This window comes from Drosophila pseudoobscura, chromosome X, assembly GCF_009870125.1.
Source record: "Drosophila pseudoobscura strain MV-25-SWS-2005 chromosome X, UCI_Dpse_MV25, whole genome shotgun sequence".
NCBI classification, from domain to species: Eukaryota; Metazoa; Arthropoda; class Insecta; order Diptera; family Drosophilidae; genus Drosophila; species Drosophila pseudoobscura.
The window spans coordinates 63871024-63940907 of record NC_046683.1 but is presented as its reverse complement, the minus strand read 5'-3'; the positions used below and the strand labels follow the sequence as shown (position 1 = coordinate 63940907).

General features: G+C 47.2%; 5 protein-coding genes across 7 annotated transcripts; 2 read left to right on the top strand and 3 right to left on the bottom strand.

Moving 5' to 3' along the window:
- Positions 1-27414: 27414 nt before the first annotated feature.
- GluRIA (Glutamate receptor IA) lies at positions 27415-38538 on the bottom strand. 2 transcript variants are annotated; one of them, XM_001352813.4, is made up of 13 exons: positions 37813-38538; positions 36491-36643; positions 35848-35975; positions 33241-33370; positions 30609-30862; positions 30260-30439; positions 29928-30164; positions 29495-29855; positions 29163-29425; positions 28642-29100; positions 28339-28583; positions 27877-28282; positions 27415-27798 (listed from the first exon to the last, which is right to left on the bottom strand). In XM_001352813.4, exons 1-13 carry the CDS (start codon positions 37949-37951, stop codon positions 27763-27765), a joined length of 2991 nt encoding a protein of 996 aa, XP_001352849.2. In that variant the 5' UTR covers positions 37952-38538; the 3' UTR covers positions 27415-27762. The 2 variants fall into 2 exon arrangements, with proteins under 2 accessions (XP_001352849.2, XP_015043908.2); XM_015188422.2 differs by having other exon boundaries at positions 28339-28556.
- Positions 38539-43995: 5457 nt separating this feature from the next.
- Positions 43996-53720, bottom strand: axed (BTB/POZ domain-containing protein axundead). Of its 2 annotated transcripts, none has more exons than XM_001352814.4 (4): positions 53575-53720; positions 46000-46761; positions 45285-45936; positions 43996-45220 (listed from the first exon to the last, which is right to left on the bottom strand). In XM_001352814.4, the coding sequence occupies exons 1-4, from the start codon at positions 53611-53613 to the stop codon at positions 44994-44996; spliced, it is 1680 nt and encodes a 559-aa protein (XP_001352850.4). In that variant the 5' UTR covers positions 53614-53720; the 3' UTR covers positions 43996-44993. The 2 variants fall into 2 exon arrangements, with proteins under 2 accessions (XP_001352850.4, XP_015043910.2); XM_015188424.2 differs by lacking the exon at positions 53575-53720 and adding an exon at positions 50245-50375.
- Positions 53721-54372: 652 nt separating this feature from the next.
- Rexo5 (RNA exonuclease 5) lies at positions 54373-59821 on the bottom strand. Its single transcript, XM_001352815.4, has 4 exons — positions 59633-59821; positions 59455-59555; positions 56059-56911; positions 54373-55987 (listed from the first exon to the last, which is right to left on the bottom strand). Exons 2-4 carry the CDS (start codon positions 59535-59537, stop codon positions 54689-54691), a joined length of 2235 nt encoding a protein of 744 aa, XP_001352851.3. The 5' UTR covers positions 59538-59555; positions 59633-59821; the 3' UTR covers positions 54373-54688.
- zpg (zero population growth) lies at positions 57903-59425 on the top strand. The gene is made up of 3 exons (XM_001352816.4): positions 57903-58182; positions 58255-58556; positions 58620-59425. Exons 1-3 carry the CDS (start codon positions 57903-57905, stop codon positions 59142-59144), a joined length of 1107 nt encoding a protein of 368 aa, XP_001352852.2. The 3' UTR covers positions 59145-59425.
- A 165-nt stretch (positions 59822-59986) lies between the features above and the next one.
- ndl (serine protease nudel) lies at positions 59987-69371 on the top strand. The gene is made up of 16 exons (XM_001352817.4): positions 59987-60576; positions 60965-61108; positions 61172-62764; positions 62828-63906; positions 63968-64450; positions 64506-64839; positions 64896-66018; positions 66078-66247; positions 66309-66422; positions 66479-67271; positions 67327-67518; positions 67574-68043; positions 68115-68406; positions 68470-68577; positions 68640-68783; positions 68840-69371. Exons 1-16 carry the CDS (start codon positions 60558-60560, stop codon positions 69255-69257), a joined length of 7476 nt encoding a protein of 2491 aa, XP_001352853.3. The 5' UTR covers positions 59987-60557; the 3' UTR covers positions 69258-69371.
- The last annotated feature ends 513 nt before the right edge of the window (positions 69372-69884 follow it).

Below are 69884 nucleotides of genomic sequence, written 5' to 3'. Positions count from 1 at the left end.
GCCGGATAAATGTACAGATATTCGCCTGCACAAATACATATACATTTATATGTATATCTGCTTGCCGGCCGGCCTGCCTGCCTGCCCGCTGGTCGCCGTCGCCGTCGCCCTTGCCATAGCCGGCAATGGCCGCTTACTTAAGCTAAAAGCTTTTGTGTATAAATTTTAATTAAAATGCAACAATTAAATGCACAGCATTCTGGCCAGACTCGACTCGACTCGACTCGACTCTACTCGACTCGACTCTCGTTCTCATTCTCGTTTTCTCGTCCTGGTTCCTGTTTCCTGTTTCAGTGGCGGCTCCTGCTCCTGGTGCTTGTCCTCCCTCCTCTGCGTCATCCGGCGGCCATGCGTGTAAGTTGTAGTTACAGCGGCAGACGATGCATAAACCAGTGTTAAGCTCAAATTAATGACATTAATTTATGGCCACGCCCAGCCACTTTCCAGCCCCCCCACTTTCCACCCACAACTGCCCCCTCCGCTCCGCGAAGAGAGGCTCATTGCGTTTTAATAAGTTAACAAAAATGTATTGCCTGCTTTTCAGCGCCCGCTAATTTGTATTTCGTAATTGAAAATGCTCACGCCAGCCATCGAGCCACCGCCAGCCATCGAAAACCATCGAAAACCAGAGAGCCTGCGTTTCAGCGAGGCAGCCACTTGAATATCGACGGCGGGCACACTGTAATCAGCACTACTTAAAGCCAATTAGCCGCAAATATGCCCGGTAAGCCACCCATTTCCGTTCCCCCACCTATACTCCTATACTCCTGTGCCGCTGTACGCCCCACATCCTCTGGATACCCCTGGAAGCCCCCGGGATCCCTCCGGGTTGACTCTGTCAATGGCGCATGAAACGCGTTTTGTTCGCATTTGGTTCGGACCACGCCTTTCTGTCCACGTTTGCGGTTTGCTTGGGTGCTGGCAATTTTGTGATACTCGTACGTATGTCCCTCGGACCGTACCGTTCCGTTCCGCTTCAACATTGTGCAAACGCCAAACTGCTTTCCCTGCTTTTGCCCCCCTTCCGTGTGTATCGCCCCCGTGTATCTGTGTCTCGTGAGTGTGTCATGGGAGTGTGTGTGTGTGTGTGTAAATAATTGGCAACATTTGTGCTGCCCACACACTCATACCATGACATTCACGGACAAAGCCACGCCCCGTTAGATACCGCTGAAAATTGCACAACGAAATGAAATTTGCAAACGCACAAAAGGTGTTGACAATTATTTGCATAACAAAGCGAATTCCTCCCAGTCCCTTTACCAACCCTTCCCCCCCTTCCCATCATGCACCCATGCATCCATGACAAAATCAACATTTGAAATTTAAACTTTAAGTTTTGTGGATTTTGCCGAGAGTTCCCGTTCCCGGAATAGAGATCAATGTTTCAGAGCTGTCCAAGAGGAGAGGAGTGGTCCCGGTCCCCCCCCCCCCCCCCCCCCCTCAACGTGCACCAAAAACCACTTTATTTGATGTGAGACTGCCATGCAGGTGGCCAGAGACCAGAGACCAGACCCAACCGCAGGGAGGCGACGCTGATTAAAGACGCCCCAAGGACCGCAAGAGTGTAAAAATAGCCTGAAAGCCTAACCAGAGTGGGGAAGCTCGAATGGCAGAACAGCATATCCCCAAAGAAGGCCAAGTGGAAGATGAAGCTGTTCCAGAAGCAACGAGAACATTGGCAGATTAATGGCGTGTAGCGTTAAGTGAATCAATTTGGTTTATGTACAAAATTCTGTGGCACAAACAAAGATACAATCTCTATATTCATGGCTGGGGGGGCGTTGGGGTTGGGAGAGATATCTTTGTATCCGAAGAATAAGTGGCATAACAATCTCTAAATCCAGAGAATGAGAGAAACCGCACAGAAAACAAAGCAGTAGGCCATGCGTGATGCCGAAGTTTCCTTCTGTCTGTTAATTACATAACATTCAAAGTTATAATCTAGGCCCATCATCAAAGTTGGCCCAAAAATAAACTGACAGCCAGATGGTCAAATGTAATTTTTTAGCCAACTTTCCTTGGGTTTTTTCCTTCCTTTTTCTGAGATTTCCTTTGGCTAATGGAAGCCGCAAATGGTGCGATGGGAGAGGGAAGTGGGATGTGGGAAGTGGCAAATAGACAGACTACAATTTGACTTACACAACTGCCAATTTGCAGCACAAAACTATATGGCAACACCTCCGCCATCCCTGCGAATGGTCCTGCGACTGTCACTGCCACTGGCACTGCCACTGCCACTGGCACTGCCACTGGCCCACTGCTACCGCCACTCCTCAACTTGTCGCACGTTTATGGCTCCTCGGAACATTTTTGAGTAACAACTTTGCTGCGTGACACGAATGTCGAGCAATGAGGCACTTATAAAATGTCTTGGCATGTGATCAGCGGGTGCCCTGGCGCTGCCGTAGATGATGATGAGGGCGATGATGATGGCAAGGTGACAGAAACGTGGCCACCAGCACACATAAAGGGGTTCCCGCTACCATGCCACACGTACACAAACACACACACACACACTTTTAGGTTAAGTTATTTCGTTTGATAAATTGTCCCAAAATGAAACTGTAAGAATTATTAAAGAAATCGATCAGCAGTAACTTCATTTAGTCAAATGCAAGTCGCGCGTCATACACACATTTGAATACTTCGAAGGGAATGCAGTCTGTCCGCCGGGAAGTCCCCCCTGGCTGGTCCCCAGACCATCAACGATTCATTCCATTTGTCAGGAGGGTGAAACCCATCAAGAAGGACTTAACTCCTCAACCAACAAGATGTTGACAAATTCTTTATCGTTTGGCATACGCTTTCCGCTGATATTTATTTAGAGGAGCGGGTATTTGCACTACCCTTTGCCAAGGGTATTGTTATCTTAGCACCACCCAAGCAGCCTCTTGAGCAGCCTTGACAGACGAGTACGAGAGACGATATAGCCGTGCCCGTCTTCAAGTATATAGCTCTCATTGGAACAATGCTATTCAAAGAGTATCAAAAGCTTCGTACTTCCTCTAATACTCTTGATTTTATTTTTATTGTTGCTTTTGTTGTTTGTTAACCCATCATCAACAATCGTGACAAAAGGCTCAAATCTGTCACATTCGAAACACGTGAGCGAGCATCATTTATTTTGTGGGCTCCCTTTGAATACGGTTGTAAATGTTTTTATTTCCCTTTGACTAGGTCTTCACCTGTTTGTATCTGTGTCTGTATCTGTATCTGTATCTTTAGCGGTAACTGTGAGTGTGCGGTGTGCGTTGTGCGGTGTGTATTAGTGTGCGTGTCAAACGCCAATGGAATTTACAAATTTCGAATTTCAAATACCATTTTTTATTTGCACACGTTGTTTTTTTCGTGCATCACCATCACCGCAAACAAATTGGCTTTGATGAAATAAATTATTTTTCACTGAAGCCTAATAATTGGTTATGCTATATATGTATATGTTTTTCTACAGCTATTCCAATGTTTTCGCATCACAATTTTAGTTGAGAAATATAAATAGTTTAGTGCATAATGAATTGCACAACATACTCGTACGAGTACGAGTACGAGTGCCAGTATCCATGTCCATGGCGTTTTCCTTTCATCAGCTTAATAATTAGAGAGGTTCTTACACAATCGGCCAATATCAAGGCTCTCAGGCCCACTCTAAGGTCCTCTAAGCCACTTTGGCTGCCCGCCCCGTTATCTCGGCCCGCTGACCCACTTACGGACCAAGAACATATGCTAATGCCTCGCCTGAAAGGCGTTTGGGAAGCCAGTTTGTAACCATCCACCCACCTGAGCGAATTCGAATTCGGAATCTCAGCCATCGATTGCCACACACACAAAGGACAAAGGACATTTCCATTAACCGAAACTGCATTGTTTCCCGTACAATGGAGCCACACTGGGCGACTGGGCGAAGTGCCGACTAGGCGACTTGGAGACCAGCAACTATCGTTGGAGATCATGAATTGGTGGGTATTACTTTTAATAAGTAAGAGCCATCCGGCGAGGCAGTGTCGCTTGATCTTTATGCCAAAAGTGCTTACTTACGATACACTCTAAGCCACTTAACGTGAGTCAGCAAAGCGAATCTCATTAACAGGCTTTAATTTTGAAAACACACTTAAGTACGGGGGGGCTTCCAGCCCAAGTCCAAGCCCAAGCCCAAGCCCAATCCCAACCTGCACCTTTCTTCCCCTTCAACCGAGTCGACAACTCGACAAGCCGGGCAACCCTCATCAGGCATATAGAGAGGGAGAGTGAGGGCAGGAGGCAAGGGGAAGGAGAGAGGAGAGAGGAGACAACGAGGCCAAGGCAAGCTCATCATCATCCGCCCACCGTCGCCGTCATTTAGTAGTCTACTTAACTCGTCTAAGGATGCTCCTGGCAGCAGCAGAAGAGCAGCAGAAGAGCAGCAACAGAGAAGCAACAGCTTGAGCAGCCGTTTGAGTTTCGTTGCCATTTGAAGGCAAAGGAACCAGCAGCAGCAGCAGCAGCAGCAGCATCAGAAGCAGAAGCGGCAGGCGGACAAGCGATGGCATCTGTTGCCCTGCTGTCCTGCTCTTAGTCCTGTTTCTCATTCTGATTCGTCCAGCGCCACTCTCAGTTAATGACGCAAGGTTCACACAGGTACAGGTACAGGTACAGGTGCAGGTACAGATACAGAAGGTACACATATACAAGAGAGCAGTACCCGAACTATAATCTCTGGGTATCTCTGGGTTTCATGTCCGCAATCTGCTGGTAGTGACAGCGCACAAAAGAGGGCCGACAACGACGGTGAAGACTTCCACCATAACAGCAATTAATTGGCCCGAGTGGCTGACAGTAAATAAAAAGAGTTTCTTTTTATATTTTCCGCCAGCACAAAGGTTTTTGTTGAAATGCTCCTCGATGCTGCCCTGCCGCCCTGCCGCCGTGCCTCAACTTCAACTTCAAGTTGAAGTGGAAGTGGAAGCTGATGCTGCTGCTCATGCTCATGCTGATGCTGATTTGTCTTTTGGCCCCTTTTCAAATGAGCAATTATCAGGCGAAATTGAGCTCGGAATTTTAAATTGAGTTTAGGGCGAGCCCGAGCACGGTATAATAAGTTGTTAAATGCCATAAAGGCGCTGGAAAAGTGCTTGAGAGGCATTTGCTCCTCTGATGATCTTTATATAGCCATTCCCAGTGCATATGCGAGTATGTATGGACCTTGAAACGTTTATCGTTTATCCGAATCGTGGAGAATCCTCAGCGCTTGAGGGCACTCCCTGTCCTAATCTAATCATTGTCACGTATGCGCTGGGGGCACAATATTTGTTTTATTTCAGGAAATTAATCATAAACACATGAAGAGAACTGCATTCGACAGTCTGTCCCAAGGCTTAGGGATACATTTCTTTTTTTTTTGGTTGTATTTTTGTGTGTCGATTGCCTCGTCTCCGCATCAAAAATTTTGCAATGAAAATTTCAATTTATTTTAGCCCGAGGCTGCAACATTTTGCGCCAACTGTCTTCGCTGAGGCATGCCACACGGCAAAGGCAGTCTGTAATTTCCGCCTGTCTCTGGTTCTGGTTCTGACTCTGGCCCTGGCCCTGCTCCTGGCAGTGGATGTCCTCCGTTCTGGCTCTCATCCCAGTCCCAGTCCTTGAAAAAATAAATAATAAATCTATATGTATGGATAATTATTTTGCTTATCAAAAATGCCCCAAAAATGGGAGCTCGTGTGTAAAAATTAATATAGGAAAATGGCCAAAACACCGAAAAAACCAAAAAAAAACAAAAAAAACAAAAAACACAGAAAGAAGAGAGAAAACATTTCCAAAGTTGGGGGAAGAACAAACAAAAAAGAAGGCGAAGCGAATATGGGTGTGGCCACTAAAAGCCCACTTAAGTGGCAGGCCAGCTGACAGGAGCTGCAGGGGCATAGAGCAGAGTGGAGAGTGGAGAGAAGAGAGTGCGGGTGCGGGTGCGGGTGGCGGCACGAGCTGACCCGCATAAGGCGCCTGGTCGAGGTCGAAGGTCAAGCTTCCAGTCGCGTTCCGTTTCCTCTGTTTTTGCCTTTTGTTTCAGCCGCTCGCAAAGTTTCTGCGAATCTGCTGCATAAACAGCTTCTTCAAATGGCTAGACTTTAATGTTTTTTTCAAACGCATCCACTTAAAACGTTTTAACAGTTGCCTCTTTGATGTTTTCTTCTATTTTGCTCGTTTCCCTCGTTTTCCCAGTTTTATACTTTTATATTTTTTTGCGAATTGAGATGAAAATTCGGTTGAAGAGCTCTTGCCTTTTTCTATACTCTTGCATCGTCCATAATTTCAAGGAAAGTAAGCTCTGCGGTCTCTAGATGGAGTGGATGATACATAATCGTATTTCCAAGCCCAACTTATGTTCTCCATAGCAATTTCTTTGCTCAAAGTGTGTTCAGCTGTCGCCAATTGAAGTTGTCAACCTTTTCCGCTGCTTTGCCCGCCGCACTCACTTCCGTTTTCTCATAGAAATGCTTGTGTTTTGATATTTATATCCACAATTCATATTCGTGACGTACTTGGCTTGGTTGCCAAGAGTAATTAGGGCAGTGAGGGGCACTGGATTGGGGCTGAATTGGCAGAGTCAAGTGGTTTCAAGTGGCCTGACAACGTGGCTGGTCAACAGCTGCTTATCGGTCAGGCATTGGTATCATTATATTCGCCCTATACTCGTACCACTGCCACACTCCTGACATTGTTGAAGAGCGCTCTAAGAGGGTTTGGGGCTTACTAAACGTGTAATGACGTTATGTAAACTAATTTCATCTCATGCGTATTTGCTGTTTAAATTAATTTCCATTGTTTGTCGGCTGGTAATTTACACCGTCGCAGCGCGTACCCCCGTACTCCGCTTACTGGCATGCCTCACCCTGCCATGCCCTCATTTCCAAGAAAATTTAATTGTTCAGTCCTAATTAGAACATGAACTCTCATCAAGGCATAGGCATCGGAATCACCATCAGCTCGGGCATAACTGATACAAGTATGAATTTATTGAACACATAAATTGAATCTGTTGCCCCAGCTACGACCTTTCCATCATATCAGCCAACTCAAACACGGTCTCAATTGGATCTGACACATTCACAGACCATTTCCAATGATTTCCTACCCAAAATTGTACGGGGATAAGTCGAGCATCATTTGCATGGAGAGCTAATGCAAAATTTACTTTGGCTTCTGCTGGCCTTTAAAATGATTAAAATATGTAACAGTCGGCGACGGGGGTGTTTGCCTGTTGAAAAACTGTTCCCAGTTAGCTGGGGTAATGCTATAGGGGTGGTTCTGTTAACAGTTTGTGGAATGTAAATGTTCCATAGGGGAACGATGCAGAGCTGTTAGCTTGAAAAGGGGAGGGAAACAGAGCTGTTAGCTTGGCAAGGGGATTAACATTTTATAGCACTGCTTAACAGAAATGTTAAAGGTGGTCTACCGTCTGGCACGGAGAACTGTGAGCGTGTGGAGCGAGCTGTTAACACGCATAGATAGAGCACTGTTGAATGACTTATGTTAAGGACGAGGACACTGAACTGTACAGTACTGCTAGATGTGGACAATGCTGTTAATGTACATATATGGAGCACTGTTGAATGACTTATGTTAGGGGCGAGAGCACAGAACTTTACAGTACTGCTAAATGCGGGCATTGGACAACCCTTAAGGGTGAGAACGCAGAACTACACCGAACTGCTAAATAGAGCCCTGTTGAAAGAGTGTTTCAATGGAAAACGTTTCGTAAACGAATTTCTTTCAGTAATTTATACATAAAAAGCTACCCCTTCTGTACTTTAACTCGTTGTTCAGAGTTTCACCTGAAAACGTACTGCTAATTACCATCAATTCGCCGACTAATAGATGGGAATAGATTACCATTGTATTGTATAACAATATTATGCAGGAACAATAAGAGGAGGAGGCGATTCATCTGAATGAGCATTGTTGTGAGCGGTGCACAAGAAAATCAAAATTGAAATCAGGCAGAGGGAAAATTGCCATCGGCCACAATTCAATTGTGCGACATAATTGGAATATTAAATGTTTACAAAATGCAATATACAAATACGAGTACGAGAACTACAGCGCCAACAACAACAACAACGGGGAATGGAATGGTGAAGCGAGTGGTGTGGCTCTGTTGGACTGAGGGGCATCCGTAACATAGCTACAATTTGCACTTAAATGCACACAGGCAATAGGCATAAATCAAATAACAATAATAGCAACAATGAGCCAGAATCTGCAGAAGATGGGTACAGTTCGGGCGCAGACGGATGGATAGATGGATGAATGGATGGATGGATGGATGGATGGTTGGAGACAATGCCTGGGCCGGGGTCGAAGTTGGGGACAGGGCCGGGGCCGGGGCTCTCCTGTGTGCTGTTTAATGGCATGTTCATATGATTTGCATTCGAAACAATGACAGAATTTTGATACTGATCCCTCACGGACATCATCTACCCCTGTCTTTGTTCGGTTTGATTAAGCCGAACATTATAGAGCTGGAGTTCAGTCCCCCTCCCCCACCCTCTCTCCATCACCCTCGCTCGTGGCGTGTGAATTGAGTGACCAATAATGCAAAATTGATCCAAATTATTTCCCATGTGTTTCGATGTTCCCAATGTGATTATTGACTGGAGGAGGAGGACTGGGGTAGCCCAAACCAGACCCCTGTCCGAAGCAGCCAACCGCCCAATTCGTAATTTCAGCATTTTGGTGTTTAAATGTCATATAAATTTGACCCATAACCCCCTACCATGCACTGTTTACACATATTTGTGGAATTCCGTTACGAGGTAAATATTTTTGGGACAAAATTAATTCCAGCTGCAAAATAGCTAAGGGAAAGACCGAGCAGGACAGAGAGAGAGAGAGAGAGGGAGAGGTGTTTTCGCCTATGAAATATCAAAGCCATAATGAACAGGCCACGCCCACAGTGGTGTTGTTTTTGGGTGCGGGAGGTGCCACATGTGCAACTGACAAAAGCACAAATACAGAGGAGATTCAGCCGCCTCAGAAACGGAGCCAAGAAAATAGTTTGCGCTCGAAGCATAAACAAGCGGAATATATAAAAATTCCCTCTGAGAGCCAGGGCCTTAGTTTTGATGATACCCCGGCACATTCGTGGAGTAAAAGGGTATACGCTGTTCACTCGAAAGAAGGTGACGGGCCTTTCATTGTTAGGAATATTCGTTCATGGATCCCCACCACACAGTTAGCGGGTATGTTTCCGGTCGTAATATCAGCTCTGGACTTCTTTCCTGTTTGTAGTTTAAGTCGCTTGGCCGGCAGCAGCAGCAGCAGCAGTAGCAGTAGCGCTCTCCAAGTGAGGATATTTTATGAATTTAATACGCTGCTTGACCTGCCTTGGTCAACACTCCCTCACACCCTCCAATTGTGATTGTGTGTGTGTTTCTGCGGAGTGTAGATTTTAGGGTGCAGCCAGCATTGTCGCATCCCTTTGGGGCCACTCTCCGTGTCTTGCTCTGGGTCCAGGGAAGAATGCGCTTGAGATGCGAGGACGTATTGTTCCTTGGAAAATTCCAATAATAATTAATTATGTGCGTGGTCCTGGCCGAGGAGGATTTGGTTGCCCTGTCAACCCATGGACATGCTGAGGAACAGATAATTGGGGCTTAAATAATCAATTTTGTATTCACTCAATTATTGAACCCTTCATTATCCACACCCTCGAAAACGAATTAACGCTTTAAACTGACCCATTGCCCGGATACACACACACACACACACACACACGCGCCCACGCACCCGCACTCGTTACATGGACATCCTTCGGCCACGGCAGGCCTTCAGCGTTGTAAGCCACCCCCAATTGGGTCTCCAGCCCCAACCGCAGCTCACTCCCATTTCCTTTCAGTGGGAGCCCGGGCCTCTCTTGGCCACTCAATGCTTAATGAGCAACAAATGTAATTTATTTATGTATGGGCCGCCAACATTTCAAGTCCCTGCCGGGGAGGTCCAGGTCCTGCGCATTCGAGTACCACAAAATGCTTCAAGTTTTCAGCACAATTACCATAAGCACACATAGAAAGAGAGACGATGCCAGGGGCACGGTGTATGGGGTACGGGGTACGGGGTACGGGAATTGGACGAAGAAGAGGATAAATTGCCGGCCACTTTTGGTCGAGCGTTCTCAATTGCCGTGGCCTCTCGGCCACCCAGCCAAAGTGTTGATATTTATGGATCATTTGCATACGAGACACTCGGCTTCTACTCTTCTTTTCCTGCTGCCTTCCCATTCGCACTTCTCGTATGTGGGCCAGGATGGCCGCCGGACAGCTTGCTGCTCTGTGCGGCGGCAACAATGGACCGAAAAGCGAAAGAAATACCAACTGGCGAGACAGTAAAGCATTTGCTGCCACTTCCGCCCAAGCACACAGACACAGAGACACACACACACTCACAGATACAGATACAGATACACACATACCAAACACACACACTCTGAAGGAGCCGGATGCTGAAGCTGCTTTTGAAAGTTGTCCAGTTGCGGTAAACATAAATTCTCGTTGACACGTTAATATTGTTCCCTTTTGGTTTCTCTCGTGTGTGTTTGTGTGAGAGAGCTGATCCCCAGTCCCAGTCCCACACTCCAATCTCCACTCGTATTTCGTGCTGCTGCTGGTAGTACTCGTCCGAGTGCGAGCACTGCAGAGTGCAGTGGCAGTGGCAGTGGCTGACTGCTCCTTTACTGCTGCTGAAAATGTCCAACAAAAGCTTAAAAACATTTAAAAAGGATTTATAGACATTTGGGGAATATGCTACGAGGCAGCATGGCATTCAAAGCAAAACCCAGACCAGGAACAGGACGCACCAGACATGGACATGAACCCGAACCCGAACACGAGCCCGAGCCCGAACCAGAGCTCGACCATTCCCAAAAAGGATCACAAAATACAGACACGTACGCATACACCAAGAAAAAGGATAGTTTTTAGGTTTTTTTTGTTTTTGCAGATTACTCATTGAATGTATGCTTAGACGCTTGTAATTTTCTCTGAGTGTACTCAAACACACACACTGTGCCACATAGAAGTCATTTAGCCAGTCAGTTGGCCGAAAACAATAACAATTTTCAAGCTCAAAATCTAATTCATGATTTCATTACCAAGCGCCAGGCAGCCAGTGGCCGGAGGGCCAGAGGGCCGAGGAGCCAGAGGGCCAGAGGATTGGTTAAGCTAAGCTACGGCTCTTGGCCTAGCTCGAGAGTGGCCAGAAAATCATTTCCTGTTTAGCACTCAATACTGAGGGGGTTCGCCCAGTAATTGTCTGCCCAACCCATCTGTAGTTGTCTTTTTTACGGCATCATGATAACAATTGAAAGTGTCACTATCGATGGAATGAAAAGCCATTAGAGGAAATTACCCAACTTGACTTTGACTTTGTCCTCCCTGCCGTTAAATGGCACATTAACCAAAAGGAAGCACGACTCCTTGCTGTGCTGGGGCCGGGCCGGGCTCCAAAAAACAAAGGCCAAATTGTCTATGAAGTCATCAAAGTGCCTGCTAATCACATTGCAAGGCGTTGCTCATACGCACTGTAAGCCGATGCCCAAGGAGATGTCGAAGCAGAAGTAGCAGCATCAGGAGCAGTGGCAGGGGCAGAAGGAGCAGTTCGCTTTGATTCAGTGTAAATTGAATTGGCTTTTGAGGTAGGCCATTAAATTTGATTACAGTTGAGGGTGTGTCTAGTCGAGAAAATGTGCTCGAACTTGAGGCCACGGCAGAAGAGCCGAAGAGCAGTAGGTGAATTTTATTATGTGATTTTCGCAGAGAGCGGTTTTTCTTTTGGGTAAAATTCTGAAATTAGTATTTGTTGCCACTCATCCGAGATCCGAGTTGGATTAATCATTCAAATGCTTTCTTCGTTTCCATGCATCTGACTGACTCGGCAAATTGTCAGGCTGACATGACAGGCAGCTCGAAATTAGAAATTTAAAAAGAATTTGAGTTTGTTTATACTTTTTATACATGTCTCCGGCCACAAAGTGCTGCATAAAATATTCAAAAATCTCATTTCCCACCTGCCACGCCTCAGCGGCAGTCAGAGGGGCAGCCAGAGGATAGCAGAGGGGGGAGCGGGAGTCGGAAGTTTTTCTACTCATTGCCGTCAGTAATTTTTATAAGCTATTCAACAGCCACCCAAATGCTAAAAAATGCTAAAATCGCTGTCTGCTCAAATCGCATTCCTGTCAGCCACTCTGACAAACCCAACACCCCGCCCCAGCCCCAGTCCCCGCCCCCCGAAAAAGAAGTAAAAGAAATAAAATATAAATGTATACGCGCTAAATAAAATGTCAACGGGAAGGCCATTTAGGGGCGCCTGTTGTAAAGTGAGCAAGATTTATGTCGACAACAATAACGGCGCGGCATTCCGAATATTTACAACATTGCCCGGAAATGTACGAGTGTACGGGTGTACGATTATACGATTGTACGATTGTACGAGTGTTTGCAAATGCAAATCAAAACAGTCCATTCCAGTCCACCTGCAAAGACACGGGCACTGCTCGTCAGAGAAGGCCAAATTATGGAGGCGTCCGGGCCGGACGACACGGATTCGCCATTAGATCTCGCCCCATGCAAACGAGCAGTGCAGGTGCAGGCTTTCCAGTTGCCAGCAAGGACTGAGTGCCTTCTAGTGTTGCCTTCGATTACTCTAATCGAAAGATTGAGGGAGGCCTTCATCAATGTCTGAGACCCCACCTTCATCTGCCATAACATTTTGACCGATTCGACCTTGCACCTTGCCATTTCCTTACGCTCAGAAGAAGGCATCTCATCTCATCCCATCTCCGAACTTGGAACAATGGAACGTCATGGGATAAAACGCTTAAAACTCCCAATTGATCAGATCCCAAATCTGAGTAGTTTCCTTCAGTTTATAATCATCACCCAAACTTCGTTATGGGGTATACAAAAAGGTGCATTTCCTTATTATTCCACTCCCCTCTCTCTCCGTTTTCATCTTCAGGCGTGTACATACGTACTACTCGTACGTACACACCACTTGAGTGGCTCGCTCTCTCTCTTATCCACACTTCTGCCTTTTTTATGCCAAATGGTACTCGGCAAAAAGTTGCCGCAACCACTTCCGCAGTCGGCCAGTCTCTCGCCCACCTCTTGTTGGCTTTAATTTCAGTGCAGTGTAAATTTGCCACCAAATAATGTCAGACAATACACTCACATGTGTGCGTGGAAGGGCGGAGGAGGGCCCAATGGCCAGGGCCAGGTCAAAATGTGAACATAACTTTGACTGGAAAACACCCATCGGGTATGGGTGTGGATTGATTTGTGGATTCATTATAGCAACAGCAGCAGGGGCAACAGCAGCAGCAACAACAGCAACAGCGGCAACAGCAACAACAGCAGCGGCAGCGGCAGTGGGACGACTCGGGGTATTTCCCTCACTGGATGCTGCCACATATTTTCTATTGTTCAAGTTTTGGGTTTTTACTCTATGAACGTTTCCCCTCCTCGCACTTACTGCCCCTTACCGTGTTCTACTTTTGGCTTTTCCCAGTGTCGAGTCCTTTTCATGGCTTTGTATCCTTGCTGCGCTGCTGGCTTTTCCTCTGATTCTGCTTCTGCTCCAGCTCCTGCTTCTGCTTCTTCGTCTTCCACTTTTTTGACATAAATTTGAAACTTTTTCAGTTTTTATTGTTGGCAGACTCGTTTGCAGTAATGGATTTCAAATAGAGTTACTCATGGGTAAAATGTTTCATACTTTGGGGTATTAGCAAATCTGCTAAGACGTCGACTCCGACGACAACGACGAGACTTTCATCGTCGTATTAATATGTGGTACTCTTACTCCTTGTACTTATACATTTTGTTGCATCGGACTGCCACTGCCACTGCCACTGTTTTGTTTCGTTTGCATTCTCCACTGCCTCTGCATACTTTTGTGCACACTAAAAGCCTCAAGTTATTTGTTGCATGCCCCCTGCTAATGCACATTTTATTGAAATAAATTCCGTGCCAGCGGCACACTGCTCACGGCTCACGGCTGCAGCCCTCTGCTCCGCTGATCCACTGGCACTTTGGTGTTTTGTGGCTGCTTTTAGCTGATTTTATGGCCTTAAAAGGCGCCCACAGTGGCCCTGGCGTTGATTTGCTGCTTGCGGTCTGCTCCCGGGGCCAGTTTATAGTCCTGGACCCCGGGACCCGGGACCCCGGACCCTGGACCCTGGACCTTGGGCTTGGGCTTGGTAACCAACCCGACCCGCTTAAAGGCACCGGAGGCGCCCAAGACCAATTGCAAGGCATTCCACTTAAAAATGCAAATGATATTTACGTTTCCAGCATGCTCTCGACTTGGGTGCTGCTGCTGATCCTCCTCCCTCCACCTCCTGCGATTCTTCTGCTGCTTAAGTGCAAAGTTAAACGACGCCCCAAAGTATGCAACGCGAGGGGTGTTGAGAGGTGGCTGCATTTTTAATTACGCCTGGCAAATCGGCACAGATACCAGGGCCTGAATGCACTCTCGGTCTGTTCCGGCTTACAGAATAGACAGCAATTCTGAGGATTTTCCCCATAATGGTTTCGCAATGGATTCGCTATTGTGGCGCAAGTGAGCGGCAGAACATGATCATATATCCCACCGCCTGGATATATGGGCCACACTTCCGCAAACGGCAGAACGCCAGAACTTGGCGCATTTAAATGGCTTTGTCTTGGCACACTGCTGGGGCCATAGCCAGAGCCAGAACCAGAGCCAGACCCAGACCCAGAAGCAGAACCAGGAGCTGAAACTGAAATTGAAGCTACAACTGGAACTGGAACTGTGGATGAAAGGCCCGGCAGGGGCTGAAGGGCTGAGGCTGCATTTCAGTGTCATGCTGGCATTTAATTTCACTCACTGCAAAAATGTTTTATGTCTTGGCCAAACACTTGCGCCTCGTTCACTTCACACTGAGAGACGACAACAGCAACAGCAACAGCAACAAAGACTGGGCGACCACCGCGAAGGAGAGTTTTATGCGCTGCACGACATTTTAGCAGCTGCGCTGCTGCTGTTTTGCATTTCGTTTATACCCTCCACTTCACTCCACTCCCCTCCCCTTCCCTTCCGTTCCCTTCCCTGGCCACCCTACCACACCACTTGGCTCATGGTTTTTCTTTGGCTCTACTTTTATATTTATTTTTATTTTTATTTTGGGTTTCCAACTGCCAAAGTGAAAGTGAAAAACGACGACAAACACACACAGTTACAACAGAGGAAAAGCGCAGCGTACACATACTTAGGTGGAAAAGTGAGAAAAACGCAACACACAGGTGGTGGAAATTTTATATGCACACTTCGCACCTTCGCCGCGTCACGTGAGGCAAGTTGCTACTTTAACTGTTGGCGGCCAAAGGGTGCACGGATGGATGCCGTTGGCCAGGCGTAGGGCAGAAAGAGAGAGGGAGAGCGACGTGGCAGTGTGGCAAAGTGGGGCAAGAGCCGCCAAAGTGTTGCAAAATCACAGCACAAAAGAATTCAATCAGCAGTGCTTAGCCGGGCGCCAGTCATACCAACACAACCAAACATTCAGCCACACACGCACACACAGACACGCACAGAGAGAGGGAGAGAGACACAAACACTAACACGCTCACCCTAGCACACATATGTGTGCACAGAGGCACACACATCAATTCACATTGCAGCTGCGGTTAACAGGCCAAGCGTAATATAAACTTGAGCTCAAAAGCAAGCTACAACAGCAGAAGGAGGTGCATGGCAGTGGGAGGGGCGTGGCAGGAGGAGTGCCCGGGTACAGCCCCCGGGGTGCTGCAGCGTGTGTGTATGTGTGGTATTTATTTTTGCATTTTAAGCTGCACAAAACAACAAAATGGACGCCTCTGATGATGGCAACGACGTACTCGTTCTCCTCATTCTCGTCGTCGTCGGCAAGCGCCAAACCGGAAATGCACAAGCACAAGCCAACTCTCACACACACGCACACTAGAACACATGCACACACTGTGCCGGAGGTGGAGTACACTCCCACTACCCTCATCCGCTCTAAAGGGCAGCTTTTAAACTGGCAAACAAAGGTGTCAAAGTGGAAAAGCCGCCAACAGTTTCGATTTGCTGGTTCTCTATTTTATTTTATTGCATTCGTCAATTGATGGGAAAAACCCCAAGAAGAAAAGCCAGAGGTTAAAGAGCAAACCCCGGGAGATTTCCATGAGATACTCGCATTTCCAACGGAAATTCATTAAATTTTAATATTGTTGAACCGGCAGTTCATTTGTCAAGCAAACCCAATTTACCATTTGTATTTATTTTGCCTTAATGAAGCGGACTCTCCCTGCCCCTCACCTCCTCTCCTCACCGCTCCGCCAACTGCTGAACAAATATGAGAGCCGCAACAGCTGTGAGATCCACTCGACCAGGCTGCAAGACCACACCACCCCCACCCACGCATTCCATACCAACGCCAAGAATACAGTATGACAATCTTTTTGGGCTCCCAAAAGGAGCTGGAACTGGAGCTGGAGCTTGGGCTGGAGATGTAGATTTGAGATTCCCCGTGTTTTAGTTTGGGGGGTCCCCATCCGCCTCCTCTCGCCCGACTGCCTGTGGGGCATTTACAGCTGAGGCCAAATTATGGTTTCGCCTGTTGTTTGGGAGTTAAAATTTTCCACAAATTTTCCTGTGCAGAGCGGTGCGGTGCGCGGCGGTGCGGGGCGGGGCGGGGCTGTGGCACTGCTTTGCATTGCGTGCCTCGTACCTTATAATTTTGTGCGATACAAACGAAATGTATGTAATTTCCCTGGAGCAAAATTGGCATAAGAGCAACCGAAAGGAGCGCCAACAGGCATATATGACAATCACTGAGGTATGGGGGCTCGGTTCAAGGGCTGGCAACATGGCTTCAATCATTATTCATCATCCATCAACGTTGCGAATTTTCTTTTCCTTTTTCTTTTCCTTTTATTATATATATCCTCTCTTTCTTCATTTCTTTTTTTTGGCAAGCAAATGTGCAAGTAAAAATTCTAAAAAAAAAAGGAAAAAAGGAAAATGGAGGAGGAGTACAAAAAATAAATGAAAATGGTTTCGGGCATCGCAGGGCGGGACTCCTGCGACTAATTCGTGGCTGCGCAGCGAACGGAGTATAAATTATCATCGTGGAAAACAAGTGGAAAATGTCATTTATCATATTTTTCGGTGCACCGACAGCAGCGACAGCAAAGGCAACAAAGGCACAGCACAGCACAGCACAGCGCCGACCCATCGACTGTCAGGTCTACGAAACTACAAAAGCAACAGCATACGTAGGATACACGCAATCAGAGCAGACACAGATACAACACACCCGTACATACGGGAATATCCCCACGCACATGCATACACATATACAGGCATCGTATAGCCATAGCCATATGTGGGCTCCTGTGTGTGTGTGTGTGGGTTTATTCCCACCAAATGGCTGTCAGCCTTGGCCGCAATTCCGCACTAATTCCGAAATAAAATTCCCCAACAGGAATGTTCAATAAATACAAAAATTGTTCCAAAAATACTTTGGCAAACAATTTTGCTACCATTTAATACGGAAATTTCCCAGAAATATTCGTTATATTAAACACAGTATAGACCCAGGCCCATTTACCATTTTTCATTCGATTTCCATACCATCTTAAAGTTATATATGCGTATGTATTGCTTAAAAATGGTAATTCATAGCCCATAGAAATATCAGTTAATCGGACAAGAAAGTCTGACAAATTTACAGCATTTTTATGCGTCCTTCTAGGTCACAGTTAATTTTTATTTTATTTGATGAAGATATTTCCTTCTATTAGATTTTCCTTCATTTTTTCCGAGCTCAAAGGAGACTTCAAAGGAGAATCGAGGGAGAGCAATGGCTGTCTTGTCAACTTCATTAACATTTTTATGATGCGCCTTGGCAACCGCAAATGTGGCCAGAGTTCCCAGACGGAAGGAAGTCGAAGGAAGTCGATGGCAATAGAGAAGGAGAGAAGGAGAGAACTCTCTGGCGGGGGTCAGGTCCGGCACACTTTAAGGACCCTGCCCCTTGCCTCGCGTCACGAATGCTATTGTTTCTGTCGCAGCCTTGGCGCATTTTTTTCGCTCCTGCCATTATGATGATTTTTTATCTAACTGTTTTTGTTTTTACGGGTGTGTTGCCTTGGTTCTAGGAGCAGGACTAGCTCCATGGGTCGGATGAAACAATGAGGCGTCGTCGCCATCGTCCTTCGCCTGCTTTCGGACCACCTGAACCATGAGCCATGGCCAAAACAAAGCCATTACGGTTATTTGTTGTCTATGGTGCGCTCTAGTCTCTCACTCTCTCTCTCTCTCTCTCTCTCTGTCGCTCTTGTAATTTACACAATAAACATTGACAAAGGCGATGGCGAAGTCCCCTCAAATGAAGCGAGCCCTGCAGTCGTTTCCAAAGGTCTTTCAGTCTTCATTTGGAGCCTTGGCCAGGATAAGAGCGGGCCCTGCCCTGCCCTGCGCTGTCCTGCCAGACTGCTGCCACTGATCCTTGACTCTCCACACATGGCGGATGGCTGTTTGAGAAGACCCCCACTCTGCCATCCCTCCCCCATTCCTCACCTTGGTCTCAAGTTCCTTTAGCAAAAACCACTCGAGTTGACTTCTCCTCAATTTTTCCATGTTTGCTGTTCGCTTTATTTTCCTATGCCCCCCAAAACCAACCCCAACCCCAACCCCAACCCTACAACTCTGCTGCTCCTCTGCGTCTGGCTAAGCGTTTTCCACTGCAATCACGACTTTTCCGCAGCTTTCGAGTGCCATTTTTTACGCTCCTCCTCGGCTTCCTTGTTCCCCCTGGCGTCTTGCCTCTTGCCTCTTGCCCCTTTGCACTGCGCTTTCCTTGAAGGCTGTGAAAAATGCAGCGCTGCAGACATCACAATGGGCGTGTGTTCCAAGGAGTAGGATGTCGGCAAGTGTCAATTGTTTTTGGAAGAAAGGAAGCAAAAAAAAAGTGCCATGAAAGAGATGAACTTGACTAAAGAAAGATTGACTTGGCCATAAGTCTGGCATTAGTCCCATACCCCAGGGAGACTTACAAAGAGCAGATCCGACGCACACAAGCCCAATGCGAGTACGCCTTAAAAAAGCCACCTGGCTGATTGATTTAGGCTCTTCCAGTTCCAGGGCTTTCGCAGCACTCCGATTTCATATTTAATTAGAACCACTTTGCCCAGCCCGAACCTCCATTAACTATGCACCGTGCTGGAAGAGACCCCGGGGCAAGCGTCGGTTGAACTGGTCACAGCTCGCTCAATATTTCAATTTCGCGCTACACTTTGTCCGGCAATCAATGCCATGGTACCCAGCACTAGGACCACCACCAGCACCAGAGCCAGCACCAGAGCCAGCAGCAGGAACAGAATCAACGGCAAAGCAGTCAGCAGGAGTCAATAGTCCTCTGGTACGTATACGTATTCTGCATATGCGAGCGTCCGGGCCGGGTCCTTTGACTAGCCCTCTACTCGTACTCGTCCTCGTCCTCGTATTCGTATCGCATTGCATCGCATCGTATCGCTGGGGCCCCCCGCACCGCCTGGCATGCCTGAGATGCCAAAGCATGGCTTACAAAAAAATGCCAATAGTTTTTTGTCGAAACGCCGTTGGGCAAAGAATTTTTTAGCGCCAAAAACCTCAAAACATCAAAAAGCCAATACACACACACACACACCACACACACACACAGCAGCAGCAGCAGCGGGGGGCGTACTGGAATCGTGAGTGGAATCATGCAACCCGACCGAGCATATTGGCCACTGTGACCGCGACCAGGACTTTGGCATTTGGGTGAAGGTTGCATGGAACATGCCAGCGATAAATTTGTGCATGCCGCGCATAGATCCCCAGTCCCCAGTCCCCAGCTCCCAAACTCAAACTCAAACTCAAACTCAAACCAGGACCCAACCGGGAGACGGCCACCGCAACTATGGCCGGCATGCGGGGCGGTCTGGTCATGTGTGCGTGTGTGTGCGGTCGGGGCGTGGCCTTTGTAGTGAATCCCCTGTTCTTTATTCAGCCTTTTTTGTGTGTGCGAGTACACATCCTTGCTTGGATCCTGTCGTATGAAAAACTGCGAAAAGTGGAGGCTGATTAACTTTATGAGCTACGTGCGGCTTTTAATGGTAAACGGGAGGCGATCGCACGCCCTTTGGCCTTATCAAGTACACGGCCCGTTTGGCACGGCCACGGGGTGGGGCCAAAGGAATGTCTCAAGTGTAACATTCCGTGCACTTTAAATTTATGCAGGATATCGGCGGAGGTGGAGGTTGAGTCGGGTGCAGTGGCAATGGCAGTGCCAGCTTCATCCCAACACTTGCACTTCCAGCATTTCATTTCATTTCAGTTTATTTTATTTTATTTGCATTAATCACGTCGCCGGGCGACGCTATTGAAAAATATATTTGCCTGCTGGGAAATTCCGCGCTCTCGCCTGCTGAGCACTGCACAAAATGCGCAAGGACATCGTCCTGGTCTTGGTCCTGGTCCTCGTCCTGGTCCTCCTTCTGCTGCTGCTGCTGCTGGCAAGTGCATACGCTTCGCTTTGGCTGTTAATGTGAAAACGATGGCAGCAGGTTTTTGGCTGCCACGCCACGCCACGCCATGCCACGCCACGAAACCAAAAGCAAAAGCAAAAGCAAAAGAAGTACCAAAGAAAAATTGCATAAAAATATATTGTACGTAGCTCTATAGGTACGTACTCGTTTATAGTATACTCGATTCCAAACCATTCCATTCCATTCCATTCCCTGTGCTTATGCTATATATTCTGTATATACATACATACATATTCAAGTACGTCTATATGTATACACGTAAGTATAGTCGCACTTGTACTTTGTATTGTAAAGATTTCCGCGCGTAAGCTGCAAATATTGTAGCAACATTTTTATTGAGGTTTTGTCTGTTTGTTCAACAAAAGCAAAGGGAGAGGGAGAGGGAGAGGGAGAAGCCTCCCTTGGGAGGCGCCAGGAGGGGGGTTAAATCTTTCCTTTATTGTGGAGGAGTTTCCTTGTATAATTTCAATGTGAAATTGCAGAAGTGGAACTGTAGCTGCAGCTGGAGGAAGGCGGAATGGAGAGGGGGGAAATGCAAATGCATCGAGGCACAGACACACAAAAGCCAACGTGGCGTATGCGCAATTATTTAAAAAATAAAGAGAAACCCCAGAGAAGAGAAAGTTAAGGCTACAGATTGAGATTGAGACTCAGATGGAGCTCGTTCTCGAGAGCCCGTCAAATTCCCTTCCTGCCGGTCATAAGAACTTCACTTCGATTTCACTTTGTGGGGCCGCCTTTGACGCGATTAAAGTTCTATTGATTTGATTGGGTAGAGCAAGGACTTCTGTTGCGATTTATGGGCAAACCCTCCCTGCCAGCTAATATACTCTGTTCTCTCTGGCTCTCCCTTTGACGTCCTCATGGTTTTCCCATTGACATGGGTGGTGGGAAGGGGGGGATAAAGAGAATTGCTGGCTATGTGGAAAATCTTTTGTGCCTGCGTTACATCCTTGCCAACACCAACTCACAAACACACAGGCAGATATCACACTCACAGAAACACACACGCATATGCATTTTAATTTGTTTCATATTGAAACGTTTTGTTTAAATGTAGCGTGCTTTGTTTGTGCCTCTCTTGTTGTTTGAGTTTTTATACCCCATAATGGCAGAGCGCCATCAAGGGTATATTGTGCTCCTGCCGAGACATGTAACGGGAAATAGATCCAAGCAACGAACTTGGAGGCCAGCAGAACGAGAGGGAACCGATTTTTAGTATCTAAAATCCGTTGGCCGTATGGGCAGACATTTCGCGAATAGTAGTGGGTATCCCTGTAACCGAAGACACTTGTTCTATTTAGTAATTCTGTTGTCGAATCCAATTTTTCTTGTTCTGCTGCGTTTTATGAAAATTCAATTGGATGGCGTCGAGTGTGACATCGACATCGGCAACGCCAGAGCCGAAATCGGCAACAACGCAACGCAACGCAACGCTGCTGCTGTCGACGTCTCTGCATATTTGGCTAAAATCGTTGCCTTTCACTGTTTGCCATTTCAATTATGTGCAGAGCGGCGTATGCACAATGTTGTAATGAAATGGGCACACAATCGTAGCCTCCTCGCTTTATGGCACCCTTTTTCGAGAGAGTCCCAGAGCATCGCATCGCATCGCATCGAAAGAGCCGTCGTATATACATACTTCGCCGACTGAACGCATAAATATTTTGGCCAGCAATAGCCGCCGGACCCAATTGGGCAAAGAGTTGGCGCTTTTTTGTGTTCTTTCAGTTTTTTTTTGGGGGCGCCACAAGCAGAACGAAGTGGATTCTGTTATTTAAAAAGGCATTTTGTCGTCGCCTCTGCCGCTGCTGGTGGTGCTGCTGCAGCTGTTTCTGCATAGTGTTAAAAGTTCATGCATATTTATGGTGTCATTCATATTAAAAAACGTTCGAGTACGAGTATAAAACGCATTTAAACGGCCTCTGGAATTGGTGTATGGCTGGCTATATGGCGTGGGCGACGGACATTGTAAAGTTAAAAACTGCTCAAATGTGACTGCAGATCGGTATAAACAATTTGCATTTCGAATTTTATCAATCTTTTCACTTACTTTGGCTTCGGAAACTATCAACAAATGGTTGGGGGGCATTAAATATATCCAACCCCAAATTCTATAGCTGAGCGAAGCTTTTCCTTTGCCTGTTTTGGTTCCTTGCCGTACATTATAGGGCTTATTTCTGACAAAGTTGCTTTTGGCCATTGGCAAAGTTTCCCACAAGTTGGGCGGGTGAATCCATTCCCCATCCATTCCCCTTTCTCCCTTTCTCCCTTTCTCCCCTCTCGTTTCTCGTTTCACCCCTCTCGAAGGACAATCCTCATTCGCATCCACATCCACCATTAGCAGCTACTTTTCAATGCGGTTAGCCGGCAAACAAAGCGTTGCACATTTTCCCAGATAAAGTTCGGGCTCAATACCGAGGGGGAATAGGATCTGGTCTGGTCTGGTCTGGTCTGTTCTGAGAAATAGTTAAAAATATGTAAAAGTATTTCCCCTTTTTTATGTTTTATTTTATTTGTAAAAAAGTTCAGACGAAATGCACAACAAAAGTTGCACCCAGGAAAACTCCCCCCTCCCGTCTCCTGCTAGAAACACAGACCCCCAGCACACACACACGGCAAAAGTTAATTGCATGTGAGAGTGGGCGGGAGGGGAAAAACTAACTTTTTAGGTAAGTTTAAAAAGGAGCCGGTTGCACGGATACAGAATCAGAGGAAGGGTGGCTGGTTGGCAGGTTGGCAGGGGGCAGGGAGCTTCTCGGAGCAATAATTAAACACACATTTCATGCTGCTAATGAAACATTAGTTGTTTGCATTTAATTTGCTATTTAGAAGCCCCAGCGCGCACACATCACCCATTGCCCCATAGCCCCATAGCCCCATTAGGCTGGTGGAAAACTAATGACGAAAAGAGAACTTCATCCGGAGATGGGACTCCGGATCTGGATAGTCATTGAACTAGTCAAAGTCCCATTATTAATAAGTATTTTTCTGGCAATCAACTGCTGTCGGGTAGCCCTTTGCCTTTGCCTAGGCGTTTGATTTGTTGATTTTTCCCAAGGAGAGAAATATAGAGAGATTTATGAACAAACATACAGAGCATACAGAGCACACAGGCCAGCAAAAGCAGCTTATATATGCAAAATTTTCAGAGCTTACACACGAATGCGAATGGGGGGGCACCGACACCTCCCCGTCCATCAGTGGCCTGGCTCTCGAAGCTTAGTTGTAATTTATTGGCTTGATAAAAACCAATGAAGAAATAACAAGAAATTCTACAATAAAACAAGCCAGCAAATATGCATTGTGCAAATTTGACTATGCCAAAATCGTTGCAAAATTGAAATCGTTATCATGCTGCACACATCCTGCATGTGTGTGTGTGTGTGTGTGAGTGTGTGACATGCATGTGAAATATATGTATGTACAGTTGGCAGGCGCTCCCTTCAGTTGACATACATTTTTAAACTGTGAAATTCTTTCATTTATTTTGATTTGCTGCCAAACGAGTCAGTCTTAATATCCTGCTCGCAATCAACTAAACGTATGACAGACCTCAACTCTGCGGCTTGCAATTCATAAACTTTCGTATGTGAATGCACTATTTCACATGCCAAATGCCACATGCCAGGCAGCATTAGTTACCTTTCCATTGGCTGGCTCCTTGCAACATTTTTCGCCGAATTGTATTCAGCGATGCGTAAATTTCACTTATGAGAATGTGCCAGCATCCTCATACTCGTCCTCCTAGCCGTTCTCGTAGCCGTTCTGGTAGTCGTGTGTGGCAGGCAGAAGAGCTAGCAAAAATATTAAAAATGGCAAATCAAAGTGCTGCCTACATACGAGCTGTATTTTTTGCGGGCAAATGTTTGCGGTTCGTAGTGATCCTTTTCCAGGATTACTTTCATGTGGCTGCAGTCTACCTAAAATAAAAGAGAAAGCTTTTGACCCAGAAATTTCAGCATTTCGGCAGCATTTCCATATTACAATATTAAAATGGTTCTGCTGTTTTTTGCAGTCAGTCCCCCCCCCCCCCAAATGGCAGGGCATGGAAAAAGAATCCATTCTAATTGAACCTGTCAAAGTCGACGGCTGGATTAGCCAATTAAATAATTCAGTGCTCTGGCCAGCCCAGCAGTAAAATCAATTAAAATTACCTATTACATGGTGGAAAATTTGGACAGCTGTCCAGCGAAAATGATTTCCCATTCGACGGTTGCATTTCCCATTTTTGTGGCTGTGATAAATACATTTCTATCGATTTTGTGTGACGCCAAAAACCAGGTGACAGAAAAGACCATTATAAAACACTTAGCTGAATCAATTAGCGAGCACTTTCTCTCCGTCCAACGCCGAAGAGAGCACTGGCTGGCATTTTGTTTTCCCCCAAAAAAAGTGCAGTAAACATGCTTGCTCAGTCAGCATTTCCCTCATGGAGCTCATAAATTTTCCAGCGCTTCTCCCAATAATGAAATTATGAATTTGTTTGTGTTTTTCCAGCGTGTACTCGTGCTCGTACTCGTTCTCGTATTATGACAGCTATATAGTAACTTTCTTGGGTATCCCCCTATCCAACGCCCCGCACCGTCCCGCCCCGCCCCTGACGAAACTTATCAAAAACTTTCACGTTCATCATTTGCAAATATTATGAGTTTTCATGCAAGACACACTCGCAAATAGGAGAATTCTTAGCATATGGGTAGGAGGACATTATATTTTTGATTGCGAGTGCGTGGCATATATGACTCCCAATCTTTCTTCTGCTCCTCCGCCGACTCTGGAGGATCCCCCGCTGACAGTTGGCACCGAAAAATCCGTTGTGATTTTTGGCCATTACCAAAAGCAGCCACGCTTATCTCTGCAAGAATGCAAGGACTACACAGATACTCGTATGTGCAGATGTTTGTGTGTGTGTGTGTGTGTGCGTTAGTGTGCCTGTGTGCGCGTATCTATGCAGATACTTTTATCGTGCGAGTAAGTCGGGGATCTGCTTCCTCTCCGGCAATTCCTCAGGAGGAACTTTCCACCGCACCCTGCCCCACCCCACCACCCCACCATACCACATATACGCACAAGGATTGACAAAATAAATAAATATGAAAATTTACGGCAAAAGTTTCGGTTTCGGTTTGGGTTTGGGTTTATTTTTTTCCCCTCTTTCACTTAAAATGGGTCTTGGGTTTTGGCGGCGGATCCCTGCATGGGTTTTGCGGGTTGTGGCTTTTAACTTTTGCCTCTGAATTTATTGAAAAATCGATTGTGGTATTAAATCCGAGGACCATGGGCTATGGACTATGGACTACGGACTATGGACTCCTGCCTACTGTCGCACAAATCCTTTGGCTTTTCAGCAAATCATCGGAGCTTGCAGCTTCAAAAGTGGCGCGTGACTCCGTCGAACGGGGATGCAGAATGCCGCCTCGTAAATTTATGCAAAGCGCTGCCAGTTACTTAAAGAAAACCCAAAGCTGCAGCAAGTTTTCTTTTCCCTTCGTTCTGTTCTGCTCTGGTCTCCTTTTTTTTTTTGGCCGTGATGAAAGTTGTCTTGGGGCTTGGGGCCTGGCGAGTTATCAGGGGGGGGGGGGGGCGAAAAAATGCTTTTGATGATGGGTTACAAAAAGATTTGCATAATCCAAGCCTGGGAAACAAGTCTGCAGGAAAACTAAGAGGTGAACGCCCCAATACCCAGCAGTAATCCCATTCCCTGCTTTAAATGTTCCCAGGTGAGCTTCAATTACACATTCGTTGTATTACAAATTAACAAAGCCCCAAAGCACTTTGCCAAAAACAAACCAACCAAAAATGTTAACAAACAATGTGCAAATTAGGCCGCAATCTCGCACACCAATACATTCACACACACACATACATACAGAGAGAGAACTCCCCACAAAGGAACGGAGCGGAGCGGAGTGGAGCGGAGTGGAGCGGCAAAGCCGCTGACAAAGAAAAGCGACAAAAAACACACCGCCTGCTAAACGCCACAACCACAATCGCGATAAAAATCGCAAAAACCGAGCTGAACGCAATGAAATCAAATCAAATAAGGCTAATGCTCACAAAGCCGATTTGGCCGCAAATTTAGTAAAATTAAAATAATGTGCAAGACAGTTGCTCGAAATCAAATTCCATTTTCCATTTCCATTTCCATTGGCATTTCATTCGATTGGCAATATCTAATTAAATCAGGAAAACCGCAAACAGAAACGCAAACACACAAATAGCCGTGCACTCGTTCGTGAGGAGTGGCGTGGTGGGGAAATAATAACAATTAAAATAATTATATTAGCATTAGCTTACATTAATTTGAGTTCAATTTAAAACTGAAACGAATGAAACTATGTATGTATATAGCTCCAGCCAGCCGCTCGAAGGCCTAAGCTGCGATGCGCTGCACTGCGCTGTGGCTGCTGTCGACTTTCCCTGCCTTTCCCCCGCAGATGTGTTTGCTTTAACTTCGATGCTCGTACATAATTTAGCGGGTACATCGGTTGGGACACGACCGCAGCCAGAACGCACCCCATCTAGGTAAGGGGTAAGAGGTAAGAGGCGCAGGCGGAAAGCAAAGTTTCTGCACTGAAAAGCCTCTTAGGTTTGAGCCACGTTTGCCCTTGCCCGGGTTTTGTTAAAACTTTAAGTCAACTAAGCGGCTTACCTCCACATCGACAGACAGATGCACAGGCCACCGCTGCTAGAGATACATAAACGCACACTCTGGCAGCACACTCTGTTAGATAGGCACACCCATCATACACCCCCACACCTACATATGTATAGACATCACTCATGCGACACGTGTAACCCGTTGGAATGGAAATGAAAACTCAATTTCTGATTTTGCTTACAACATACGGCTTTATTATTAGAGTATTTTTGGAATAAGTAATTTTCACTTAACCTATGTACAGGGTTAGTATTTGTATTATTATTAGTATTAGTATTAGTTATAGTTAATTTATGCACGCACGCCCTTGTATACATTTATCAAAAATACAATAATAGTAATTATATTATAATTATTCTGTACAGTTTTCGAACGCCGCCTGCCATCATTCCCATGGTATTCGCTCTATGTAGACCCGAGAGTTGATTGCCAGCGTCGTTTAGTTATGCGTTATCGGATAATGCGTTAATTATTTACAAGAATTCCGCCATGCTAGCATGCTGGTAGCCGGGACATCGCTTACATGCTGTACTGATAGCGCACATTAGATGCCAGCTGCGGGGGAGAGAGTTTTTTTGAGGAGATATTCAGTGGAATTACGAGTATTCTCGGTAAGTAAGCCTTTGGCCTCACCTCAACGCCCACCAATCGCTCGTCGTACTCGCTGCTGGCCTGCATCGCCAGCTTTGCCTGCGAGTGCATAATCGCATCGGAGAGCGAGTCCCGTTGATATGTAGAGGAGCCCATCATGCCGGGTACGGTTACCCCGCCGGCGGTGCCGTTGGACGGGGCCTTCAGGCGCGAGGTCTTGCTGCGGCAGAAGAACTCCACGATGGCCACCACCACGGCCAGGAGCAGGCCGCCGATTAGTATGTAGTAGATCCCTGCCACGTTGCTCAGCGACAGCTCGTTGGGGGTGGAGGTCTCCTGGCTGTCCAGATTGGGGTTGCACTCGGTCTTGTCGTACCACCACTTGTTGCGTATCCTCAGTAGTTCTCCGTTCTCCTTCAGCGTGAGCACGGCTTCATTCAGGCGTTTTCTGGTGGGGAAAAGGAATATTCTTTCGATTCACCCCTAAAATTACCTCAAACTAACCTTATGGGCGATCCTATGGGTGTGGCCACGCCAAATCCCTTGGCATCGATGTTGCGGCCCACTTTCATGGTATCGCAAGGGGACCTGGCATTCACGTACTCATTCTTTGGGGACTCCACCAGCAGGGCGTACTTCCCCTTGGAGGTGCGCACCCTGCGGATGCCCTCGTCGTAGGCATGGACCGATAAATGGGGATTGGAGTTCATGTAGTCCCACATCTTCTTGTGCAATTCGATTTGCGATCGCTGAAAAACATCTCCATTCTAAGAGGGAAAAAAAGGGGAAACGCTAGGAGGAGCTCACCTGAAAGAAGTCCCAAGTGGCGCCATGTAGGAGCGTTCCATACTGCACATCCGTTTGCATGGCCAGATCCTCGGGGGACTTGATGGGGGACACCATGCGTTCCACGGTGAGGAAGGCAGCCAGGTTAGCGGTGTACGAGGAGATCAGAATGATGGTGAAGAACCACCAGACGGCGGCGGCAATCCGTCCGGCAATGGATGGAGGCGTCAGATCGCATCCCTGCTGCATGAAGGCGGCCAGCGAATACCAGAACGAGTTTAGCAGACTGAAGTCGTTGGCCGGAACAGGAGACTGATGCTGCGGCGGCTCACTGTGAGTGGCCCCACCAATGATCCCGGGTGGCTGCTGGACGGCGCCCTCTGGCTGGGGTCGCCTCACAATGCGCCACTCGTACGGCGGGAACCGTGTGACGAAATAGAGCACAATACTAACACCCAGATAGCTAAAGATCACGCTCATCTGAAAGGTACCTCCATCGTATGGGACACTCTTTTAGAAACCTTTCCAACCCCAGTACTTACCCAGATCTCCTGCGATAGGGGATTGAGGAAACTGAATACTCCTGGAGTCTGCTTGACGGGCTTTTTGATCATTATGGATATGCCCAGGGTCATGAAGGGCTTGCTAAAGTCAATCACTCGCTCGCGCTCCGCTGTGATGGTCATGGCCGCTATGGCAATATCTGCCTCCTTGCGCACCAGCTCCCCCACCATGCCATCCCAGCCGCCAGGAGCATATTGATTCTCAGAGCCGTAGTTTCCATCCTGCACCAAACGGAGTTCGTCTGAGGAATAGAGAGGCCAGATTGATCCAAGGAAAGGAAAAGAAAGGGAAGCTCAGGAATATAGCTCACATCGTATTCCCAATTGATTTGCCAGCATATCGGCCAGGTCCTTGCAATAACCCTCGAACCGATCATTGCCCACCAGCTCCTCGCCATAGTGCGGCTGCTTGTGCATCAGATAGGGTTCCTCCAGAACACTAGTCACGATGTATGTATGGTTCTTGGAATAGTCCCCTGAGTTGGCCGAGGCAGAGCGCGATGAAGTCGCATAGCTGCGGCTGTGGAGGGGCAGGAGACCCACATCGTCGCGCCACTCGGCCACCTGCTGCAAACTGCTGTTCACGGACATCTCCACCACATGCAGCGTGTAGTTGATGCGGCGCCCGTCCTCATCGAAGCGAATCTCCCCGGACAAGCCATCGATTTCCACCTGGTTCCGGGGCGGAATCAATGGTATGTTTCAAGCACTGCTCGCAGAACCTGTCCGTCACTCGTCACTCACCTTCCGTAGGACTCGAGAGATTTTTTCGCCCTGCTCCCACGGCGTCACCCAGCCCTTGCTCGTGTTGCAGTCCAGCAAGGCACTCGACTCGTTCGTCCCCGAGGAGGAGCTCGAGCCACCGCCATGGCTGCGACGCTGCAGATGATTGGAACGGAACTGATCCGGCTTCTTGCGCAAAATGCGATTGAAGGCCTCGACGAGCACAAAAACCGCATCATACATCAATGCCGCCTGAGCCTGTGGACCAAATCAGAGGAAGATGGAAAGAAGAAATGAAGGAGGAGGTCAGCACAAGGGGGTGAGCACAAATCAATGCCCCGTTGGAAATTTACCGAAATGGCTGGTAAGCTGTTGCCTCCCGCTGCGCCCAGGCCAGAGCCTGACGGCTCCAAGCGTTTCCGGCTATCATGGAAATCCCGAACCGCCCGCCGATTAGTGTCGACAATGCGAAAGCCGGTGATGTTGATGGCACCGAACTCTGCCACATCGCTGGGCCAATGATTGTCCATGACCTACGCCCCCCAAAAAAAAAAGAACAGAAAGGGAGACAAGATGGGAAAAAGAATAAAAATGTAACACAACGCAATGAAGGATCCCCGAACGGAAGCTAGCAATAATTGCTTATTAAAGTCCCGCACCCCTCGCCAAACCCAGGGGGGGTCTGCTCTCCATTCCACTCACCAGACCACTGAGCAGGTAATGATAGGTGCGCCTGCCCAGCTTTATGTCCCGCACATGCTGCACGATGATCTCTTTGGCCATTTCCGCCGGGCAGTCGAGCACGATGCGCTTTTTGCTGAAGCGACCCAAATCCTCCAGCGTGTGCAAAAACTCAATGGCCATTGTTACGTTGGCGATGCGTTTCACCATTTGCACACGGAATGTTTCATTTCCGGGCTTCAGTTCTTGATAGATTTGCTGCAGCCGTAGTAAGCCTGTCGGTTTCCAAAGCGATGGTCAGGTCAGTCGAATGGTTGAATGGTTAAACGAATCACCCAGAGTTGGGATTGTTTGTGGATGTGGTAATTCGGAGGGAAGATGGTAGATGGTTGGTGGGGGATTAAAGTATCTTGAGGCACGAAAAACAATCTGATAATGCCACAAACTGAAAGACAGCTTAGGGTTTTATGGTAATAGCTGCCATCCATAAACAATTTCCAGCATCCGAGTGTATATACGAATAGATCTATCACTTTTATAGAGTAAATCAAGCCTGCTCCTTCTGTTCGCTCCTCCCATCATGGGATCTGTCATTTAATCATATTCCTCATTCCTCATTCCCCGAAACTTCATTCAATCTTTCAATCTCGCCTCCCTACCAAATCCCTCACAAGCCGCAGAGAAGCAGCCGGGCGAGCAGGGGGTAGACAAAATACATTTTCACACGCCATTTGTTGCACGTCCAATATGCCCCGCCATGTGGTTGTTGTTGCTGTCATTGATTTGCTGCTTGCATTGATTCCATGCCCCAAATAATAACAAAAAAAAAGGAGAGAGAGAGAGAGAGAGGAAAGCACACACAACAGACGGAAAGTGGGAGAACAGTAAACAGTCGCGTGAAAAAGCGGAAACGGAAGTGCACAGACAATTGAAGTACTTTTTTGTGGTGTGCTGGTAACATTTCAATAAATAGCAACCCAAAAAATTCCACTGTGCGTTGCCACTGCCGCCGCCGCCGCCGCTACCGTTGCTGTTTTATTGAATGTTTCCTATGTTGTCGATGGATTCGGTGGATTGCTTTTTCCCTGCCACTTTTGTATTCATGGATGCGCCAAAAAATATGCTACCAATTTGTCGCCGTGTGCAGCAGCCCCATTCGGAGTGATAACAAGCAGAAAAAGTCGGCCAAAAAAGCACGACGAAGGGTATGGCAGAGCAGGGCAGAGCAGAGCAGAACACAAAGCAATAACAACAAACTGCTGACAGCGGCATTAAAATATAAAGTCCCGCTGTGGTGCCTTTCGTTAACAATGTAAACGCCAGAATCGGAGTCGATGTCGGCCAAAAAATTCCTCACAACAACAGCAGCGGCAGCAGCAACAAGAGGCAGAAGGGCAGATGGGGTACAACGAGAGTAGCAACAACAGCAACAGCAGAAGCAGCAGCAGCCAGAGCAAATGGGGCACAAGCTGGTGAGACTGCCTGCCACACTCCTGCCACTCGTGCTACTGCTGCTACTGCGGCATTTCCTTTTCCTGCAACGAATGCCAGCGGCAACAATGTCGGCCTACTTTTCGGCGCCGTGGCAAATATTAAAAAATGGCCCAAAAAGGGAAAATAATAATAATGTTAAGGCAGAAGCAGAAGCAGGACCAGAAGCAGCAGCAGTAGCATCAGGATCTGAAGGACCGAACAGAACTCAGTGCTGAAGGCAGCAGTTGCATAAAGTCATAAATTTTATTTCACACAGAGTCATTAACACATGACACACACACACACACAGACACACACAGACACAGACACACATGAGCAGTCATTACAACGGCGTGTGAACTCATTACAAAAGAGACAGCAAGCGAAAAAGAGAGAGAGAGTGTGCTGGCAAAAAAAATCACTGCGGCGTATACGTAATATTATATGAAATTTTTACTGAGCCAGAGAATTCCCTCCTCTCCCCCGTCCACTATTGTGTGTGTGTGGCTGTGTGCGAGGGGGTGTGGGTGTGTCTTTTCCGCCATCTGATGTCTTCATCTTTGGCCGTAATTGTTGCCGTCGTCGTATTGTCCCACGTAGACGGCAGGAAATTGCTTTGAAATAAATTTCAATACAACAAAAAGCAGCCTAAGATACGCACACACACACACATGGAGGGTCTATATACACACAGACTACAGACTAAGAGGTAAACTTAACCATATGTGTGTCCCAGTGTATGTGCTCATGTGTGTCCTTCTCTTTTCAGCTTAAGCCCCGCTGAGGAGCCACTCGAAAGAGCATACTTGAAGGCACTTGAGAGCAGGCTGTCTGGCAAGCTCTTCGTCTGTTTTTCTGGTTTTTTTCCCGTTTTTCTTTTAGATGCGAGGCACGGCGCTCTTTGTGCCGCTTATTTAATTACATATTAGCAAAAATGAAAAGGCTAGAGATACAAAAGTGGAACAGAAAGAGCAGAGATACGCTCTATAGGACTAGGAATAGAGCATAGAGAATAGAGTTAATCCCCAGCAGCAATATTGCCATAACCCTTCTGCCTGTTTGACGCTTTATTTGTTTAAAGGGAAATGAAAGTCAAATGAAATGAAATGAATACAAAGGAAATACACGCAGGGATAATGTGTGTGTTGCCTTTTTATGAATATGAGGGGGAAATACTCACCGTCGTGCGAGTCGTAGAGATAAATAATGCTCTGCCAGCCGTAGTACTGGATGGTATCGATAATCGCCTGATGGTAATCCGGACGCATGCTGATAGCGAAATCCAGCAGACCCGACGAGGGTGTAAGCACCTAAAAGTATGCAAAACCAGAGAGAAAGGCCATGAACTGGATGTAACAATGTAATGTGTACGCTACATGAAGCAATAATAAAATGAAACGCGTTTCCGCTTTGCGCCCTCCCAGCGTCATGTAAGTCTATCCATTGGCGGAGGCGGAGGCAAAGGCGGAGGCAGCAGGAGGAACGATGGAGGAAGAGGTGGCTCCGCCAACAAGCAGATACATCCAAAGAGATATACACACAGATACTCGCTTCCGTTTAGCTCCACTCACACACACTCACACACATACTCGTACACTACAGAGTATAGCCTGCCCCGAGGAGCACGCAAATGCGCAGTCTATACGAATATGTGTGCTTGTGCTGATGCTGATGCTGGTGCCTTCGGTTGCTGGCTGCCTTTGCCCCCGCCGCCATATCTTGATTTATAGTGATTGAAATAAAAGAGGCCAAGAGCGTGTCATAAATTTTTTTGTGCTCCCACTGTATGGGAAAGCGAGTGTAGGAGTCTTCGTCGCTCGTTTGGCATTGTCTTCCGCCTTGTGGAGCGGATTGGAGCATAGTGTGGAGTGTGGAATGCGGATGGGAGTGGAGTGGAGTGGAGCGTTTGGTTTGGCTTTTTGTTTCGCAAGTGACAACAACACCAGCAACAGCTACTCGTACATCCACATCCACATCCACATCTACAGACTATGCCACCGCCAACAGCCACAGTAGCATCACCAACAACAACAAGCTCTCTCTGTCGCTGTGTCTCCATAGCTGTTGTTGGTAGTAAATTTTCTTCAAATTACAATTATTATGATTTGTGCTTGAGCTTTGATTTAGTGCACTGTCTGAGGACAACAGCAGAGAGCATGGCGAGCACGGAGGGCACTGGGGGGAAGCTGTCTGAACTGTGAACTGCGAACCCGGAACGATACCCAATGCTCCACTTTAGGCAATGACTTCATTTTTATAAAAGTTGACAAAATTCTTGAACCACCCAGTGATTGCGGGGAGAAGGAGGAGCAGCAGGAGTAGGGGCAGGAGTAGGTTGTGGAGGTTGCAATCCCAGCCAATTAGGATTGGTAATTGGAAATACCGTAATGGAAAACTAAATTTCATGTGGAAACCCGGCCAACAGTCGGGGAAAGCCAAAGGTGGCTTGGGTATAATGACTAATACGAGTACTAATAAGTAAATTAGTGCTGATTTAGTGTGACCTGATTTCCTAAAATAAACGAGTATGTACATGTTTGCTTGCCCCCGATGGTCTTACTAGTATATTGGAAGATCTATTTCTATTGGACCGTGTGTTCTGCTCTCAATATTTGCACTTCTATTAATGTGACCGATGTCTATCGATTGTGCTTTTCATTGTCTACTTATGTTTTTCAATTTGTTCTGCTGTGCTCTGTACGGTTTCTTGACCACATCCAGAATTCTGTAGAAGCAAATGAGCCTCAAAAGGCATTATAGAAAATATATTAATAGTGATAAACTATTTCAACCGAAAGAAATAAAACGTTCTTACGTTTTAAATGAATTTTAATAATTTTTGGCAAACGAAAGTCCTGTTTGGCTCAAGTTTTAGACATAAATTTTGAAAATCTGCATATCTCAAAAATTTGCATACAATAAAAATGTCACATTTTTCAAAAACAGTGTCAAAATATTCAGTAGTTTAGTGTCAGGCCTGCAGAGATAGGTATATTTTCTAAAGGAACTTTCTTTGGTGGGTAATTTAATGGCAATTGACACAGGGAAAAAAGCCCTGAAATTTTTATACTTTCACTAAGATTTAAATATTTATGCCATTAATTTGGACCCGATATTTGAAATGTGTTTTTACATACATTTTGGAATTAATTAAATACATTTTCTACAAATGTAAAACAATTAATATTGCAATTAAATATGTGCCGTATTAAAAACACTTTTTGACTCATTTACTATGTATTCAAATCAATGTAAGTTCTATTTCATTTTACTACGTGCTGTATTTGTGTTTAACAACCACTTAATTTTATTTAAATATGGGTGTGCTTTGTTTGACATTGCCATTTTTATGTGAGTGTAGTTTCCTCATCATTTTGTCAACAGAAACAGTCGAAACACAATTTAATATTTAGTTATAGATTCTTAAACAACTAAATTCACCTGCAGTTAATTATTGAAGTTCTCTCATACTTTGATGTGGAAAATAAACTACTTTAGACAAACACTCAGGCATAATTCAATTGTGTAAGCGCCACCCACTCTATGGCTTCGACCCTAAAACTTTGCCTTTGTTTCATCAACCTTCATTAACGCATAACTGAGTTTATCAAACCCCCAATCCCATCCCCATTCCCATCCCCATCTCCATCCCAGTGCACCCCTTCACTCGCATCGAAACCACAAAATGTAAATAATTGCGCAGAGCGACACAGAAATCAATTACATATGACAGTTTTTTCTTTTCTGTTCTGTTCTGTTCTTTCATAGGGTGCGCTTCAGGACTTACCTTCTCGGGGAACCATGGCGTCACAAATGGCATTTGGAACGTATTCGAGTAGGAGTGCAATGTGTCAAAGGAGTCCGGCGATACGGCGCCCAGCATTGAGTAGACTCCGCGCGAGAATTGATTGCAAACTGGAGGTTACAGTAATAAATTCTTTTTGTGTTTCTTTCGTTTTGTTTCATTTTGGTAGGAGTATTGGAATGGCAACAGTTTCGGTTGCAGCATGAAAGAATGGTGGAATGGTGGAGTGTGGAATTGTGGAGTGTGGAATTGTGGAGTGTGGAGAGGAGTGTAGTGAGAAATTGATGGTAGTGCGGTGTGAGAGAATGGAAGGATGTGATGTGCTGGAATGATATGCTGGGTGGGGGAACAGATGGAGAGTAGGTCTGGGACAGTGTCTAGGTCGGGAGCAGGGACAGGAACAGGAACAGGGGCAGGGACAGGAGCAGCAGCACAGAGCGCACAATTAAATTGCAGCTTGGAGTGTACAGTGAACAGTGTTGTACAGTGCGGACGTGCGGAGTGGAAATGTGAAGTAAAACCAATTTTCAATAAAAAATGCACATAATTAATGGGTTCTATGTATTGTGTAATGGATTTTCGTTTTTTGTTTTTTATCTGCAGATGGTGCGGATGAAACACATACTCAGTCGGGATAATTTGAATGCATCCGCCGTATTGATGACATCTACGTACGCCTGCAGCTCGAAGCGCCGGGAGCTAACGTTCAGATTGTGATTGAGCATTGCATATTTAAAGGCTGATTGCACATCATCTGTACCCTGCTCAAAGATGGCACCTGTGGGGAGAGAGGCAGAGAGATATGCAATGAGAATGAGAAGCTTGGGGGAAAATATTTTTTGCTTCGTTAAATATTTAGGCAGCTTTTGACACGGTCCTGTTAATATTAAACGAGAGCGCACAGGGCAAATATTTACACAAATGATAGCATAATGTTGCACCCACACCCACACACAGGCGCCAAGCACCACACACATATGCAGATGGAGGACACACAGATACAGATACAGAGCCAGTGCCATAGCCAGAGCCAGAGCCAGAGCCAGAGACAAGTAGCAGCAACAAAAAGCGCAAACGAAGTGTTGATGCAGCAATTTTGTGCTGCGCTTTTGCTGGGTGCCCCCCGCGCTCTCGTGCTCTCGTGCTAACGTGCCTGTGCAGGTGTGAAGCCTAGTAGCCAGGAGCAGGAGCAAGAGAAGCAGCCAGGAAGCAGGATTTGAGTGCAAGCCAGTCAGCATGACTGTCACATTAGCAGCCACCATACGTACAGGTACGAATACTTATACGATTATATACATATACATATATATACAGAACCAAAATGACTGCAGGTGCAATGACTGAAGCGCCATCGTGCAATAAAAATAACGAAAAGACAGCAGAAAATAAAAAAAGCCAGTAAAGTTCTGGAAAAGAATTTCAACTTGAAATGAACGGTGCGCGGTGCTAGGACATTCATAGAAAAATCGCACAAAAATATAAGAAAAATTTGAGGTTCTGGGAAAGCTACAAATTAGTACTCGTATAACAGGGAGTACTCCCCATGGCGGAGTTCGGAGAAAACCACCAAAATTGTAATTGTAATCCCCATGCCCATTGCGGAAAATGGTTGGGGATAATCTGCATGCATCAGTTGTGGACAATTTCCCCAACGAGTTACGAAAAGTATTTCAGGAACCCGAACCCATTCCGGGAATCACCAATGACAGACACACACAAGCACACAAACAGGCACTCCAGCAACAACAACGACTAACGGCTATACATTGTAGCAAAATCCTAGCACCAAGTGCACCAATGGCAGTGACAATTTCTGTTCCAGCCTTAGCTGCCGCCTCGGGCCGTGCTTATGTTGTTCCGCAGTGAGTGCCAGGCCATGGTCTGCTGGCTGTTGCCTGCTGGCTGCTGGCTGTTGGCTGCCTCCTGTGCGACGCTTTTGAGACTCACCTAATGGTATTTTCTCGGTTAACGATGCCGTTTGTTGCTGCTGCTGCTGCTGCTGTTGGGCGGCACTGAATTCCAGCCAGCAAATGCTGCCGGCGCATATTAAATGTAAATATGCCAAGAATTTTAGCCTCGAATGCATTTTGCGTTTGTATTTTTTGTTGTTGTTGTTGTTGTAGCAATTTTCCAAGTTTTTTCCACTTCTACTTTCGTGTATTTTTTATGCCCATGCAATGGATAGAGTATATCTTTTATTTGTTACTCAAATTGGTTGCCCATTACGCTGGGGCTTCACGTTGTTATATTTTTTGAGGGTTTTCGCTTGAAAAGTTTCCACTGGCAGGAGAAAAAAATGTGCTGCCTACTTATAGGAGCAGTATCAAAGTGGTCTCAAAAAAAAGGTTCACTTCAGCTTAAATCACTAACTGAATATTTGTTGATTTACTAATAGTAATTATGATATTTTCTGATAGTTTTTGTCAACGTTGGAACGCTAAACATTAAAAAATTGAAGTATTTCGAGTGTTGCCGGGACTCCCTAGTTGACGCAAAAAATAATCGGACTTTAAATGCGAACTGTAGTGTGGCGATTCGCTGGACTTTAACTTCGGACTTCGGGCCGCCTGCCCGCCTTTGGCGCTGCTTTGAGATGTGCCCCAATCGAAGGAATTTCTCGTCTGGCCTTTGCTCATCCGCTCACTTGAACCAAACGGCAACGCGTTGTAATCAGCACTAAAAAACACCTAAGCTGCCTAGTAATACGAGGCCCAGAGCCGAGGCAGCGAGCGCCCGGGCGACACGGCCACAATGTCGCTTTGTCGCCCGGGAGAGCGCCACAAGGGATGCTGTGCTCTTTGTACTAAAAACCCGAACAGCCCCGCTCGTGTGTGTCTGCAAAGCCCAGAAGGAGAGGCTGAACGAGCGTCGGCGAAGGAGAGAGAGAGAGCGTGGCGTGGATGCTGTAACTGACCTACTGCAGACGGCATGTTGGATGCCGTACAAGTAGCAAGTTGTCGTAGTCGCAGTCGGTGTTGCAAGTTGTTGCTTTTGTTGCATCTCCTCCTGGCGGTGGTTAAACGTTTGTTTACGTTATGCTGGCGCTTTTTGGGCGGCTGCATAATTGATAACAGCACGAGGACGAAGCAGCAGATGATCCGGGGCATGCCACAGCGGCATCTGCTCGTCTTTCGAGTTGACTCTCGCATAATGAGAGGTTTAACATTTTGTGAGGTTTTTCCCCAACTTGTTCGCGATGTTCTGCTCTGTTATGTTTTTTTTTTGTTTTGTTTTTGGTAATTACGAATGATTTGGACGAACAATCCTTTTAACAAATCTCATTACGTTGTCAATTACGCGCCATTACCAACATCACGGCCCGGAGTCGTTCCATTCCGTTCAATCTGGGTGCCCGCACCCGCTTCCGCACCCTCGCCCGTTCCGTGCTTTCCTCCGCATCGCGCTCTCTCGCGAAATGAAATCTCATTAACAGGCTTTAATTTTCCAAACAAACTTAAGTGCGCCGAGTATGAAGGAACCCATCGGAGCAGCAGCAGCAGCGGCAGCAGCTCTAACTTTGCACTACTCGTTCTCTGCTGTCCGCACTCCTCTCCCCCTCTCCCAGTCAGCATATTACGGGGGTCTCATGGCGAACGATTTCGTCATAATCTGTAATTAGTTTATAATGCGCACAGGAAATGCTAGCAGGAATGAAATAAAAAAAAGTAAAAAAAAAACTTTGAGAAAAGAAGAGAAACAGAAATGGTAGGAAACACGGACAATGGCCACAACTCCCGACTTAACCCTCAGTTAGAGGAGTAATCCGAAGAGCCAGAAGCCGATAAGAGGGACAGGGGGACAGTGGACAGGGGGGCAGAGCCAATAAACATAAAAGCTAATGGTGAAATTTTTTAATTAAGAAAATCAATGAATATTTCTTTCATCCGATCCGCCCTCACTCTCGGGGGCGAACTTTCCGCACTTTCTCCTGGGTTTTCTGCATTATGGTGTGCTGTGTATTTTGCTGTGCTGTTTAGCTGCTCTGCTCTCATTTCCTGCTCTTCAGGATGGCATAATTTTAACATTTATGACTTGCGATTTTCATGGCTCTCGAGCAGCGGAAAGGGAAAAGGTCTTGGGGATAGAAACGTCTTTGGTTTGATTTCCTTTTTATGTTTAATAAGCTCGCAAACAAACTTGCTTTCATGCAATTATTTAATGCAAACGTTTATAAATTTTAATTGGGTTTTTTTCTACGCTCTTTTCTGCGTGGCTGTATTCTGTATGCTGTATGCTGTAAGCCGTAAGCCAGGGCTATTTAATTATAAATTACCATTTATCCGAGTGCCTAAGTCAACAAAGTTAAAGCGTTTAATTAAATCGCTCAAACAAAGCACTTTGTCAGGCAGTTCTTAAAGCCGCAACAAAATCAAAGCCGCAAGTACAAAGATAAATAAGTGGCATTGTCGGTTTCATTTCCGGCTGCAACATTTGCATTCAAATCGCTCTGCAGATGGCTGTGTGAGTATCAGTATCTGTGTCTCTGTCTGTGTTTCTGTATCAGTATCTGGCTCTGTCTCTGTATACGGCTGTGCGTGTGTGTGTGTGTGTGGGTCGTTGTAAGCGGTATATAAGTAGACTCCCAACTGGTTTTATATTTAGGCGTTAGCCTCCGCTAAAAGCACAAAAAGAAAGCAATAAAAAGCAGCACGCCGCGAATACGAAGCCAACCCAAAGTGATGGCTCTGTGACAGAGGAAGGAGCGGGGGTGCCGAGGGAGCTTCCCCAGTGGGTGGCTAGCACTTTCAGTTAGTAGCAGCTGTCGCTTCAGTCCCGCACCGCCGTCGCATCCACATCCACCCCATCTGTATTGGCTGCCGCGACTTGGCCTCGACTGTCTTTCAGCTTCTCACTTCATCAGTTACGCCAAAAAGGAGACTCTACAATAAATTTCGCTGATTGCTTCCGACTTTTTTCCTTTTGCCCCACTGCGTCGCCACCGCCCCCCACCCACTTTGCTGCGTCCGTTCCCACTTTCCTGGGAGTCGGCATCTACGCGGACTCATTTTTTATGCCGCTTGATAAAGTAATATCCGTTTTAGGTTCACTTTGTTGGTCCTGCCAGAGCTAGAGCTGATGGCAGTTTTGTGGACTCTGCAATACCCTCAAGACACGGCGAAAGTGGCAGTAAGTCAGTGCGGGGTATAAGACTGAAGGGCGGATACATCAGGCCAAGGATTGGTGGGTGTCTAGCGTTGGGCAATCCTTTCAATCTGCTCTCATCAACTGTACATCTACAAATGACTCCAAATCAATACAAATCATCAGCCTAGCCCGACGGATACATCTTTAGTTTAAGCAACATAATTAAAGGGTATTAACTACAAGGTATGAAAAGTCTTTGCTGTTGCTGCAAGTAATGTTCCAACTTTGGGCTATAATTTGGTCACAGCTCTAGCCACACACAGAAGCCCACCCGCTTCTAACACCGCTGCAACACAGATTTGTGGCCTTGGTTACAGAGTTGGTCAGGGACTGGGACCGGGACTGGGGCTGGAGCAGGGGGGCTCCAATGGGCTCATGGGGGCGTATGCGTCATATCAGCACACGCATACGCTGTGTAGGTCAATGCTGTTAGGACCAAAGGGAAAGCCATTGCCATAGGCATGCTCTGTTTGCACTGGCCTTGCCTCTCACTCCTTCCCCTCTTTGCATGTGTGCATGTATGCGTGTGTCAGTGTGTTGGTATATGGTTGGTGTAATTGAAACTTCCGCTTTGGTCAGTTAGCGCAATTTAGCAAGCTGCAAAAAAGTTAGCCACGGCTGAAGTAACAGGCAAAGTGTAAAGTCCATTGCAGCTACTTGGCTTTCATTTCAATTTAAACTTTAGAAAGCCAGCACACACACACACAAGCATTGCATACCACATACTCACACACTTGCGCACAGATACACACAAAGCTGAGGGGCAGACACATGGAGAGCCATGGAGAGTAGAAAATTATTTAAAATGATTTATTTCACAACAATTTTCATTAGGTGGCCAACTGCATTGCAGGTTCCCATGCTCTGCCGCTCTACCGCTCTACCGCTCTACCGCTCTTCCGCTTTCCCGCTCTCTGCACTAATTCACTTTTGCTGATTCCTCTGGAAAAAATATGCGAAAAATGCCTTGAGAGCAAGGGCCTCCCGACCACACTCCACTCCAGTCCACTCCACTCCACACCCCACTCATGTTTCATATATGAAATAATTATATATGCGGTCAGACTACGACGACGACGACAGGCTGCGGGCAGTGCACCAGTCGCTCCGCTCAGCTCCTCCTGAAAGTTCCTAGGAAAAAATAGAAAATTTGTGGCACTGCTACATATTCGTTCCTACCATGCTGCCGCTCCACGGCGACTGGTGCATAACTTTTGGCGGAGATTTCACTCCACGACCGAAGCGTGTTCTCTGTTCCCTGTTCCCTGTCCACCGCCGTTGTCTGTATGCACAAAATTAGCAGAAAAGAAAGCAGATGCAAACGGAAAAAATGCAGGCCAAAGGAAAATTCAACTTGGAAAAGGTTAACAAGCGTCAGACAGCCCACAACAAGAGCGGGGAATTACCCAACAACATTACCAGCAGCAACAGCCAGCAAAAAACAACAAGAACTTATAATTTTTGGCCACGAACCCAACAGCAACAAAAACGAAAAAAAGAGAAAAAGGGCTGTGCCGTAAAAAGAATGTTAATGAAAAGCAAGCGTGAAATAAAATCATAAATTCTGCAACGCTTGAGGGGCAAGTGCAGAGTACGAGTACGAGCGAACATGCGGGTGTGTGTGCGTGTGTGTGTATGTGGGGGTGGTTTCCTGTTATTATTATATTGCATTTGTGTGCACATGCGAGTGGGAGTGGAAGTGGGGGAGGGTTAGGTTCGAGTTAGAGCTAGGAGAAAGCTCGGACTTGCTTGAGTGCATTTGTGGTAAGCCCCCAAATGTAAACTACGATAACGCTATGGTACCCCAAAACGAGCGAGTGTGTATGTGGGTGTGGATGTGGGTGTGGGTGTGTGTGCGTGGCCTGACCATGGAGTACATTCCGTCCGAGCGTCTAGACTTTGGTAAGCTTATCCAGCGATAGCAGCATGTGGCAGTCCCCGGACTGGGGGGACAGTTGGATTCAATAAGCGGTGATGCAGGAGTGACAGAGATGTACCAGAGATAATTTGTGTACATTTCGGAATAGTTAGTAACTATAACATGTATTTTGTTGAGATTGTATACGAGAGTACTAGCTGGCCCGGCAAACCATTTTCCGCAGTCTTGTCAACTATTTCTGTTGCTCCAAAAGATGACATTTGAACGCATGAGTTGAATGTGCGAATGGACTGCAGGAACTGGCTTGAATCTGGATTCGTGCCGATGAGCATTGAACGGCTTCTGGTGGTGTCTCAATTTTAGGTAGTTGCACTTTTCCTGATCCGCAACACATACCATCAATCAGCCCTTTCGGATGAATGGAATATTCCATAATCACGTACTAAAATCCAGCTTAAAAATGGTGGGCGGTAAGATGTCGAAAAGTAGTTAATAACATATTCGCATACCTACTAAAATAAAAGAAAAATCGGTCGAGTCGAGTCGTTTGAGAGGAGCCCTCTATTAAATCCGAATTATTTTTACATATTTATATCCATCTATGTATGTATGTATAAATACTTGTACCGCCCCTTGCAAAGTGTTCTTCCATGGTGAATGTCTCCGCAAAGCTTTCTTTTAGTTGGGTTCCAAACATTGCTTTTGCAGAGCTTTCCTCCGGGAAGCTTTAAGGGTAATCCAATCCACCTCTGCAATGCCCTTTTTGAGCTTTCATCGTTCTACCCATTAGAAAAAAAAACACCATCTGATTTAGTACTGTTTAAAAAAATTGTGTACATACGTTTTTATTAATTATTGTTTAACTACTTTTTTGCTTGAATCTTCTTGTCTATGGCTGATGAGATTTCCTTGCTGTCCTTGCGATTGAAGCGTGTGAATTTTCCATATCGCAACTTAGGCAAAAAGAATTCGAGGCGGCGCTCTTTGATCTAGACATTAACTAATAAAATGCATAATTCTGTTAACAATTTGTGTGTTCAGTGGCTGTGTGTGTGTCTGTCTGTATCTGTGTGTGCTTACATAAGTAATTCATTCATTCACTATGATTAATGCTAATCTGATTGTAATTGGTATTTATGCGAATTAGCTATAGCACTTCGTTATAGGAGTTAAAGCCAAGAGCCGATTTAACGGCAACAGAGTTTTCGGTGTGTTTCAACGCATTTTGCTCTATATATATATTGTATGTATATCTGCATATATCGTATATATGTATTTGTGTGTGTTTTTTGTGTGTACATATGTATTGGTGTGTGTTTCGTATATAATAAATTCCATTTCTTTTACATTTTGCACAACAGTTAAAAGTATATTAAACAATTAATAATTATTTTTTGCTATGGCCGGGCCGAAATACAATTTGCACTATAATTTTGTTTGTTTATGTTTTAGTTGTTGTTTGCTTGATTAACTTGTAGCTTGATGTATTTTCATGATGTACATACATATTTCTGATCCACAGACCTGTGATACTCGCGCGATATAGTATATGTATGTATGTATGTATGTTAGATCCGCGTGTCTTAGATTTACTTCTTGTTTTTGTTTTTTTAGTTTTTTTTTTGGTATTTGTTTGGTTTGTACTCGTAATTTGAGTCCAGCTACAAAACGTTGCATAAAGTTGTATAAAAGTTTGTGGTTACGAGTTTCTTCTGTTATCATTTGACTAGCGGGTAAATACAAAAAAACGAATCGATCGACCCCTACACATACATGCACTCGCACATACACACACATACATACATATGTAGGTACGAGCAAGTATGTACATATGTATATAAATAACACTATATAGTTTTGTTAGAAACGGCTGCTATAAAATCACTGCCACTTTTGGCCAGCACTGTACCCTTCCCTTCTGTTGTAAGACTAACGTAATCATTAACTATCTATATGTGTGTATATATGTAGTTCATAAGCGCTAATATTCGTTAATGCAACAAGTCTATGTGGGATCGTCCTCATCCTCGTCCTCATCCTGCTCCTCGTCCTCCCCGTCGTCTTCATCCTCATCGTCATCCTCCTCGTCGTCCGACTGTTCGGATCAGTCGAATATGCAGACAAAGACACGGAGGCAATTCATGCCGAGCTTCTCCCAGCAACCCTCCTCCGTGGAGCGGCCCTCGTTCGTGCGGCGCATCTTCTTGGGGTAGTTCTTGGGACTGCTGCGATCGCTGAGATGGACTGGCATGCGGGCGTATTCGGCACGTGGCTGGCGGAACTTCTCCATCAGCTCCGCCTGCTGGTCGGTGAGGTTCCTTAGCTTTTTGCCTGCAATTGACAGAGGTTTTAGTAATCGAAACAGAGCTTGGGGCGAATCAACTTGTGGACTCACCCTCTAAGGCATCACTGATGAGAGATATTTCGACTGGTGGGAGAAGCTCGATGCGCTCACAGCAACGACGGAACTCGGAGGCACTCATCCGCAGATATCTGGGGGTCAGGCAGAGGGGTCCCAGCACAGTGCGTCGGTTTTCGGCAGTGCCAAAGATATTCTTGCGGGCGCACTCCGCCAGACTCCACGAGGCCAGGCACTCGAACAGGGTGACCTCCGAGCGGAGTTGCAGGGTGTCGCGCTTGACCACGGTCTCCAGCTCCTCGAACCGGAGGTCGCAGATCTCGGGCATCGAGAGCATCAGCTCCGCGTGCATGTCGATCAGCTGGAGTGTGTTGTGCAGCAGGGCCACGCCATAGTCCTCGGTGGTGAAGGGATTCGGATTGGGTATGAGATTGAGCTGCGCCCCATCGGCCCCCTCGGGTGGGTTCTCGCCCGCCAGGGCAGCCTTGGCCGCCGCCTGCTGCTTGGCAGCGGCCTTCGCCTTGGAGGCCTGCTTGCGGGCCAGCTGTTGGCCACTCTGTTGGGTGGTGATCACTGTCTGGTGCTGGTTGGTCAGCGCTATGCCCTGGTAGAACCACAGCGCCTTGAATATATCCAATGCGGTGGCACTGGAAATTCTGAGATCAAGCTCCCGAATGCAGTATATGATCTGAAATTAAGAGAGCCTTGGTTAAAGAACAGCAGACAAGGAATCTCCTCTCGAAGAACTCACTAAATCAGGCACGTTAAAGCGATCGGATAGTTCCAGGATCTTCAGCAAGTGTTTGTGATCGCGATAAGGTATAAAGTGCTTCTCCATGTAGCGGACGACAAGCTCAAAGTCGTTCTTGTCCACATTGAGGATCTGGTAGTGGTTATCGCTCTTGCGGCCGCTGTTGGGTCCGGCGTGTATCAGCTTCGCCAGCTCCACGCTGCGCTCCACGACGGACTTGCGCTCGCATCGGATCATGTACCGATCGTCGCCGTTCACCACAATGAAGTCGATGTAGGGATTCACAATGACGGGAACTCCTGTGTAGATGTTCGTCTGGCCCTTGGCGTATGGCGGTGGCATCGAGTGGGCTGGTGGGGCACTGGGCGCCGGGACACTGTGAATGGCGTCCACGTGGTGCCCGTCGGGGCCGAGACCGAACGGCAGTACCATTTTGTACTTCTCTGTTGCGTCGTTGCTGTTGGTTTTGTTTTTGTTTTTGTTGTTGTTGTTGTTCTCACTGCTGTCGCCCACTTGTGGTATCTGTGGATCGTTGTTGTTGCTGTCGACCGGCTGTGGTTCCTGTTCGGATGCGGTATCCTCCTCCCGAATGTGCAGAGCCTTGCGGATCAGAGGACCACCCACCAGCGGTAATTTGGTGATGCGCTTCTGCTTGTATAGCGCCTCCTCCAGTGTGGAATCGAAGCGCTTCTGGCGGTATTTATTGCCACAGCGGAACTCTGTGTTCCTGCCCTCAGTGAACACCCAATCTTTGTTCTTGAGCTGTAAGAAAAAATGCCGTTAAGTACTCGTATTGGATGAGTATTAGGTCCCCAGGGTCTCCTCAGGGAACTACATTCTTTATCAGAATCACTCTGGATAATATTTTTACGAGGATTGGGATTGACCATTAGTCATGTTTCGAGTGCGGGCCATTTCGCCACGCTCGGAAACCTATCAGAGTGCCATAAAGTAGAGCCCTGCAAGTGCTTTCCCCAAGTTAATGATCGAGACCCCCTCGCAGCTATCTTTATCCTTATCAGTCGATTGCCACACTTCAGCAACATAAATCGTTTAGCGTTCGAGTCAGAACTTAATCGCTGATTTTTGCACTCGACTATAAATAAGTGATACTCATTATCTTAAAGTAGTGCCGCCTAATTAGCTAACGAGCCGAGCCGAGGCGAACTGAGTTCTTTTGGGGAGGGGACTGCTACTGGGATCAGTTTCCTTATATTTGAATCGTTTGATTGCCACCAGTTCGGTTGCAATCCATCATCGGAGGACTATAAATCATTTTGGCAACACTTCTCGTATCGAAACCTAACCCAGAAGCAGCCTATCACGAAGCAAGCCGCGTGATATGTCCATAAATTGTATAATACCTCCCCGAAAACATAGGAACCAATGATAGTGACAGCGTCCCCGAGGGAGCGAAGGGAAAGAGCATCCATGCAGGGGCAGTGGCACTGGCACGTTGATCGGTGGAGACTAATTATGACGTCAAGTAGGCGACAGAAGTAATGCCCCCTGATTTGAGGCCCATATCATATAATACTAAATCGATTTGGTTTCTATAGAAGCAACAGTCCTTATCTTTACAAAAATAAAAGTTCAATGAAGGCAATGATAAAATGAGAATTGCACATAGTTTGGCACAGTTCTTTATAAGTAGAGAATAGTATTCTCACAATAAGAACTTATTGAAAGGTTGTTCCTTAGCTTAAGAAGTTGCTTTTCATAAATCATAGCGCAAAAAACTTCTGCTAGACCTGCCCCAACTTTCACAGATAGTATCTCTTGCCATTTTAGTAACCATTTTGAAAATATTATTGACACATAAAAGCCTGTTATTACACGTAGCACCCCTGGAACCATCCCTGGAAAAGCTGAGATCATGTAAAAGGTAACTACCCATAACTATTGTCGAAGGGCTTTCAGACATTTGTATTTGAAAAAAAAAAAATTGGTTCATTGGCCAGCGCTTGATTTGCAGTTGCTTGTCTTGTTTATGCCACAAGAACAGTGCAAACATAGAGAACTTCGCAGATAGAATGTGCGGGGAAAATAATTATAAATAAAATAAATTATATGACGATACTCGTACTTCGGTGTTTGAACAGTTGTAAGGAAGGCGAAACGAAGTGTTGACGACTCCATCAGACTCGTGATGGAAAGGAGAACAGTTCCCCCAGTTACTCTCTATGAGCGCTGATATTTAAATATTGACTCAGACAGACTCGGACAGAGAGGAAACAGAACGAGAGAAAAAGAGAGACCGCAATGGGGGGAAGTGTGACGACCGACGTGATAGTGTGTGATAGTGCAATAAATAAATTATCGTATGCAAATAAATTTATGGCTGTTCATCGATTCAGAGCGTCGTGCGTTATCATCTGCACACTGCCTCTGCCACTGCCACTGAGCTTTGGGGTCTGGGATCTGGGGTCTGGGGTCTGGGGTCTGTGCTCTGAGAGGTCTGATCTGATTCTCAAGTTTTATGTGTAGCACAGGCATCGAATTAGCACTCGGATGGTAGTCATAAGTTCCATGGGCTTCCTTTATCAGTGGGTTGTATGGATGGATGGCACTGAACCGCTCTGGATTCCAGGCGTGGGCATTTACGATGGGGAGTGCCTCGAGGCTGCCACCAGCGCCACAGTTAACCAGTAAACCCGTAACCGTAAATAAAGAGCCCCCGACCTTGCCCGGAGACGTTCTTGAACTTTACAGCGCATGTCATTCGATTCCCTATCGCAAATTATCATTTACTATCATGTATATTTACACTTCTTACACTTTATTGTATTTTGGTTCCTTCTGCTTATCGGACCGGGGCTCGTTCCATCAATCAATCAAACGCGGTTTACTTCGGCTTGCCGCTGTCTGTGGATATGTTTGGGTTTGGTTGTGTTGGGGGGAGGTGTTCTTCATAAACGAGTATTTATATTTGGAACTCTATTTTTTGCCATATACGAGTATATTTCCAATATTGTAAATCACACACTAATTGGATTGTCTTTTTGGTTGGTGGCTTGGGGGTGGGAAGGTTGGTTAGGAAAGTGAGTTGTACTCTCACGATTTTCCTTAAGGGCGAACCGAACACCACGAGTTTGAGAACTCGACTGCCATTCCAGCGGACTCGCAGGCCACTACATCGACATCAGCGGCGAGGCGACGGAGCCCCTGCGATGGCGGCAACGGCAGCGGCAGCAGCAACAGCAGCAGCAACAGCAACAGCAGTAAGTTTGATAATGCGTCATAAGGCGAAATCGAAATATCCGAACTCTGGCATGATTCCACATTCCATCCACACATGATGGAATGGGATCGTATTTCCAGTATTAGTAGTGGATCTTAGTGTGGTTCTTTCCACAGAAATAGACAGAAATTTGCAATTTATTGAGAGTGTCATTGGGTTTGAAGTGGAATACTCTCTAAATTAATCACAATTAATAGAAGTGAATGATTAAAAACAACCCTTTTTGATGGAAACTTTTAAATTGCAAAAAAAATTAATATCAGCGATATGCAGGCCAACCGGAAATGAACTAAAGTGCGTCGGTTCGGGAGCCGCAAGTCCGTGAATACTAGCCTCATTTTTGGGGGACAGATGGCCAGTAATGAAATTAATATCACTGGCACTCGTATCTCAGTTTAAGGGAGCTGCAGCTGGCAAAAGATTTGACTATTGGACTTTCTTATTAACAAGAAGATTGTGTGGGTGGTGGTGGTGGGGAGTAGGAGTGGGAGTGGAACTACAAGTGGGTGTGGGAGTTGTACATATTTGACAACTGTAATTGTCGTCGCTCCATTGTGTAGGCACGATATTCATATTATTGATAAGCAATGCAAATATGAGGCAAAGGCAAAGGCAACATGTAGAAGCAGAATCATACCCATGGATGTATGGGTGCACCTTTTTTTGCGGAATCTGTGTCTGGGTGTGAGTGCGTGCATTTACACCACACATGTAATAATAGCAACAATGATAGGTGCTGGCAAGGGCCACAGAGAGAACAGCAGGGCAAAAGCTGCAACTCTGCGGCGGTGCCTGGTTGAGCCCAGGCATACGAGTTCGTGTGTTTGTGTGTGTGGAAAAGTATTCATGCACTCGACGAGGTTTGCCGCAGAAGTTGCAGCAGGAGATTAGGTACAGATGAAAGCAGATTATAGCAAATTGGAGCAAATTGGAGCAAGAGATACATACATATACTATATGAGTCAAGTTTTCCTCGAGAGCCACTTTATATGATTTATATTTACCATTTTATTTGTATGTGTATATGTAAGCGTTGTCGTACTTTTATAATTACTTAAAGTTGCAAGAAATAAACCTGGATCAAAACAAATAATTTTCGAAGCTTATAGTAAGTGATTTTCCAATATTACTAGATTAAAAAGGAGAAGGGAATTTTTTCAGATATTTGCTCCACAAAGTCTTCGATCTTACCTCGCCCTGCATAGGGTGCCGGCTGAGCCGGCTGAGGCGGCTGCTGAGGCAGCGTCAACCGCTAATGAGTCGCGGTGCCAGCAAAGCGGAAGCCGTGCCAGAAAAGCCTACGACTAAAGCAACAACAACAACAACTGTTAACAGTTAACACTGACGTCGACTCCACAACAGACTCACGCACGACCTTGACACTAGGACACCGAGCGAACTCCCCAAACACGCCTAGCCGTGACAACAGCAGCTCTCTGTAGTGGGCCCCATTTCCCCATTTCCAGCATATGATGATCATTAAAACCCGTTTACGGTCGCCGGGCGGCCAAACGGCCGGGCACGGCGTCGGAGCGAATCAAATATTTGCATTCATAAAGGGAAAAAATATAATTAGCAGCATCGGAGCAAAGTGGAGCAGAATCAATATACATACATACACGCATACACGCATACACACCTATGCATGTACATGTGTTTGTGTGTATACCCCATACCGGGGCCAGAGGAAAAACTGTTTAATTAGTTAAATTTAACATAATTATTCACATTGTTGGCTAAAGGTAAACATCTCCGAATACGCAGCAGAAGCCGAAGCCGATGCCGATGCCGATGCCGAAGTAGAAGCAGAAGTGCAAATAAATAAACAGACGATAGAAATCGATGGGAAGACACGTACATACTTATGTATAACCGAAATGGAAACAAAAAACGCACCCAGCCCAATTTGCTTCCTGGGAATATAGCCGGCAATTGCATCACAAACAAGCCCTGAAGATATTTCTATAGTTCAAAAATAAAACACTTGCCGCATTCTTCAGCGACCACTGAAAAGTTCAGCAAGTGCGATGGCTCCGCGGTCCCCATTTGAACGCCCTAATGTGGTGCATTATTGGGTAGTCGTAGAGAGTGTGGTTATGAAACACTCGGTAGAACTTTAATTAAGTAAAAAATACCTCGAATCGAGTGGAAATATCCAGAGTAGAGTCATACATCCCACATGGGTCACAGCAAATGCGATTTGGACTCTAGTTGAACTCTAGTCCGCTGGAAGCCCGTTAAATGCTCGAGTCGGGACAAGTAATTCAATTTGTGTCACCTCGGAACCTACGATTATGAGTCCGACTGCGAACAGGACAGACAAATGACATCATTTGATCGCGATGCCGTGCAAAAATACACCGTCCAGGAGGCCTGCATTACTCATCTCTATTCGTCTGAATAGACGAACGCAGTCAAAACTTTTTCTGCCCACTTGGCTACGTTCCAAATGTAACAGCAGACTCTGAATATGACAGAACATTCCAATAGCTATTGGGGTAGTAATAGCCGGGGCATAGCCTTTGTGCACAAAGAGTGTACCAGGCTACTGCGTCAGTCATTCAGCTGGTCAGTCAGTCAGTCAGTTAGTCAATCAGTTTCTGGTTTTCCCCTGATTCATTCTCTTTTAACGTGGTATCAGATGCAGGTTGGGGTGTGGATGGCGCTAGCCCAGCTTGGATCAGACAAGTAACTGACGTATTAAAACAGCAATAAATTGCCATTTATGAGATAGCAACTAATAATCGCTAAATACATAAAGTGAGGTATATTCCAAGTAAGCAAACAATAAACCTGCTCACAAGCAAAACTTTTTTTTTTGGCAGAAACTTTCACCTGGTTTTCCCTGGTGCTCTCTCTTTTATGCGGAGCCAGGAGTGTGGGTGCGTCGCCTTCCGAAATGCAAACAAAACATGAAAACGGAAAAAGCGGAAAAACTCACCCTCAATGGATGAAGAGACAGAGAGAGAGAGAGAGAGAGGGAGAGGAAAACCCTACGCAACATGTTCCATGTTCGGCATGGAGTGGGGCATGGGGGTGGCCTCTGACAGAAACTGGAGCAAACAGTTCGGGGGAAAACGAAGTCCACAGCGAACAAATTTGCAATTGCAGACAAAGGAAATAAAGAAAGCGGAGTGCTGGAGGGGAGTGGAGTGGGCAGCGGGAAGCGGGATGCGGGATGGGACTTGGGCTAGGCCAATAGCCAATATCAAGAGCGCGACGATGGGGATCCATGCGTTGGAGGGGCGGCAGCGGCAGGGCAGGAATGGGGAGCAGGAAGGGATTGGGGTCGCTTGGGCAACCAGTTGGTGCCAAGGGCGAAGTGGCAGAAGAGGCGAGGCGGAATGGACGCGAGGGCTCGTAACAATTGACAATGCGGCGTATGCGCGATGGATGCCAGGCCCAGCTGATGTGGCGGATGATACACTGAAACACTGACACAGTGAACGAGTTTCCCACTCGCTTATACGGACATGGGCACACGCACACATGCACACACACACCCGCATAGGCACACACATACAGAGAAAGTTCTCCCTGAATTCCTTTGAACAGGCTTTCGCTTGGCAAAGTATCTGTGGCTGCGGCTGTGTCTGTGGCTGTGTGCCTGCGTGTCTGTGTATCTTATGGATACACAATTTATGTTAGCCAATTGCTCGCTCATGTTTTGTATATACGAATGGACTTTTGATTAATTACACACGGGCCTTGCGCCTTACGCGACTTACCCGAGTTTATGGCCCGAATTCTGAATTCTGAATGAGAATTTTCGAAATAGTTCGGCAAAAGATATTCCTTGCTGACTGCCGATTTCCGCAAACAGCAGACAACAGATACCGAGTATTTTGGCGAGATTTCGATTCGATTCGATTCTGTTTAGTTAGGGTTTTGTTTTGTTTTGTTCCGATTTGTTTTGGGCAAATTTGTTTATGCCCAATTTAATGCCGCACACTACCCGTATTGCCCGTATTGCCCGTATTGCCCGTTCTGCCCGTAATGCCCGTGTTATGCTCTACACTCTCCACTGGCCCATGTACTATATTCATATACCTCCTATACCATACGTAGGTGTGTGGTGGATATATAGATATGCAATATAGTACGATCCGAATCCGAGAGTTTTGCGCGCGCCTCGTGCCAAACGGAATTGGGAAAGGCAGCCACCAACCAACGACAACGTCTCCTCTCGAGAGCCGAAAACCGTATATACAACAAAATCTTTCGTGTGCGCTTTTCCGAGCGGAGAGCGCCAAATCCAAAAAAAAAAACACACACACCAACAACAACAACAACAAAGCAAGGTACAAGAAAAGCGAGACAGAAGGAAAACATACCCACTTTCTCGACACGGCGTTGCCACCAGGTCCGTCCATATAGTGTTGTCACTGACAACTTGTCAGTATTAATCCCGTTAAGTGTTTGGATACAAATTAGATTAGAACCCAAATTTATGAAGCACAACAGAAATTGTTTCTTATTGTGGGCATGTATTACAATCGACAGCCAAATCGCAGCCTTCTGGCAGCCCTGTTGCTGGGCATGGGGAAAATTCTCAGCAGCTTTTCCCCAGCCGGACATGCGCAGTGGGTGTCGTGTCGAGGGAGAGCTCTCTCCGACCCACAGGTCGTGCTTCTGGCAGCCAGAAGACGCAACATTTTCGAGCGTGTGATAAGACACGGACACTGATGCGGATGCCCCGGACAACAACTTTCGTACACTTTCCCTTTCCAAAAAGAGAGAGAGAGGGAGAGAGAACGGGCCAGCAGGCGAGCGAGAGTGCGTGCGTGGGCATCATAGGGAGGGCTGCCTCTTTTGGGCCCTAGACAACGGAGTGCTGTATTGTGTGAGGTAGGAAATTTATAGCTCTTATCAACGCCCGACCGACCCGTCGACCTACCGACCGACCAACAGAAAGGAAATGGAATGGAAGGGAAGGGAAAGCCAACGGAAAATATCGGGCAATGCAAACCACCAGAAACTAGGTCAAATCTCACTTTACGGAGTCGAACCCGAACGAACGAACCATTTGGTAAAAACATTTGGCAATATTTAAGGGCCATCGATTCTGGGCTCCTCCTCCACGTCTTCTCATTTTCTAAATTCCGCTCCCCCCAAAGGAAAAGGCAGTTGCATTTGTTTACATTTGATTTTTGTGATTTCTTGCGGTTATTTGTAAATTTTACAACTTTAGTTTCGTTACATTTTTGCAGTGTAATTTCGGATTAGATTAGATTAGGAAAAAAAAAGAATGGAGAAATTGATTGTACGTCAGAGGTTGGGCTGTACGGCTAATTTAATTTTGCTTGAGACACTAAGACACTGCTGTCTTGTAGCTGCGTCAGCGGTTTGATCCAAGCTATCGATGGTTTTCGTGGGACATTTCCGGGGCATAAAATTAGATTAAAGTCAGGGCTGATGGGATGCAGTTCAGGCTGTGGGGCCACGAATCTAACTGTTGATTGGAGCACTAGTCTGTTCGGTGCCATTCAATCGCTTGATGGCTATTTTGGCCACACCCTTGGGGCACTCTGCCGAGCCGCCCATGAGAACGAGGAAGAGGCCATTGTGGGCCACTGTGTTCCACAGACGCTCGATGACCTTGTCGATTTTGGCAGCACTGCGTTCAGCTTTATCCAGGAGGAAGTCCTCTTCGGGGATTGGGAGATTGGCAATGGTCAGAGAGTTCTCTAGCGCTATTTCGGTGACTTTTCGGACAGCTTCTTTGGTGGTGGCCACCTCGTGCACGAGGACAGAACTGCTGGTGTCTTTGGGGACGACCTGCTCGGCCTTCTGTATGATCTCCTTGAGGCGCGGCTGCAGGTCTCCCACATTCACGATCGCTGTCCTCCTGTCCCGCTTGGCCGAATGTGCAAACATGTTGTTCGTGATGCTGTCGCCGCTGCAGGCATTGGCGATCTCCTGCAGACGCTTCTGTTGGGTCATAATCTCGTCGCCAAACTCGATGCTGTTAGCGAGCTTCATCTTCACGAGCTTTAGCGTTGCCCTGGAGTCTTCGATCGAGTCGTGGCCGTACTCGTTCTCCTGGATGGTCTCCTTGAGGAAAGTCATGGCCAGATGCTTCAATTTGCTCTTCCGCCTCCGAATTCCGGACATGTTGAAGCACACGCTGGTGTCGATCACATACGGATGCATCATCCGCATGGCATTCAAATCGGAGTTAAGGGACTGTCCCACGAGGATGGCATCGTCTGGCAGCAGTGCTGACACCTCCCTCTGCACATCCTTCAGCTGCTTGGTCACCTGCTTCATGATGTCCTCGGTAATGCCCGAGTACTGGGTAAGGTAATCCACGATCCTGTTGTCGGGCATCACCAGCGTCTCGTAAACAGTCCTGTACTCCTCGTCTACAATGGAAATACGCGTCAGCTCGTTGACCCCGGCCACAGTGCGACACATTTCACAGTCCACGCCGTACATGGGACTGTGGTTGTTGACCGGCTTGTACGATGGCTTTGTGAACTTGTAGGCCCTGAAGCGGCTGTGGAGCTCTCCCTGCAAGGGGATTGGATAGCCCTCGTCGACCATTTGCAGGGCGGAGAGCAGGAGTTTGGTCCGCGGGAATTTGTCATCTGGATGCAGATGAGGCAGCTCCATGCCCGGCTCCTCGCCACTAATGTTGAAAATACCCCTCACGAACAGTGTGGGATCCTGGTTGAGGGCAACTGCAGATTCCAGGCAACCGTGCTCGTCAATTAGCTTCTTGGCTTGCACACTGGTCAACGGAATCTGGAAAGAACCATAAATATATTATCGATTAGCGATTAGCAATCAGTGGATAGGCCTAAAGCAGTACATACCTGAGCGATCTCATCGATAATCATGCCTTCAGCCTGCTGGGGGAGCATAAGCTCCAGCTTCGCGTTGAAGATCCTATTGGTGGCCTCGAACTGGCTCTCATTGGAGAGGTAGTGGTACAGGGAGAGGCCCTCCAGGATGACCACCACGCTGTGCGAGAGACTCACCCACTTTTCGGTGGAGCACCACCGGTCTGGCCGGCAGGGACTCTTCTGGCCAATCATGCCCGACATCAGCAGGTTCTGTATATCGCTGAGGAAGATGGGTGTGCGCGCATCTTGAGGCGTCTCCAGCAACGCACGCTGCCCCATCTCCCTCAGCCGCAAGGCGGGAACATCCTGCAGTCGCCGCTTGCGTCGCCGCAGATCCGCCGAAAGGGCCTTGTATTGTTCTTCGCTAAGAGTAACCAACGTGTCATCGGGTAGGCTGTCGCCACCAGCTGCCTCATCTTTGCGAATGCGTTTCGTCTGTGGCTGATCTATGTGGACCGTCTCCGCATCTGTGGCATCCGCTGTCGAGGTCTCTTCGGGGGTGCTTCTGATGGTATGCCGATTCTTGACTTTTCGCTTGCTGCTCACGGTGAAAAAGCCGTCGTCTGCCGCCTCTACACCGCTGGACCGCTCCGCCTCATTGTGACTTTTGTTCGTCTGTGGCTCATCTGTGAGATCAGCCTCGGCGCCGCTTGATTTTGACTCGGAATCCCGCTTCCTCGCCAGCTCCGCCTCATGTACACGATCCCGATCGTTCAGGTCCATCAGATTTGCCAATGCGGCCAGCTTCTTTTTCTTCTTTTCGCTGCGTTCCTGCTGTTTTGCTGAGACTTGCTCCTTCATATTGACAAGCCTGATTTTTAAGCTGCAACACAAAAGGTTACTAAGTCTTTATATCCAGCAATTTTAAGCGATTTTTCAATCAAAACAAATTGAGCACATGGAGAAACATCGTATATCGATAAGAAATCGAACTTAGCCCACTTCACCCCCCTCTATTAAAAAGTTCAACGAATTGAGGTATATGACGGAAAATATTACTGATTGTAAACTCTCCTTGTAGATCCATGCCATCTTTCCTCTAAACTAAAAAAAAAAACACGATATCTTTCACCTGAACTGCGCAAAAATTTGCATTATTTTCGGTGAAATATTAAATACCCCCTTGGCTTGCAATGGGTTAATCGTTCTCCGTCGAGGATTGGAAACCATATTCCTCGATTATGATATTCCGTCGAATATTACTAGCTAGATAGATCTCTCAGCTCTGCCAACATAATTTTAACCAATCAATGAACCTATTTTGTTTAAAAAAAGGTTTTAGCGAAATAGGTCAAAACGAAACAACGAAAGAGGATAGTCGTTCATATTGCTCAATTTAGAGATTCCGTTGAATAATTCTAGCTAACTAAAACCCTTAGTTCTGCCCACATCATTTTAGGCCATTGATAAATAAATGTTCTACAAGATTGGCTAGTTTTAACGACCCCGCTTACTGTTTTTTTTATGAAATAAGGTTTAAACAGAAACTGGTCAACAAAAAATTATGTTTTTACATGGTAACTACACAATAACTACATGTGGAAAAATACCTATTTAGTACAAAAAGTGCCCGCATGTAGCAGCGCCAATAAAATTACTTGCTGCCGAAAGCTGGCTGATATAAGATTCCGGTTATATATATATGTCTCTCGTTCTTTTACATGCCGTCTGCCACAGATAAGAGCGAGATGGCAATAAGCCAAAACTCACCGTTAGAACGCCGCGTGCTTTGCGCCTTATTTTCAACTTGTGCAAAAAGGGCTGCGTGAAATCAACGAAAAAAGTGTGTAGTGCTCTGAATATAGATCCACAAAATGTATGCCGCAGTTAAGCCGCTGTCTAAGTACTTGCAATTCAAGTCGGTGCACATTTACGATGCCGTCTTCACCATCCACTCTAAGTGCACGGTGGCCCTGCTGTTGGCCTGCACTTTTCTGCTCTCCTCCAAGCAGTACTTTGGCGATCCCATACAGTGCATGCGCGATCACAATGACATGGACTTTATTCACGCTTATTGCTGGATGTACGGCGCCTACGTATCGACCAACATAACGTACACGCCTGATCCGTTTGGACACGAGCGCTGCAAGCCGGGTAAGAATTGGAAAATGCGTTCATCCATCAGCGTTCGATTTGTGACTTAAAACATTTATTCGCTTTACGCAGGTGGTTTGGGAGGAACAGTGCCTATGGCTCAGCGCCGATATCTGCGCTATTACCAGTGGGTTGTTCTAGTGATGCTCCTGCAGTCGTTTGTGTTTTATTTGCCGGCATTTTTGTGGAAGATCTGGGAGGGCGGCCGCCTAAAGCATCTGTGCATGGATTTTCACCAGACCGCAGTCAGCAAGGAGAGGAGCAAGGCTCACTTGGGTGTTCTGGTCAAATACTTTACGAGCGACTACAAGGAGACACACTTTCGCTACTTTGCCAGCTATGTGTTTTGCGAGGTCCTGAACTTAGGGATCAGCGTAAGTAGACAACGCCTCACCATTTGTGCCCGCCCTTTATCTCATTCAACTCATTCTCAACAGATTGTGAACATGCTGCTATTGGATGTGTTTATTGAAGGTTTCTGGACTCATTATGTTGACGCTTTCCTTGCGGTGTACTCTGGCGACTGGGAGATGTGGAGCAGCATCACCAAGCGCGTCTTTCCCAAGTGCGCAAAGTGCGAGGTAGTCAGATTCGGGCCTAGCGGATCGGACTCTTCAATGGATACCCTCTGCCTACTGCCCCTAAATATTCTGAACGAGAAGATCTTTGCCTTCTTGTGGGTCTGGTTTATGGCAATGACTTTTCTGGCTGGACTCAAGCTGTTCTTCCGCATGATTACCATGTTCAATAGCGGCATACGCTTCCACATTCTGCGGGCCAGAGCCCGTCTCATGCCCAAGTCACATCTGCAGCGCGCCCTGCAAAACTGCAGCTTCGGCGACTGGTTTGTCCTGATGCGTGTGGGCAATAATATAAGTCCGGAGATGTTTCGCAAGTTGCTCGAAGAGCTCTACGCGACCCAGTCCCAGCGCAAGCCCCCGCCTGGAGCGGATGAAATCTAATCATGATTCTAACTAAATTTTTGACATTTTCCTATCAATGAAGTTCTCTGTTCTTTTATTTTTTTCGCGTGCCTTCTTCAAGAGATGTTCGGAGATGGCTCAATCATATTCACATCATAATCGATATGTAAGAATTATCGACATTGTACTTAACATAATTTCATAATTTCCTTTCAAGTGTCACTACTTCTTAACTAAGCGAAATGTACCACTTTTGTTGTGTACATACACATATGTACTTTAAAACGTATCTTAATGAATATAATTTTCTACCTTTATAATCTTTGTACAAATCAGGTGGAGTACTCACCGTTCTGCTCGAGTCAGCTGTACCGTAGGTGTCCTTCCGCTCGCCTCCACCGATTGGGGATCCTTCTGCTGATTGGGTGCCATTTGTATTCCTTGTCGACTCTGTTTTGGTGGTGAGATTTTGCATGTACAGCAGGCTTTTTTTTCTATCTATTTGCATCTATTATTATATTACTCACACTTTGTCCGTTGATAAAATTTTGAAATAGGATTTTTGACAATTTTTAATTGAATTTTCATGTGTACAATCGGATGTGGTTGCTATTTTTACAGTAATGGAGGTTTTTAGTGTGGAACCTTTAAAACTAAAAGCAACTAAAACAAAAGTTGTTTTTTCTCTGCTTGAGGTGTATGAAATTTGTATCAAAATAATTTCGGAATAGGTTGTGTTTCTATCAAGAAATGAGTCGCAAGGCTTACTTTAATCGAACATTGCCTAGGGTGCTGAGTTTCTAGTTTTTCTGATTGTATGTGTGTCTGTGTGTGTGTGTGTGTGTCTGTCTGTCTGTCTGTGTGTGTGTGTGTGTGTGTGGAGTGGGGGTTACTGCTGGATGGATGGTGGGTGGTTCGTTGCTCTGCAAATTCCCCTTCAACTTGCACTTTTGTCCGATGGTCGTCGTTTATAGCTGACCTCTGCAAATATTGGACCGTTTTTCATTAACCAAAAAACTGTAAAGTTCGAAACGTAGCATAAAAATTGGCAGCGATGTACTTTGGAAGTGGGTCGATCGCCCGATGATCCACTTTCCGGAAGCCTTCATAAGCGCAGCGAGCACCCGGCGATGGCTTCAGTTGCCGTTTGCCGTTTGCCGTGTGTACCGTGTGGAATAAGTGGTCGTCGTCGTCGTCTTTGTCGTTCTCGTGAATATCAGATTCGCTTTTGCCGGTTGCTTTATGCTTTTTGTGGATTTTTGTTTGAGTGCACGAGTGAACCGCTGTAATTCGAGGCTCCTTGTTGGGAAGCTAATTAAACAAAGTGAAGAACAACCAAAATAAAGCAGCAAAGAAGAATACGAATTGCTTGTCGCATTTCCAGCTTGGTGTCCAAAATGTATAGTGCATAAGCGACTGTTCCGGAAACCCCAGAGAAGGATTGATAGCAAAATGACTTACAGTATGGATGGTACGTGGAACACATATAGGTTCGATTTTAAGCAGGAATATATGTACATTCTAGATCGTATTAATCTCCAATAAGTTCTTCGACTAAGAGTTCCAATTTTTTGTTTTGCATTTTTGCATCAGCATTTTTATTGAAATTGAAATTATTGCGAAATTGCCGAGCAGCACAGAAATTGCTGAACAAAATAAAGCCCCCACCAAAAAACGAAGAATCGGCTAAGAATTTTTAATCATGTTAAAAATAAAACAACGTCCACATCACTTTTTCCGTATTGTCAAAAGAGGAACAACTAGTATTTTATTTTAAGCAATTTAGTTCAAATAAGAGCCGACTTTGAATTTCATTCGAGATAATTACGGTTATAATTTGGAGAAAATGTATTTCTTAGACCTGGAGGCCACCAGGCTATTGCGAAGTCCGCGCCACTGGTGTGCCCGTACGCCCAACAAACGCGTCCTGGTCATCACCGTGCTGGTGATCCTGGCGATGTTCTTAATGCTGATCTACCATGGCATTGTGGTGGAGAGAATGGGTAAGAATATTACTAGAAAAAGATGAGTTTGTTACGTAAACTAATGAGTGTTACCACCTCCAGATCGCGTTCAGCAAATCGCCGCCCTGAACAAAAAGCATCGACAGCTCAAGGAGCCCGTCCATGAGGATAAGGATGTACTGATCGTCAGCCCACAGACATTGCACGTGAATTTTAAGACCGGCGGACAAAGCGCGGGGATGAATGAACGGCAGAGCCGCTTGAACAGCTTGCGCTGGAAGTTCCGATTGTATAATAAGCGTCGTGTGCCGCGTGACCTGTCCAGAAGTGACATACTCGATCCCCTTCAGGTGGAGGCCAACATGCAGCAGATCTACTCGAAGCTGAGGAGCAAGCGGGCGCGCCAGGCCCTCAGTCTGCTGGAGAGCGAGTATGTGAGATGCAAGAAGCAAACCCCGCACGACTGCATGTCCGCCTTTGTGCGGATGTACAACATGGCCAAGGAAATCACCGAAAAAATGGAAAAAATGAAGGCCATCATGCGGGCGCAGCAGCCCCAGCTGGAGTCTGGGAGCATGGAGTCGAATGAGACCCGCGAGAAGACCCAGGAGTCGACTGCTGGGCCCACGACAAGCGCAGCAAACGTCAGCGAGGAGACGTCCTCGCAGAAGCCCGTCCGATCCAAAATAAAGCCAGCAAGAATCAGCTGGATCATAGACGGCCATGACCATGACGACAGTGCGGTCTATACGGATAATACGCCAAAGTCATTGACCACCAAAGAGCCAATGAACACCACTTTGCCGCTGGTGGAGACGACGACCCCCCAGGCAACGGTAGAGGAGACCTCTCCCTCAAGCGTGGGACCCTCTGAGCTGATTGTGGGGACCACAACGGAGCAAATCAGCTGGATTTTGGACCGCTTTGACAAGCCCAAGGAGATTGTGCACACCACAGAGGGGCCCAGACAGCGTACCACCAGAGAGCTGACCACCACGGCAGCCGCACCGAACTCTGGGCTGGAGCACACCTCGGAAAACGTTGTCTGGGAGGCAAAGCTGACAACAGACGCACCAGAAGCCCTGTCCACGACCACTCCAGCCGTAGCCCACAACGAAACAGTGCCACGGAAGCTGCAGTTCGATTGGATCATCGATGGCGAGGAAGTAGTCGAGCCGGAGCCAGAGATGGGAAACTCTAGTTCCACCGCAACCACCACCCAAGCCACAGTCAGCACCACAGATGCCAGCGACGCGCATAACTTTACAGCATATCCGACCAAGCCAAAGCCAGTGAAGATTAGCTGGATCATTGACAGCGATGTGATCAGCGCAGAGGTGAGCAGCACGACCAGTCAACCCAAGCTAACGACCACCACGGAGACACCCACCACTGAGAAAGGTTCCCGTATTCCCGGTCATCCATTGGACAATCCCAGCAGCATTGAGAACATGCTCGAGAGCTTCGAGCGGCACGAACCGGAGAAGCCCATCATAAAGGTGCTGTCCAGCAACGAATCCTCAGAGGATACAGTCACAGATCTGTACGAGCGCCAGCACTGGCTGAAGAAGTTCGAGGCGCAGGCCATGGAAACAAAAGATGAGTTGATAGACACCTTCGGCACGGCGCTGGATGCCAAAGTGTTGGACAAAATGGGACCGAAGATCAATCCACTGAATGGGCATCTCCTGAATGGTAAAAAGCGGATTCAATCGATTGATTCTGATCAACATTAATACCCTCTTTTCTCCTCCACAGCTGCGGATGCACAGCTGATGACCTTATGTGAGCGGATGCGGAACAAAGTGGCCGCCATGGCGGATGGTGAACAGACCAAGCTGAAAGGAGAAACCTTCACGGCCTCGCCCAGTGTGCAGTTTACCAGCCGGGCGCCCGGCGGATTCCCTGTCTCCGGAGAGACGATGAAGGCCTCCGCACAGTTCATGTTCAATCCGAATCTCGGGATGCCCAGCATCCCCGTCTGTTTCTACATGACGCCGGCCAACTTCCGGATGCCCATGTGGTCGGCCGCGCCCACGTTTATGGGCATGCAGGGGGCACACTTCGGTGGTCCATCCAACAATGGCGGAGGAGGCGGAGTCTTCTTTGTGCCGCAGCAGTTTGGACCGAGCGGCAACTTCTTCGGTGGCAGCAGCGGCTCCGGAGCTGGTGGCCAGGGTGCCAACATCTTCTCGAAGAATGCCTCGCCGCAGAAGCTGTCGAATGCCCAGCAGCAGGTCTACTGCAGCTACATGCAGAACCAATCGGGCCAGGGTCAGGGCCAGGGCCAAGGGCAGTCCCAGGGACTCAACCAGCAGCAGGGAGTCGGCCAGTCGACCTTCTCCAATGCCAACTTCAAGATGCGTCACGACGCCAACCTGACGAGTGCCGTCCATCATCAGGGACAGATCATCTACGCCAGCTATGCGGGACTCCCACAGCAACCGATGGAGCGCTCGCAGTGCCCGGAACCGGATCAGGTCTCGTGCTACGGGGGCCAGGAGTGTATTCCAGCCGCCCACTGGTGCGACAATCGTGTGGACTGCAAGGACGGCAGCGATGAGTCGGCCTGCACCTGCGGCGACCGTCTGAACGAGGAGCGTCTGTGCGACGGCTATCAGGACTGCCCCATGGGCGAGGATGAGCTGGGCTGCTTTGGCTGCGAGCCTCTGGCCTTCTCCTGCTACGAGAATTTGGAGGAATATGCCCGTCACAATCGCTCCACGATATCCATGTGCTACAGCCGCCTAGAGCGCTGCGATGGCTTCTTAAACTGCCTGAATAGTCGCGATGAGCAGCAGTGCAGTATGCTGGTCACAGATGTCACTCATCACATGGTAGGTGGATCGAACTCTCCTCCAGCCCTACTCCTTTCTAATCCGCTCTAATCTTCTTCAGTCACACGCGGCCTCTGCTTCTGAGGGGTATCTCTATCACAATCATCGCGGCGATTGGCACCCGGTGTGCAACAATGGCGAAAAGTGGGCAGACGCTGCCTGCGAGCAGGATGGAAAGGTGGAAGGAGCTGTGCCCGAGCTCACCTTTAAGCCGCTGATCTTACCGGGGCCCTTTATTGAGCCATCGCTGCATGCGGGAATCCACTTTGCACAGGCCTGTCATGGTCGCAACAACGCAGATTCCCTAGTGGATCATGTGGCCTATGTCCGGTGTCCTCCGACGCAATGTGGATTGCCCAAGAATACGACCAAAATGGAGCACTCGAAGCGCGTGAAGAGAGCTGTGGCGGAAGCGAAGGAAACCGTCGGCGAAGGACGCATTGTTGGAGGCGGCTACACGAGTGCCCTTCAGTGGCCCTTTGTGGTGGCCATCTATCGGGACGGGAAGTTCCACTGCGGTGGCACCATCTACTCGGATCGTTGGGTGAGTTCAGCAAAGGATTCTTCTTCTCGATGTGGTCTAAATCTCTATTTTACAGATCATCAGTGCCGCCCACTGTGTCATCAATTATGCGAAATACTACTACGAGGTGCGTGCTGGACTCCTGCGTCGTTCCAGCTACTCTCCTGCCACCCAGATCCAGCCAGTGTCCCATGTTGTCGTCCACCAGGCCTACGAAAGGCGGAGCATGCGAAACGATCTGTCATTGCTGCGACTTGCCAATCCGTTGCACTTCAATCGCTGGGTGAAGCCCATCTGTCTGCCCGACCAGGGAAGGACAACCTTCGGCGACGATTGGATATGGGGTCCCGAGGAGCACACCCTCTGCACGGTGGTGGGATGGGGAGCCATCAGGGAGAAGGGTCCAAGCAGTAAGTTGCGACGAACGCTGACCTTAAGTATATTCTAAAGTGTGAATCTTTGGTAGGCGATCCCCTGCGACAAGTGACGGTGCCCATACGCAAGGGCTGCACAGATCCAGAGGATAGGGCCTCGGAGGACATTTGTGCTGGCGATCCGGACGGTGGACGCGATGCCTGCCAGGGCGACTCAGGCGGTCCACTCTTCTGCCGCAGCGTCACCCAGCCGGAGCAGTTCTATCTCGCAGGAGTTGTGAGCCATGGCAATGGCTGTGCGCGTCCCCAGGAGTTTGGCGTCTACACGAGGGTGGCCCTCTACTTGGACTGGCTGGAGCTGGCGGTGACTCCCCGCCTGCTGCCCGCACGCCAACCGCTGCAGCTCTGTCCGGGATTCATCTGCGTGTGGGGTGGCAAGCGGTGCATAGCCAAGCGACAGCGCTGCGATCGCAATGTCGACTGTCTGGGCGGTGAGGATGAGGTGGGTTGTGTCTACAACTTTATCCCCGATATGGTGGGAGGCACTCGGCAGAATGTAAGCACCACAACGGAGAGTGACTATCACCCGCTAAAGGATAGCCAACAGCGTCAGGAAATTGCATTAGAAGATGACCATTTGATGGCAGAACAAGACGAGGAGGAAGTGTCGCAAAGCACCACTTTCCAAAGTGAAAATGAAATTGATTCCACTCTGTCTGCTGATGTAACGTCCACCCCATCAGGGGATGTGTCAACAAGAAAGGATACCACTGGAGTGTCGACAGAAATCGACTCAACGACGACAGCAGCAACTACTGCACCTACGACAATAGAAACGACAACTATTGCATTCACAACAATTGCTCAAACTACAACGATACCCACCTCGACAGAGGATTTCAAGAAGCTCTCTGATTTGGTCACACAATTCCTAGAGGAGAGCACCACAATGATGACCACCCCCTTGTCTCTAGTCACAACAGATGCTCCTCCAACTACAATCACAGCGGAGGAGGCTAGGGAAACCACAACCACAAGCACAACCACAGAAGCCGCAACTACAATTAGCAGTAGTAGTACGCCCTCTACAACAACTACAAGGCTCACCACCACTACAAGGCCCACAACAAGCACAGTCTCGGCGCCGACTACAAGTGCTCCTCCACAGACAACGACCAACAAAATGGAGATTCCCAATAAATTTGTGTGCAAAAAGTAAGTAAAATCCAATTATTGGAGGATAAACCAATTAATTTGTATGCAATTATTTTCAGAATGGCTCAGATTGTGGAGCTGCAGATGCGCTGTGATCGGAAAGTCGACTGCGAGGATGGCACGGATGAGCTGGGGTGCAGCTGTCGGGACTACATGAAGGGCAGTCTGCGCGCACTCATATGCGATGGCAAGCCGGATTGCGAGGATCTAACGGATGAACAGGATTGCGGTAGGCTCCAAAAACCAATTCCCATTCGGTTCCGTCTAAGATTTTCTTTCAATCCCAACAGTGGGCTGTAAAACAAATGAGTTCCGCTGCCCATTATCCAAGACCTGCCTGCCAATGTCGAAGCGCTGCGACAAGAAAGCGGACTGCCAGTTCAAGGAGGATGAAAAGGATTGCTGTAAGTGAGATAACAGAATATTAGTTGTGAAGAAGCTCATGTATCCCCCCCAACAGTTGCCCTGACGAATGGCCATGATGTACACTTTGATGTGCATCAGCAGCCCAAGTTTAGTAGCGCTGGAATCTTCTCCAAAAACGCCCATGGCGTGTGGCGTGTAGTGTGCGCCCATGAGACGGGCTACCATGAGCACCAGGCCAATACGGCGGATGCTGTTTGCGCCCTGCTGGGCTTCAAGGGAGCCCACTACTTCAACAGCTCGGAGATTGTGAGCCAGCGGGATGTGCATCCCATTACGCCAGAGCTACCGGGCAAGACGCAGCTGGTTGTGGAGCTCCGCTCAATGGACAATGACAACGACCAGCTCTCGGAAAACGAGGAGGCAATGCCTGAGCAGGGCCTGCTTTCGCCGTCGAGACCGGAGAAGGACCGCCTGCTGCCCAGCACGTGTCTGGGTATCTATGTGGAGTGCAATCCCCTTTCCAACCAGACAACGCCCCTGAAGACGCTGAGTGCGGGACAGGCGGTCAAGCAGAAGCCTGCGGAGCAGATGCCCATCCTACTGCCCACCATCGAGACGCACAACCGACCCAATGTCCACTTTAAGCCGCAAGTGCCGACCACAATGATAGTCAACAAGAAGGACGAAGTGCTCGACCGTTTGGATAACCTAATCAAGAGCAAGAAGAACAAGACGCTGCTGGTGAACGAGCAGCTGCACGAAGCCATCGAGGAGCTGCACTGGCCCTGGCTGGCCGATGTCTATGCCAATGGGGAGCTCTGGTGCCTTGGCGTGCTTATCGACAAGCACTGGCTGCTGGTCCACGAGAGCTGCCTCTCGGGAATAAGGTAAGTAAACACTTCTATTGAATGCATTTATATTATATTTGTGAATCCCTTTTAGCTTCGAGACGCACTACATTAGCGCACTGCTGGGCGGTGGCAAAACGAAGCGTTCCCTCCACAGAAGCAATCACGAGCAAATCCGGCGCGTGGACTGCTCTGAGGCAGTGCCCAAGTCCAATGTGCTGCTGTTTCATTTGGAGAAACCCGCACGCTTTACCAAACATGTGCTGCCCACCTTTCTGCCCGACAGGTGAGTGGCTCAACAGCCATCTAGGGAGTTATCCTAATCGCTGTTTTCATTGCAGCTCTCACCATAATGACAGTGCTCTGCGGGATTGTATCAGTGTCCTGCACGACGAGATCACGGGACGAATTAAAACGGTTGCCATCACACAGATCAGGAATGACCCAAAGTGCCCGTCGTGCTATAAGCTGCAGGAGAAGCAGCCGCCAGTGAACCTAATGCGTTTGCTGAACGTCAGTGCCGAGGATATGGCCTCCATTTCGGAGGAGGTGGAGCTGATGAACGGTGCGGCCGCAACAGAACTCCCAGCCATCACAAAGTTCACCAGTTGCCATCAGTTTGGCCTGAAGAACCTCAGTGACACGCACCACAATCCCATCGACCAGGGAGTGCTTGTCTGTCGCGACCCACACACGGGCTGGTTCCCCACGGCTCTGTTTAACTACAACAACTCCGATTGCCAGAGCTTCAAACATCCATTCAGCATTGGGACACTGGAGCGGGCCTACAAATCCCTGCAAGACAGCATAGGTGGGCTATTTGCGGACCTAATTACTAGTTACGGACCGGACCCAATAAACTTTAATCCTCTACCCCAACAGATGAGCCCAACTGCAAAAATCCACAATCACCGCCAGAGTGCAGCACCCATCGATGCCCGCTGGGCGTTTGCCTGCCGCAGTCGGCGATTTGCAATGATAGATTCGATTGTCATGACGGAAGCGATGAGGAGGAGGCAAAATGTCGACAGCTGAAGCACAGATGCGCCCCGGGCGAGATGAAGTGCCGCTCCAGTTTCAAATGTTTGCCAAAGAACAAGTTCTGTGATCATGTGCCTGACTGTGAGGACATGACAGATGAGCCGACGATTTGCAGCTGCTTTACTTATCTACAGTGAGCTCTAGCTAAACTAACCTCAGAATGGGCACTGCTATTTGTTTCCCTTTTCATCTGTAGAGCCACGGATCCCTCCAAGATATGCGATGGCAAGCGAAACTGCTGGGACAAGAGCGATGAGAGCTCTGTGCTGTGCAATTGCACTTCAGATCATTTCCAATGCAGTTCGTGAGTTAAACGATTAATTGTATTGTATTGGAAGCTCAGATTTAAGTGAATGCTATTCCCAGATCCCCTGAAGACTGTATTCCACGTGATTTCGTGTGTGACAAAGAGCCCGACTGCCCCAATGGCGAAGATGAGCGATACTGCTTCGGCATAGAGCATCCATTGCAGCAGCAAAAGAAGGACTTCTGGGCATATAGCCAGTTCAAGTAAATATCCAACGAAATCCAAGTCAATTCTATGTGCATCGGACTCTCTTTTTCAGCACAAAGGAGATAGCCCCACAGTATGGACAAGTGATTGAGCAAACCTATGGTATCTGGCACACTAAGTGCTTCCCGAAGAGCGCGCCGCCCAACATGGATGAAGTGCGGGAGATATGCAAGAAGCTGGGCTACAACCCGTACCGGCAGCCCAGCTATCGCCTGATCGATGACGAGGAGAACAAGGCCGTCCAGACGTATGAGCTGTTGGACCAGCGGGGACGCAGCTTCAGCAATGAATCGCTTGTGGGCAAATACCGCGACTCCACCAAGGCCCTGATTGTCAGTAAGTTCTCGCCACTGCAGCTGAACGAACGGCTCACGCTCTTCCTCAAGTCGAGCCGGCCCATTGCCGAGTTGGTCCGGTGGAATGCCACCGACTCGGATCGGTGCTACAGGCTGGAGATACGCTGTGCCTGAAGGGGCAGTCCCTAGACTCCCCCTTAGTGAAGTGCCTAAGGCTTCCCTAAACTCCCGCGATTATCCTTTGTGCGTTTTAGTAGCAAATAAATGCGAGAGAAATCATATAATTTATAACTTTGTTTTATTATTTTAATTTTGTATTAGTTCTTTTATCAGTTTGCGCTCGCATATGTTGTATATTTTTTACTTGATTTGATTTTGTTTTTGTTTGTTTTTAAGCTTGGGTTTCTTGGGAATTTTCGTAACGAATTTTGGTTGTTTTATAAATGTAAAAAATTCACTTTGTTGTTTAGACAAAATTCAAACAATTTGATTACTTAAAGCACTTAATTAAATGTTGGATTCCATTTAAATTCGTTAAAAAGGATGTAAGTTAAGATTAGTTTTTTTCGTTTGTTTCTTTTGTTTCTTGTTCTTTTATGTTTTATGAAAGAAGGTACTTGAGAATTATAAATATATGCACCTCTCGAGAGCAGAAAACTAGGGACTGTCCCCGTCCCTCAGGCGCATCGTTGGTAATTATATAATCATGCGTTATGCGTATAAATAGTTAGGGCTTAAAAAACTTGAACGAGCATTAAGGGGGGTGGGGGGATGGATGTATGGGGGAGTAACTGGGGAACT

Bases quoted from the DNA above. Each gene is read 5' to 3' on its own strand.
- GluRIA (XM_001352813.4), bottom strand. From the start codon at position 37,951: ATGCATTCGAGGCTAAAATTCTTGGCATATTTACATTTAATATGCGCC. The intron at 30,863-33,240 runs GTGAGTATTTCC...GGAAACCGACAG, and splicing joins TCTCTACGACTCGCACGACG to GCTTACTACGGCTGCAGCAA. The intron at 29,426-29,494 runs GTGAGCTATATT...TCTATTCCTCAG, and splicing joins AAATCAATTGGGAATACGAT to ACGAACTCCGTTTGGTGCAG.
- axed (XM_001352814.4), bottom strand. From the start codon at position 53,613: ATGGACGGACCTGGTGGCAACGCCGTGTCGAGAAAGTGG. The intron at 46,762-53,574 runs GTATGTTTTCCT...TTTTTCTTACAG, and splicing joins ACGCCGTGTCGAGAAAGTGG to CTCAAGAACAAAGATTGGGT. The intron at 45,221-45,284 runs GTGAGTCCACAA...TGTCAATTGCAG, and splicing joins CATCAGTGATGCCTTAGAGG to GCAAAAAGCTAAGGAACCTC.
- zpg (XM_001352816.4), top strand. From the start codon at position 57,903: ATGTATGCCGCAGTTAAGCCGCTGTCTAAGTACTTGCAATTCAAGTCG. The intron at 58,183-58,254 runs GTAAGAATTGGA...CGCTTTACGCAG, and splicing joins ACACGAGCGCTGCAAGCCGG to GTGGTTTGGGAGGAACAGTG. The intron at 58,557-58,619 runs GTAAGTAGACAA...CATTCTCAACAG, and splicing joins TCCTGAACTTAGGGATCAGC to ATTGTGAACATGCTGCTATT.
- Rexo5 (XM_001352815.4), bottom strand. From the start codon at position 59,537: ATGGCACCCAATCAGCAGAAGGATCCCCAATCGGTGGAGGCGAGCGGA. The intron at 56,912-59,454 runs GTGAGTACTCCA...TTTGTGTTGCAG, and splicing joins CAGCTGACTCGAGCAGAACG to CTTAAAAATCAGGCTTGTCA. The intron at 55,988-56,058 runs GTATGTACTGCT...GGTTCTTTCCAG, and splicing joins TTATCGATGAGATCGCTCAG to ATTCCGTTGACCAGTGTGCA.
- ndl (XM_001352817.4), top strand. The intron at 64,451-64,505 runs GTGAGTTCAGCA...TCTATTTTACAG, and splicing joins CCATCTACTCGGATCGTTGG to ATCATCAGTGCCGCCCACTG. The intron at 67,272-67,326 runs GTAAGTAAACAC...AATCCCTTTTAG, and splicing joins AGCTGCCTCTCGGGAATAAG to CTTCGAGACGCACTACATTA.